Raw genomic sequence first — 72,089 nt, 5'->3', positions numbered from 1 at the left:
AAAGTATCACTGTCTTGTTCCTGTTCTTAGGAAAATGGTTTTAGTTTTTGTCCATTGAGTATGATGTTGGCTATAGGTTTATCATCCAAGACTTTTATTATGTTGAGATATGATCCCTCTATTCCCACTTTGCTGAGGGTTTTTATCAAAAAGGGTATAGGACTTCATCAATTGCTTTTTCTGCATAATTGATATAATAATGTGGTTTTTGTCTTTCAATTTGTTTATGTGACATATCATGTTTATTGATTTGTGGATATTGTACCAATCTTGCATCCCCAGAATAAATCCCACTTGGTCATGGTGTATGATCTTTTTAATGTAATGCTGGATCCAATTTGCTAGAATTTTGTTGAGGATTTTAGCATCTATGTTCATCAGGGATATTGGCCTGTAATTCTCTTTCTTTGTAATGTCTTTATCTGATTTTGGGATTAGGGTAATGCTGGCTTCAGAGAAAGGGCTTGGATGTATTCCTTCCACTTGAATTTTTTTGAATAGTCTGAGGAGGACTGATGTTAGTTCTTCCTTGAATGTTTGATAAAACTCCAATGTGAAGCCATCCGGGTTAGGGCTTTATTTTTGTTATAATTTTTTTTATTATTGCTTCAATTTCATCTGTTGTTATTGGCATATTCTGGTTTTCTTATTCTTCCTGATTGAATTTTGAATTTTGGAAAATTGTATTTTTCTAGGAGTATGTCCATTTTGTCTAGGTTGTCCAGTTTGTTGGAATAGAGTTATTAATAGTATTTTTAATAATCCTTTGTGTTTCTGTGGTTTGATTGTTACTTCATCTTTCATTTCTGATTTTGTTTATTTGGATCCTCTCTCTTTATTTCTTGGTGAACCTGGCTAGCATTTTATCAATCTTATTTATCCTTTCAAAGAATCAGCTCTTGGTTCTATTGATCTTTTGTATCTTTTTTTTCTCTAGTTCATTTATTTACACTCTGATCTTTATTATTTTCTTCCTTCTACTTACTCTCAGCTTTTCTTGTTGTTCTCTGTCTAGTTCCTAAAGTTGTAGGGTTAGATAGCTTATTATGATTTTTCTTATTTTTTTGAGGTGGGCCTATAGTACTAGGAACTTCCCTCTCAGGACTGGTTTCACTGTGTCCCATAGATCTTAGATTGTTGAGTTTTCATTTTTAATTGTTTCCAGAATGTTTTTTATTTCTTCTTTGATCTATTTGGTAACCTGATCATTGTTTAATAACATGCTATTTAGCCTCCAAGTGTTTTAATTTTTTTAAATTGTTTTTATTATAGTTTATTTCTAATATAATGCCATTGTGATCTGAGAAGATGCTTGATAGGATTTCAATCTTCTTGAATTTGTAGAGACTTTGCCTGTGTCCTAATATGTGTTCTATCTTTGAAAATGTTCCAGGTGCACTTTAGAGGAATAAATATTTCGTATCTTTGGGGTGATATGTTCTGAAGATGTCAATTAATTGCAACTGATATATTGAGTTCTTTATGATTGCTATTTCTTTGCTTTTTTTTCCCCTAGAGAATTTATCCAATGGTGTCAATGGGGTATTAAAGTCCCCTATTATTCTTGTATTGCTGTTGATCTCTCCCTTGATATCTTTATTTGGGTGCTACTGCATTGGGTACATATACGTTTACCAGAGTTATATCCTCTTGTTGAATTGATCCCTTTAGTATTATGAAGTGGCCTTCCTTATCTCTTGTTATTCCCTTTACTTTGAGCTCAATTTAATCGGATATAGGTAATGCTAACCCAGCTTTTTTTTCATTTCCATTTGCCTGAAAAAAAAAAATTTCCATCCTTTCACTTTCAGTCAGTGTGAGTCCTTAGCTCTGAAGTGAGTCTCTTGTAGACAGCTTATACTATATGGGTCATATTTTCTTATCCATTCCACTACCCTATGTCTTTTGATTGTAGCATTTAAGTCATTTACATTAAATGTTATTATTGAAAGGTACCTGTTTGTTGCCATTTTTATTCTTTATGCCTGTGTTCCTTCTTCCCTACCTATGTCTTCTTTTTATAACAGTACTTTTAGCATTTCTTGCATTTCTGGCTTGGTGGTAATAAACTTCCTTAGCCATTTTTTGTCTGTGAACCTCCTGAGTTCCCCCTCAATTTGAATGATAGCCTTGCTGGGTAGAGTATTCTTGGATTCAGTCCCTTTCTTTGTATTACTTTGTATACTGCATCCCATTCCCTTCTGGACTGATGTGTTTCTGTTGAGAAATCAGCTGATAGTCTAATGGGCGATCCCTTGTGGGTAACTTCTGTCTCTCTCTTGCTGCTTTTAAGATTCTTACTTTGTAGTTTTTGTTTGCCAATTTAGTTTCTATGTGCCTTGGTGTCAATCTTTTTGAGTTTATCTAGTTTGGGACTCTGTGTGCTTTTTGGACTTGTGTAACTTTTCTCTTCCCCATGTCAGGGAAGTTTTTTGTCATTATTTCTTCAAATAGGTTTTCTATTCCTTGGTCAGCTTCCTCCTCTTCTGGCATCCCTATTATGCAGATGTTGTTTCATTTCATGTTGTCCAAAGTTCCTTCAGACTCTCCTCCTGCTTTTTATGTTTTTTCCAGTTGCTGCTCTGCTTGGGTGTTTTTTTCTACCTTGTCTTCTAATTTGATGATTCAATCCTCAGTTTCTTCTCATCTACTGTTGAAAACTTCCATTGTGTTCTTTATTGCCACTATGTCATTCTTCATTTCCTCTTGATTCTTACACATGTTGATGAATTTCCTGTCCAGCCTTTTCAGCATCTGTATAACCATTACTCTGTATTCTTTCTCTGACAAATTGCTTGTCTCCATTTCATTAGTTCCTTTTCTGGTGATTCCTCTCACCCCCCCCCCCTTTGGGAATTGTTTCTTTGTCTCCCCATTTTTTCTGTCTCTTTGTATTTGTTTCTATGTAATGTGAGTTGCTGTCACTTTCTGGCCCTGGGAAACCTGCTTTAGGGCTGAGAAGTTGAAACCCTTAGTGTTCCTATGTTCCAGGATTCCTTAGCTCTGAGCCTAGGTCTGCTTTAAGTTTCCATGCCTTTGTCTCTGCTCTTAGTTGTATTCCTTTCCCCTCTGGATCTGGTTTCTCAGTTGCCTGATGCAGGTGTTTGGGGTTGGTGGGGCCTGTGCACACTTCTAGTGTGTGACTCCAGCAGGATCCCTGAAGCACTGATTCCGGTCATCATGACCAAGCACACAGGGTTCAGTCATGCAGGGTCCTTGAAATGCAGGTTCCAGGTGTGGGGACTGGCCATTTGGTGACCAGAAATGCAGGCTGCTGGTACAAAGACTGGGATGTGAGGGTCCCTGAAGCACCAAGTCTAGTTGGCCACTGGGTGCACACGGGGTCTAGGCAAGCTGGGACCTGGTATGCGGGGTGCTCGGTGTGCAGGCCAGGATGCCCAATGCAGGAGGTCTCTCTGTCTTGTGGTCCTTACTGGGAGCTGGCAATGATGTAAGGCACCACTTACTGCAGATGGAGAAGGCAAGAAGCTCTCTGTGAGGGTTCCAGGTGGTTTCCAGGGGAAGTCTGGGTATTGGTATGGCTGCACTCCTGGCTTCTGCTGCTCCCACCTTCAAGATGGCATGGGATCTGGGCTCAAGCCCATCTGGTCTGAGAGTATCCATATGGTAGCAGGGGCTCTGCATCCAGGAGAGCCCATTCTGCCAGTCTTTAAGACTCCTATGAGATCTAACTGTCCATCACTCACCCACATACACACCACACATGTCCACACACTCCCCTCTCACTCCTTTATTCACTCACATGCTATCCCTCAATGCTGTCATATTGGCTACCATGTTGGGATCTTCTGAGTGTTTGCATTGAGTTCTTAGACAAATATTTTATCCTTGTTTAGTTTTAGTTTCCTTTTTATTATTGGGTATTAAGAACATATCTGGCTATATTTATGGTGTAAAGATGAAAAAGTTAATTAATGGGTAAAGACTGAAAATTGGATAGAGCTTTATAAATCAGTAAATCCTATAAACAAATACCTTAAGCAGTGGTCTGCAAACTCATTAGTCAACAGAGCCAAATATCAACAGTACAACGATTGAAATTTCTTTTGAGAGCTAAATTTTTTAAAATTAAACTTCTTCTAATGCCACTTCTTCAAAATAGACTTGCCCAGGCCGTGGTATTTTGGGGAAGAGCCACACTCAAGGGGCCAAAGAGCCACATGTGGCTCGCGAGCCACAGTTTGCTGACCACGGCCTTAAGCCAAAGAGTAAGTCTCAGATAGAGGAACATCAGATACTGAGATAGACTAACTGGACTAGAGATGAATTACTACCCCTGGTCAAAACTAATAGGGGCTATATTTTCTATTTACTTACCTATCCACATTGCCAAAATTTAGAACAGTTCTCCTTTCTAAGTAATTTAACTTTTTTAGTATAACAGGAAAATTATTCCTGGTTTTTAAGGCTTGGATCCAATAAGTTATACAATTATACCACTTGGTGAAGATGTGACAATTTCACTGATACTTCTAAAATTAAGTAAGAAAAAAAATGCTATTTGGAGCCTTCCTTAAGAGTTGTTTTTTGTTTGTTGTTTGTTTGTTTCTGATATTGCAAGGATTTGAGATAGATTTATGACACAACCCAGCAAAAGCTCCCAATTTCAGCATTGTGACAGGCCCATTGATAAAACCTGCTCAGGCAGAAACAAAGTTGGGGAAAATGACAGTTTATTATTCTAGTTTTCCTAAAGTAAAGGAAATATAACTTAGAAGCTAAAACCCACTCATCTTCCTTTAAACAGATAGGTCATTAGCCTCTTTTTCTTTATTAAAATGAGCACAAATTGAACATTTATAAATTGATCAGCTTCACTTTGAAATTTAGCTTTCTACACATTTTACCAGAAATTTTTTGTCCTAATCTTCTGGCAACACCTTCAAAATGTAACTCTGACCTTTTGACAGCAAAGGAAACCATTTCAACCTAGTAAAAATTTAAAGAAAATATAGTTTCTGCTTATAAACTCAAGAGAATGACAATCATAACTATTTTTAACCACTAAGTTCCAAGATTTAGCATGATAGTCAGTAGTGCTTCAGTGTAAATATAAAGCCACATATTTAATGGATCCATTCATTGCTATTTTCTATGTATTCCTGCAATAGTTATTTTGTATCTATTATATGGAAGGCATTGAGCTGTTAATATATATATACATATATATATACAAATACATATATATGTATATATATTATGGATACACGATGGTACTCCATTCAAAGAATATCAAGTCCAAGAAAGAGAAAGGTTCAATTTTTCTATCTTCAGCTTGACTTTAATTAATTTTCTGTCCTTGGGTAAGTCACTTTTCTTATGCCATCCAATCATTCAACACTTTTTATTGATGACTTCCCATGGGCCATGGCCATAAATAAGATGGACTGAGGAAGGAATATACCTTTCCCAGCTTTGGTGGAGCTGATGTTATAGAGGATAAGATAGATATAAAATAATTGAACACAGAAATAAACACATGCACAGAATATAAAGTGCAATAAAAAGCATCCTATATAATAAAGAGGTGATATGCAAATTGACCATCACTCCAACACAAGATGGCCACCCCCATGTGTTCAAAGATGGCCACTCCATGTGGCCACAAGATGGCTACCACAAGATGGCCTGCAGGGGAGGGCAGTTGTGGGCAATCAGGCCAGCAGTTAGGCACGACCAGGCCAGCAGGGAAGGGTAGTTGGGGGCGACCGGGCCTGCAGGAGAGGACAGTTGGGAATGATCAGGCCAGCAGGTGAGGGCAGTTGGGGGCGATCAGGCCAGCAGGGGAGCAGTCAGGCATAGATCAGGATGGCAGGGGAATGGCTAGGGGATAATCAGGCTGGCAGGCAGAAGTGGTTAGGGGCAATCAGGCAGGTAGGCAGGCGAGCGGTTGGGAGCCAGCAGTCCTGGATTGTGAGAGGGATGTCCCTCGAGGGGTCCCAGATAGGAGAGGGTGCAGGCTGGGCTGAGGGACACTCTCCCCCCAGTGCACAAATTTCATGCCCCGGGCCTCTAGTTTGGTATAAAATAATATTTAAATCGTGGACCAATGATTTATTGTGACAGTTCTAGAAGCCTTATCTGAGGAAACAAAATTTAAGCTGATACCCAAAAGAAGAGAGAACACCATGTGCAAAGAGCAAAAAGGGAAGTGTAACAAGTTCCAGATACTTGACATCAGTGTGCTAGAATGTAAAGATCAGAGGAAAGGAGGACAAAAGATGGATCTGAATAGCTAGATACAGCCCAGATCCTGTAAGACCTTTGAGATGTGTTAAGAATTTTGGAATGCATTCTAAGTGAAATGAAAATTCACTAAAGGATATTAAACAACTAAATAACATGATCAGATTAGTGCTCTTTTTTAAAAATATATTTTATTGATATTTTACAGAGAGGAAGGGAGAAGGATAGAGAGTTAGAAACATTGATGAGAGAGAAACATCAATCAGTTGGCTCCTACAAACCTCCTACTGGGGATGTGCCAGCAACCAAGGTGCATGCCCTTGACCGGAATCAAACCTGGGACCTTTCAGTCCGCAGACCCATGCTCTATCCACTGAGACAAACCAGTTAGGGGCCAGATTTGTGCTCTTAAAGGTTACTTGTGCTTCAGTGTAATTAGTGCATTGGTAAAATAAGTAGCAACAAGCTGGATATGCATACTGAAATGTAGCTAGATATCCAAAAATCATAGGTCTGAATGGAAAATGAAAAGATAGGTTGGGTTCCATAGCATGCCATTTACATAATTATGGCCTGACCAGAACACATATGAATAGAAGGATACATGTAAAACCCCTTGACATGGTTGCTCTTGAGAGGCTGCGTAGGAACAGTGACAGGGAAGGGGGTAAAGAGAATAAATAACTAGATAAAGCTAAAGAAGGGCCTTTATGAATGGTGGTGGCAGAAAACTAGGAACTGATAAGTATGATTAACAGAAATTTTTATATTGGAGTTCCTCCTTTGGTGTGCAGATAGGGAGTACCATCTGAGATGACTCTTAGTGAAGAATAGGGTTTAGAAGGGGATGAAAAGTGCATTTGCAGGCACGAAATGAATAAAGCAAATATTTGTAAAACAGGGAGTGTTTGGTTTAATTTTGCTGGAACATAATTAGAATAATAATAAGAGGGTAGGAGAAAACACTAAAAAAATAGGTTGGGTCTAGATACTAGTTTAACTTCTGTTTCCTTTTTTTTTAAGTATAAAATTGATTTTCAGCAAGAAAGTTTAGCACCTATTAAGAGTAGGACAATACTAGGAACAAAAGCACCAGTGAAGAATTATACCAGTTTCTGCTTTGTCATTCTTATAGTGGAAGATTTTCATATTCAATATTGATTGAACACCTACTATGTGCAGAGGACTGAGGATGGGGAGGTGAATGAATACATCCTTTGTGTTGTAGGTGTAAGTGGAATGACAGGGACACCCATAAAAGGAGACCCCACAGGGGATATTGGAGCTGGATCTTGAGAAATGATTAGGTGTACATAAAGCAAAGTACATTTATATATATTATCACCTCCTTTAATTCTGATCTCAACTCTATGAGGGTGAATTAAACATCACATATTAAAGGTATACTTCTGCCCTAACCAGTTTGGCTCAGTGGATAGAGTGTTGGCCTGTGGACTCAAGGGTCCCAGGTTCGATTCCAGTCAAGGGCATGCACCTTGGTTGCGGGCACATACCCAGTAGGAGGTGTGCAGGAGGCAGCTGATCAATGTTTCTCTCTCATCAATGTTTCTAACTCTCTATCCCTCTCCCTTCCTCTCTGTAAAAAAAATCAATAAAATATATTTAAAAAAAGATATACTTCTTAGGGGGTATTCTGAACTATTTAACAAGATGAGAAGAGGATAGCTTGGTAGTCCTGCCATTCCTTGTGTTCCTCTTCCCAATATCATGGCTTTGTTTGAAGTATCCCCTTTATTTAGCTCCAGGTGGATGAACAAAAGTATTCCTTGAGAATATTGATCTTTCAGGGTGTTAAATGGTATGTTTACCAAACAAAATACACAATTTCTAACACATTATGACTAATTCAGGCAAATACATTCTCTAAAGGGAAGTCTTCCTTTCATTCTCTCTACATAGAGGCAGAATTAGTAAACAGGTTAAAACAAAGTTCTTCTGTCAATATAATTGTTTAATGATATTAGGTGTAGCAAAGATTCCCCCTCTATTTGAAGCAGGGTAGTAAGAAGCTAGGAAATTTCCTTGGTAAGTGGAATGGGGAAACTGAGACAGATGGCCAATTCAAACTTGCCTCATCCAGCACGCTGACTCACCTGCCTCCTTCTGCCCTGCACTACCACTCCTTTAAGCATTAAGCCCTCAAAACAGTGAGGTTCTGATCATCATCAAATAATTTTAGGAACAAAGCCTCAGGTCTGTTAACCACAGAGATACAGTTTTGGTCAAACTATAGATAACATCTAAGCCTCAGACTTGCTTTGGCTCCAGGCCTCGAAAAGCAGCAAAACCAGAGGAAGCAACATCATGACTGACATCAAGACCAGTTGCAATGACTAGTGACTCCCCTATCCTAGCTCCCAACCAAGCAGTAGAGATCACAATCCTGAAAGGGCACACCTTAAAATGGATGAATGATCTATTGAGATCCTCTCCTGAGACCTCCCCTAAAATTCCGGCCTTTAAAAAATAGATAAAAACCCTAAAAAACCCTAAGGCAAAAGACCCAATGCATGTTTTCTCTCCCGCGCCCCCCCCACCCCCGCTCCGTTTCTCTCTCTCAATCCTCCCCTCCCCCCCACTCATCTGCATCTATCCCCTCGCCCCTTCTTTACTCAGCACAATTCTTTGCTTGTATTTCTCCTAAACTCTAAAGGTTTCTAAAAGACTTACAACCGGGAGTAGCTCCTCTCAGGCTAACATCGGCCCTTCTTTGCCTCTGTAACTTGTTTCCTGAGTCCATGCAGCCCAGCTGGCTCACTTCTTCTGCCTCTGTGCTAAATAAACTTCCTCTTGCACTAGAGTCTTAGCTCTGAATTCATACTCAAGAACTGAGGTTACTGAACCAAGAGCCCACTTTGCCACCAAAACTTTGACAAAGGGCTTTCACTTTCCCAGACACCAATGAATATAGATGTTCAAGCAAAATATTTTTACTTAGGTTTATAGTGTTTGGTATCAACATACAGTAAAGGATTTGCATTATAGCTGAATGTAAAACTAACAGCCAACATTATTTTTAAATATTTTTTTAAATTGACTTTTAGAGAGAGAGAGAAACATCCATATGGTAGCTAAACATCAATTGACTTCCTCCTCCACACCCCTAATGGAGTAGAGCTCACAACCTGAGCATGTGGCCTACCCTGATAGAGGATTGAATGAGGCAACCTTTCAGTGCCCAACTAAGTGAGCAACACTGACCAGGGCTAACTGCCAACATTAAAAAGTTAAGTATTATTTTCTAAATTAAGTGCTTTATTTTGCATAGCATGCATTGTGTCTCCTAAGAAACAAGGCATTCATTTTCTTGTTAATTAGCTACTTCTTCCTGTTGATCAGTGTAGGTAGCTTGTCATATCAAGTCAAGGACACTGCTTTGGAATTTATGTAAATAGGATTCAATTATCCCCAGTGAGTTTGCAAACCTTGCATAAATCATTAATTTGACAAACATAAGATCTTAATGCAGGGGAATTTGGAGCTGATGTCAAAGACACTTAAAATTACTCCATTTACACATTAATTATTAACATGCTTAAAATGCCTAGTGTAGCTAATTTTAATTATAACAAATCATAACTTACACAATAAAAATGAAATGGGTCAACTTCTTATTTCTAGCATAATTTTCTATAAAATCTAACATTTATTTATATTAAAATATAACTTTATTGGACAGCTAATGTCACTTAAAATAAAGATACCAGCAGAGCATATCTAAATTATTCCATTAAGTGCTTTAATCCCCTACAATTCATGTTATGTATGAGAAAATAAAGAGAAGCTCATTGTCTACATGTCTTCCATTTACTTGTAAACATTTTAGCTGTCCCTGCCCCACTTACACAATGATTTATCTTATACCTTCAAATATTTTAAAATTTATTCATTTAGCAAATGCCAATTTGTCATCTATTAAATATAAGGTCCCATATAAAACATTGAGTAGTAAAACACATTAGTAATCCATAAATTTGATAAGCTTATAATTTATAAAATATATTTTATTTTCATTTAAAAGTATATAGTCACTATAACAAATTCATCACTTAAGATACACAAGCGCTATGCTGTTTTAAATCTCTTCTTCCTTTTATAGATAAAATAATGTAATATTTATTAGACATAATCTCTTCCCCTATTTTTATAAATCCCCTCATATCATGCTCTCTTTCCTATGTCTCAATCAAAATGCTCATATGTATTAACAATAACCTTCACCATACCAAGTCCACTGTTGAATTCTCAAGCCTCATCTCCTTGACCTATCCATACCTTAGAATAACATGGTTATTAAATAACAGGAAAGGAGTAAAGGGGTGACTAGATAGAATAGGCATAGCATGTGTACAGCTTTGCCAAGAAGCTGCAATTTAGCATCCTCCAGGTCTGTTCCCGGCAGATTGTATAGGAAGGGACTGGATAATGGATTCATGCATGCCCAGTAAGTTCTGGGTAACGTGGGAAGATGTTCACCTATCAGTCACACCTGGGACAGAGTCAGTGGCCAGAATAGGCCTGGCCACTGCAGAGCCGCAAAATCTGAGATACTTAACTCCTGAACAAAGGGGTCCTCTCTCTCTATCTTGCTACTAACACCTGACTCCTAGCTTGAAGATTTTGCAGGAGTTGCATACGCTATACTACCCCACATGGCTCACAGACATGTGGACTCCACACAATGGACTAATGGAATTTTACTAGTGTAATGCTACATCAGACCCAGCTCCACCATGAAATGGAAACTCTGGATACTGGTCCTGCTTTTAGCTCTACTGAGCCCCCAGCTGCACATTTTCCAAGACTGGTTTAAAGACAGTGGGACTTTGCAACCAAAAAATAGAATTCCATGCCAATAAAAACAACTTGTTCTCCAATGGGGGCCTCCAGAAATTCTTATTCCAGCAGTACTTCAACAAGCCCACTCCCACTAGTGATTGAGGAATTCCACCCATCCAATCATCTGGCAACACTAGCAATAGAATATGAGACAGTTGATCACATCTTCGTCTTTAAAATACTTTCTTCACTTCACTTAGATTCTAGGCCTTCATATTCTCCTGACTTTTCTTTAATCTTCTGGCCAAGTATCCCCCATGTCCCTGACTACTAAATTTTAAAAGAATGTAAATGCCAGAGCTTCCCTTTCTATATTCACACCTTTGGTTATTTTATTTACTATTATAGTTTACATAGATATACATTTTGATGACTTTTTTAATTTATCTCTACTCCTGAGCTCCTGATTTGTATATCAATTGTATATTTGACATTTCCACTTTTATGTCTAATGAAGTCTCAAACTCACCGGGTTCATAGTATTTTGCTGTTTTCTCTACCATTTCCCTCAAAGGGGTCCTCCAGTTGGCTCCCTCTCAGTAAATGATACCTTGATCCTTCATTTTGTTTGGGAAAATTCTGTGGAAACATCCTTGACTTCAAAATTTCTCTTAAACTTTCACATCTGATATGTGAGCAATACCTGCCTTTAAAAATATATCCAAAATATGAACCATTTTTACCTCTTTTACTTCTACATTTCTGCTCCAAAATAGAAACATGTCTCCCAGGATTTTTGCGGTTTGTTTCATTTTACTTCCATCTCCATTCCCTACTATATTCTACTTTCAAATCAGTTTCAAGAGTTACCATTTAGTATTTTAAAGTTTAGCCAGATTATTCTAATCTATTAGGAAGCCTCCAAGGGCTCCAGAGTTCATTAAGTTAAAACCAAAGAGTGTGCAATGACTTCCACTTCTTCCTTTTGCCCTCAGCTTCACTCTTCTCCAAATGCAGGACAGGCTCACTCTACCATTGTGCCCAAGCATTCATTGGCTTTTTCCATTCTATGCTGTTTACCAGGTGTCAGCATGCTCTTCTTACTTCCTTCACATCTCTGCCCAGTGTTAGTCTGGACCAGTGTCAAAAATAAATAAATAAATAAATAAATAAATAAATAAATAAATAAATAAATAAAGCCAAACACTAGTTTATGTGAGGACATATCCTAATCAATGATATACAATTGTAATAGAGAAAAGTGTCCAATATGGACTGAACTCAACTCAAATTTTCACAGAAATGACTGTGTTTTAGAGGGAGAATGAGAGAAAATGTGGGGTAGTAGTGAACAAGGATTCAATAGAGTAAAAGAATTGAAAAATTACAAAAAGGTGGAAAGAGGGGTTGGTCCATATGAAACGCATCTGGGTTTGCTAACTGGCACTTATGGAAGTTAGACTCTTACCCTCCCACAGAGCCTGGGAGACAGGAACCCAATGTTCAGGAACTGGTGGAAAAAGCAGCAAATTCTTTTGGTAACCTTGAGTTTTCTGAAGCAGGTACTTTGAGGGGAGTTAGGGTCACCCTAGAGTTGAAGCCATGAAGCTATTCAATCTTTATAGGCAAAGTTTCAGGCTTAGTCAAAACATGGGCTCTGAGGATCTTGGCTAGAGTTTAGTCAAGGAGGGAATCTGGTCAGCAGTGCTGTCTTTAGTCCGGGGATGTTCACTATACACTGCTGAGCCATGACACTTCTGATACTCCACTCCTTGCAAAACTACCTGAAAACTCTCTCAAGGATGGGAAAATCATTGGACTCACCTCATTTTCTTCCAGTCACTTAGAGATCACTCCCCTTAGTTGGTAAAAGTTCTGTTTTGAAGTTACTGTATTATATACTATGTGTTTGTGTTTGGTGGTTTTAGGAAGAAAGATAAATCTGGTTCCTATTAGTCCATTTTATAAGTAGAATTTCTATTCTTTGTTTTTAAATCTCTTCCATCTCATATTAATATAGCCACTTCAACATTCTCTTAATTTGAAATTTGCAGGTTTTGTTTCCATCCTTTGTTTCATGCCTGTATGTTTAAAATTGGTTTATTGTTGAACCTAAAGCAGTCATATTTTTGTGCAAAAAATTAAAATTTAAAGTTATCAAGACTGCATTATAAAATTTACAAAAGCCTCCATTAATCAAAAAAAGGAGGGATAGTAGGGTAATACCATGTAAGGAAAAATATCCTATAAGTAAATTACATCTAGAAAATTTTTACTTTACAAAATTAATTTTCATTTGTAATGCTAACAGCAAGACACCCATGAAAAACACACATGGTGTCTAAATAAGACAAAGGAAAATCGTTTGGGCAAAAATAAAAAGGATCCCAAATCAATCATATAGAAAAGATTCCTTTATTAACTTTTGGTCGAGAATATGTTTGTATATTTTCAGAAAACAACTCCAAGACCATGTGGATTCCTGCAACAGAGAGGAATTGACAGGTCTGCTCCAACCACGAAGACAAGAGGAGAAACAGTCCAGAGATGGAAGACGCTGATGACGCCTTGCCAGGCCAGCAGTCAGCAGCTGTGCGTCGCAGCAGGTTGCCTAGGACCAAACCAGAGAGGGTCGGACCTGCATTGCCACCATGTGCCCACCATCCAGATATCATTGCTGACATGTACACATAAGGAACTGTTTGACATTGAATTGGGGACTCAGAACTGTTGGACATTGAAATTGGGACTCAAACATTTTTTGTTATTATATGTTTATTTCTAGTCTACAGAGGCAAGATTTTTTAAAGGAAAGAAATGGGGAAAAAATAGATACAGAGGCAAAGAAGCATTGAACAGACTGTCAAACTACAGCGGGAAGGCAGGGGAGGTTGCGGGGTGGTGGGGGCTGTAAGAGATCAACCGAAGGACTTGTATGCATGCATATAAGCATAACCAATGGATATAAGATACTGGGGCGGGGGCGGGGCAGGTAAAGGCATGTACTGGGGGATAAGGTAGGACGGGGGGAGGTCAATGGGGGGAAAAAAAAGGAGACATATGTACTACTATTTGTAATACTTCAAACAATTAAAAAAAAGAATAAATAAGAAAATGTAGGTAAAGTACCATAAAAAAATAAATAAATAAACAATAATAAAATTGGTTTATTGTAGAAATTATAAAATAGTTTCAGAGTTTTGTGTTTTTCCCCCAATCTGACAATCTTTACTTATTAATTGAGATGTTCTAAACCTTGCTGATATTTTTGGATATATACTTACCATTTATCTGGTCATTTTCTACTTGCTCTGTATGTTCTTTGAACTTTAGAACTTTTTTTTTATTCTGCCTTGTTTTGCCTTAATTTATTTTTAAAGTTTATAATATGCATCTTTAGTTTATCACTACTCACTTTTAAAAATATTTATTCCCTCATTCACAATATAGGAAACTCATATTTCCTAGTTTTGTCTCTCATTGGTTTTGTTTTGCTGTCATACCATTTACTCTTACATACATTAAAAACAACTCATTATTTTGTTATTATTTACAATTTAAGCAACGAAATGTCATTTAAAGTAATTAGAAATAGGGAAAATGTCTCTTATATGCCTTAATTTTACTTATTTTGGGAAATCGTTATTCTTTTTGTAGACCCAACTATATGACTGGTATCATATAGTCCTTCTGCCTAAAGAACTTTTACATGTCCTTTATGCAAGTCCATTGACAATTATATCACATTTTTTGTCTGAAAAGTGTTTATTTTATCTTCATTTTAAAATAATTGATAAACTTTATTTTTTAGAACATTTTTATATTTAAAGGAAAATTGAAAATATACTAAAAGAGTTTCTGTATATTCCACATCGAGATTCTCTTTATTTAACATCTTGCATTAGCATAGTACATTTGTTACAGTTAATGAACCATTTTTTATTATTACTATAATCTTATTATATAAAGTCCATAGTTTCTGAAAAGTTTCTTAGCTTTTGCCTACTGCCCTTTTCTGTTCCAGGATATGTTCCAGCACCCCAACTGGCATTTAGCTATCATGCCTAGTAAGGCTCCTCTTGGCTGTCACTATGTTTCAAATTATCCTTGTTTTTGATGACCATGAAAGTTTCAAGAAATACTGGTATTTTTTTATAGGAATTGAAATACTTTTATTTCAGAATACACACACAAACTCATATGTATATATTCCATGAATTAAGTACTCTGAACTGTTAAAATTAGTTCCGATATTTGAGAATGAATATCTTTATTCATTTGAAACAAATTATACATAGTACACTTGGTAAATCACAATGTCTATAAGCTAATATATGTTGGATGATATAAGTTGTCTCTAAAGGTGGAATCAAAGAAATCTAGGATTATGCTTTTCAACATTCCTATGTAATCATCAAGAACCTACTATTTGCCAAGCTCTATATAAAAATGCTAAATAATGTTTACAATATAAAGTCGTGGTATCTGCTCTCAAATCACACACATGTAGTCTAATAGGGGCAATATACATAAACAAATGATTGTATCAGAAGACAGTGATTCTGAGTTAGAAACGAAGTGCAAAATACAGTGACAACCCAATGAAGGAAGAAACCAACTTCATCTGGGGTGGAAGAATCAAGGAGCATTTATTTAAAGGTCTTGAAGGATAAGTAGCTGGTCATTAGGCAAAAAAAATGAATTCAGTGGGGAAGATACTGCTTGTACAGAGTGAAATATAATGGGTTTTCAAAATGACATGTCATTGACTGGACTGCTGAGGAAAATAAGACATTTTTTGGGGGGAGACCAGCAGCCTAACTCTGTACCTAGATAATTAGTATCCCTAATGCACATTCATGTTAGCCTATAGTCTATCACTGTCCCTTCCTTAATTATCTGGTCTTGCAAGACCTGTTTACAGAAGCCATAAACCATGAACAATACACAACCCCCAGAGGGGGTTATCAGCGCTGGTGCCGTGCCAGGCCAAGTCTTTAGGTCTGGTCTCACAGCCCCCATCCCAGCACATGGGGCTTTTTGCAAAGCCCATGAAAGGTCCAGAAGTCTGATCCATATTTGGGGGACAAAGAAACCAAAGGGTATAAAGAGAAAGCTTCCTCCATATTGGTTTGCTCAGGATTTGGAAACAGTCTCCCCTGAGTCACACAGTACTAGTACATCTGGAAATAAATGTGTATTTTTTTTCTGTATCTCTGAGTACTTCTGTGTGTGTATTTTCTGGTTGCCTGGTAAATTCTGTAACAGAACTATATTCATGAGTTTGGACTTTAACCTGGAGGTATTGTGAGGTAGTGTTGAGGATTGAGCAGTTTTCGTAGGGGATTGCATAGTTGATTTGTTGTTCAGAAAGGATCTGAACATAGAGGATTAGTTAAAAAAAAAAAAAAAAAAAAAAAAAAAAAAAACAACTATAAAGGAGAGCTCTGAGGAGTCAGTGCAATATTCCAAGAAAAAGAAGCAAAAAAAGACTGAACTAGAGCCCTGGTGATGGTATTGACAGGTGAAGATACATGAGAAAACTCCTTCGATAGTAAATTTGACAGGATTTAGCACTTTATTAGTTGTGTGAGGCTGAAAAAATAATCTAAGATATTGTCCAAGTTTATCCCAAACTAATGGTTGGCAATTCTAATAATTAAGAGAGGTGATGTGCAAGAAGTATAGGGGGTGGAAGAAAAAACTTGAGAGAGAAAATTATGATATCTTATATGTAAAATATTTAGCTCATGTGAGGCTGGCAATGTGCATATGAGTCTGAGATAAGATTCAAAATCTGCATTAAATATGTATCCTTGAACTCTCACAGAAGACGTCCAGTTTAGTCTCCTCTCTGATGTGCTCATATCCTCTTCCTTAGGTCTTTTATCATACCTATGAGGGAAACATTTATTATCTGACTTCAGTTCCAATACTATTGAATGTCTAAAACACGAAGACACAATAGCACATTAGAAAGTGATTTTGAAAGTACTGTTTTTTCAAAGTTAGAGAAAGGAGAATATCACTACTCACTCTATTTATCCATTTCTTCTAGTTTCATCTACCAGTGGCTGCTGGTAGGAGTGTAAGGATTTATGAAGCATAAGATAACATTATGCTATGACAGTTCCATGTCAAGTTTTAGCAGATACATTGCTGCTTTGTAAAATAGAACTACACAGGATTTGGTCTTCTCCCAAGCAGAAAGCTTGTGTAGTTGCTAGTCTTCATAAAAAACATCCTTTTCCATGTAGAACCCCGGTTGTTCTTACCTAAGTTGCCAGCCAAAATATACCCGTATGCAAATTTGGATTCTTGACTATCTTGCTGTTTCCTGCTCTTTCAGTTTCTATGAATTTCCAGCTGTTTTTCTTTGTTTTGCTTCTTTGATTTTGTGCTCTGCATTCATGCCATCCTTCTGTGATCTGAGCTAAGAAACATCTGTCACACCTGACCTCCACCTTAATACTCAGGTAGTGCTTGAGCAGAGAAGCACTTATTAAGCCAGTTCTTTACTCAAACCCTCCCCTCTCTAACTGATGCCAACTCTAGCAGAAGATGAAACTAGATGGTAGCAAAGAGTCAGAATACGGAAACAAAAATGTCACAATTTCCTCTGAGTGACTAAATTTACATTTTACTTTTCTTTTTCTTTTCTTTTTTTAAATATATTTTTATTGAATTTTTACAGAGAGGAAGGAAGAGGGATAGATAGTCAGAAACATCGATGAGAGAGAAACATCGATCAGCTGCCTCCTGCACACCTCCTACTGGGGATGTGCCCGCAACCAAGTTACATGCCCTTGACCGGAATCGAACCCGGGACCCTTCAGTCCGCAGGCCGACGCTCCATCCACTGAGCCAAACCGGTTTCGGCTACATTTTACTTTTCACATTACCCCTGGAAGTAAGTATTCAGTTGTACTTCAGTAAGAAGCATTATAAATTTTAATTGTTATGTTAAAAAATAGGAGTGCTAAAAAACAACCTAATAAAACTTTTGTAAGGATCAAACCTTGCAAACCTATCATATTCACTCAGTTAAATAATGCTAGCTTAAGTGGGAATAATCTTTGTAACAAAGTAATGTGCTATGTACAACTACTATCTCTGTTTTACAAATGAGATATGTGAAGTATAGTGAGATTAAGGAATTTGCTGAAGATCACATGGCAAATTATAACCTCAGATCATTCTAAACACGAAGACAATATTCTTAACCTCAGCAATACATAGCCATTTAGAAAATACTTTTAAAATCAAGAGAAAAATATCTTCTGTAATAACAAAAAGAACATTATATTCTATAAAATCCAAATTAAAAATATATATATTTATTCTAATTTTAAACTTACGTTGTATAGTGAAAAGGATCTGAGTTTTCTAAGCAGAGAAGTGAAGTAATATATTCAAGAACATGGTTAAATTTGCTCTGGGCCTCTGTTGCAGCAAATATTTATTAAAACAAGTTAGCCTCCTACTAGAACTTCTAAGTAGTTTTATTAAACAGGAATTTCCATTGAAAGTTTCAACAGTATATGACATAATCTCCAAGTCAGGAGCTTCGATTTTAAGTAAGTTTGAAAAAGACATGCCAGGTACATAGACCATGTAATAACATACACCAATTACACACATTGATCACAATTTAGAGTCTCTAAATTTCTCTTCTCTTCTCTTCCCTCTCCTCTCCCCTCCCCTCCCCTCCCCTCCCCTCTTCCCCTCCCCTCCCCTCCCCTCCCCTCCCCTCCCCTCCCCTCCCCTCCCCTCCCCTCCCCTCCCCTCCCCTCCCCTCCCCTCCCCTCCCCTCCCCTCTTCTCTTCTCTTCTCTTCTCTTCTCTTCTCTTCTCTTCTCTTCTCTTCTCTTCTCTTCTCTTCTCTTCTCTTCTCTTCTCTCTCTTCTCTTCTCTTCTCTTCTCTTCTCTTTTCTCTCCCTTCTTCCCCTTTCCTCCTTCCATTTATCCCTCCATCCCCTTCTTTTTTCTCTCCTTCCCTCCTCTCGCTTTCTTTTACTCTCCTTTATTTCATTCTTCAGTTTGTCAGTTTATGATGATATACCTAGAAACTTAAGAAACGGCATGTGAATGAGAGTTTCCTTATAGCAGTCACTGATATAGAATCATTGCCAGATAAATTCAGTGCAGGAAAATATTTATGTGTGGGTATGCCCACTCATGGTAAGGAGCGGGGAGCAAAAGAGATGGAGGAGGAGAAGGAGAAATGAAGCAAGAAATATTTTTTATATATATGGAGAGAGAGACTAGGGCAGCATTTTGGGGGAAAGATATCTGTTAGGCATGTTTGCTGGAAGTCTACTACCTGGCTGCCTGGAATAAATAGACTAGACTCTTTTCTTTTATCCATAATAGGGTCAGTTGGGTGAGCTCTTATTTATAGTGGAAAATTATTCCAGGAAATTGGGTAGGTGGTTACAGTGAAGTCTGTAACCTTAGCCAACATTTTTCACATTTTATTCTTGAGGAAGGCGGGGGGGGGGGGGGTGTTCTTGCATTATTTCTTACCTACACCCTCCTACCCAAATGTAGACATTATCTTTTCCTTGAACTATTGTCATTTGAATAGATGTTGATTAGTCTTTTATTTTAAAAACTTCAATCAATTCTCCTATGTGATTTTTAAAAAGTTTGTGTATTGCAGCTGATTTGAGTTACTACTAATCATCATGATGACTAACCTGTCAAAAAACATCCACATATAATACATGCCAGGCAAGCAAGACATTTTTAAGTGAAAGAAAATCTAAGCAATCAATAACACTTTAATATTTACTGACTTATGTAATACCTGGATGAATACTATATGTGTTTTTATATACATACACACATATATGTATGCATATACATATTCATATACACAAGTGTGTGTATTAATATAAAGTCTTTAAACTATAATTATCTGCTTTGTCTTTGGTTTACTACATTAATTATGTATTGTTATACCTCTAAATCTAAAATATCAATATCAGTGAAATACAAATAAGCAAGAAAGTATTCAATAACTCAACTTGGCAGTCAGGAGTTGGATGGCATTGAATGGCAATGGACTGCAATTCCAGCAATATCTAAAAAAGTCCTACCCTTTAAGCTGGTGTCACAAATGAATAATATTGACTATGGAAAATTCAATCCTAAAGAGGCACAACTTGTTTGACAAAAGAAGGAAATGAAACTGATCCACTTATTACTGGTACATTCTTGATAGTCTCTTTATATACAACTGCAACATATGAAACTTATTGTCCATGCCTGACATGTTGCTGTCACCCAATAATTTCTACTTCTGGAGGAGGATTTCATAGCAGATAGGAACACTGCAATGTGAGTCAAAGTAGAGTCAAATCTTAGTTTCAACATTTATTAAATACATATCTTTGGGTAATTTATTTAATCTATCTAATGTTTTGTTTTATGTTTTGGAAAATGATAATAATAGGGACAGCCTTACAGAGTAATTATAAAAATTAAATATTGTATAAAACTCATTACATTTTCTTGGTCATAAAGGGTCTCCTCTGTCTTCATCATTATTGTCATCATCATCACTATCACCATTATTCATATTTTTTACCTTTTTTTCTTATAGATTACATATAGTCAGAAATCAGCTAAAGATGAAGAATTACCAAAATTGAGCCACCTAACAAGACCGTCATTAGGAGTCGGGATCAGGTTGTCATACCAAAGTCAGAAACATGGGGATATTAGGATATAATTAAACTAAGGAGATAATAAAAGAAAGGCTAGATATGTGGGTGAACAGTTTTGGAGAAGGAAAAGAGAAAGCAAAATGAGGACTCAATATAATATAGGCAGATGACTGCTGAGAGTAATAAGGGTTTACATGTCTAATGTGTTTGTCTTTAATGACTAATTCCCTTCTTAATTCAGGCACACATATTCAAGTTCTCTGTCTGCCTTCCTAAATAGCTATATAATTTTTAGACTTGGTAATATAAATTTATAATAAGTGTGGAAAATAATTTTCTAGAAATGGGAGTGACTGATACTTTAATAAATGAACACAACTTGTTTATTAAGTAGTGTTGTACATTGTAATAGTTGTATTACAATAGTAATATTTAAACTCTAGTTTCAATATTAAGCTTGAGGTTTGGAAGATAGTTCATTTTATTAATATTCTCATATATGAAAATACCCCACTTACCACTGGTATATTCATACTGGTTTATTTATATGCAAATGTACATCTAAAACTTGCAAATTTTATGTATATAATACATAAAAAGTATTTCTTAAAAGGAACTTTATAGGCTATCTGTTCCATTTCCAACAAGGAGTGGGTGAAACATTGAGTTGAGCAGGCTATTTCTAGTGAACAAATTATACCGGTAAGGTGCCTACTCCAAAACTACCTGCTGGTGCATAAATTATTAATATGGTTCTATACCAGCCAAAACAAAAATATAACAAAAAAGGTTATATTTATAGAGTCAAGACCATGCCCCCCAGTGTTAATTCCTAGGACCTTACTTCTATCATCTCTTCACAGGAAAACTTAGCGTTGGACCAGGAACTTTTTTCCGTTGAGTGGTGAAGGAAGAAATGTATCCCCAAAGCAGGGGAAAGATGCAACTCAGCTAGGTTATGCACTTTTCCTTTTTCTGTATATCTTTCTTTTGCAAGTGTAAGCTGTGAAGGTGTCTTTATTTGCCACTATGTACACTGGTTCCAATGCAAATTTAACAGGTAGGGGATATTGACTGGAAAATGCAATCTACTTAACACCCACTCATACTGATTAGGTTGCTTAATTGTCACCTTCCTTCCCATAGAGTATTAAGCCCCATAAAAATGGCTTATGATTATTTTCATTAAATGCAGATCTTTATGTCTATAAACAGGCTTTCTCTCTATTAACAAAAGAATGTCAGAATCCCAAAGGAGTCCAAGGCCATTATTTTTAATGAATACTACTGACTAAAATTATCTATTTATAGATTTATAAATTGTTAAAGCTGCACAAAGCATGAAAATAAATCATCTCAAGATTCACATTTATGAATTGGAAAAAAATAATCATGTCAGAGACTTTACAACATTTGGAATAGAAATAATCACTAAATAAAGCAGAAATATTTGGCTTTTACCAAATTAGAAACATATTTTTAAACTTAGGAAATATTGAGCAATAGCATTCCAAGTATCATGTCTTTCTCAATGGAATACAATATCAAGTCAAACTATTGTTAATTATACAGGATGAAGTGTTGATGTTAAAAGAATCTTGGGTGTTCACACTGAATAAAAATGAAGCTGCAATTACTTTTCAAAGTGAGTTTATATCTTCTTTCACAGTATTGAAGAGTATCATAAGTAGAAAAATAACATGCCTTGAATGATAATTTTCCTCTAGTGAAAACATCAAAAGCACAGAAGGTAATTGATACAATTATGTTTTCAAAGTCTTTTCTTGGGAATTTGAAAATCTCAACTCATAAATGGCTTGTAAATAATTAATCCCGACATCTGTTCAGTTCTCACAGCATACACACATGAAAAAAATGTATTTTGAAAGCAAAATATTTTCTTATGATCTACCAAAGCCTAAACCTTTAAGCAGGGAAACAGATCACTGTAGGAAGCTTCACTCAGATGCATAAAATAAGTGGCTTTTTATCCAAATGGTGTTTTTGAGAACTCATTCAACCTGAGGGTACATCTGCATCGGTTATTAAAAAATCCAGTGTCTAATGGATAACTGTCAGGCAGCAAAGTTTTTGTCAGCATTTTCTGTTCCATGCTCCACAAATCACCATAAATCAAGGAAGAAGTCAATTGTTAAAACATCTCAACTCTGCCATCGCACAGTAGAGAAATTCAATAGCTAAAGAGTCTCACATTTATGGGAGTGAATTAAAAAGGTTTCATTTCGATAGGATTTAGATTAACAGCTCTTTCCACACAAATGGAAACATACCACACTATCTCAGAGTTTGTGCTACAGCATTAGGAACTTCATTTCAGCAGTTTTAGCAACAGACTGCACATTACAAAGACCTGTAGAGCCAAGTTGCCTAGCATCAGGAAAAAGGAGACTGAAATGTTCTCTGAAAGTATTTTGTTTAAGGTTGCAAATATATAGTTATAAGTAATTTAGAGGTTTGCAGCATTTACGTTTATTTATTTGGGGAATAATACAGTTGCACAATGTGCTAGTCAAGAGTTTCCTTTGTCTGGACTATTGAAAAATGGCCAAGTTAAATTTAAAAGGAGAATTTGGCTAGAGCACCTAGATGGAAGGAAACAACTAGAGTTTTCCATGCCCCTCCTCCCACTGGTTAACTTACATCTATAATAATAACAGGGTAATATGCTAATTAGACCGGACATCCTTCCTGACGCCATTCCAGATGTCCTTCATGGCCAGAGCAAAGCTCAGGTTCTGGGTGCTTGTGGCCAGAAGGAAGCCCAGATCCTGGGTGCTGGACGGAAGCTGGTGCTGGCAGCCGGGGGAAGGAAGGCCTACTCTTACACGAATTTTTGTGCATCAGGCCTCTAGTCTTTAATAAGAGGTAAGATTATAGGAGCAATAGTATTAAAGGCTTCCTGGTTTAGCTTCTAGCATTTCTTTTGAGAAAAGGAGGACAGCTGTGAATTCTCTCCAGGGCTTACTTCTCAGAAAGGAATGGAGGGAGACTAAGCAATGTTGCCAGTTCCCACCCCAACTTTCACCTACTGTATGCATAGTGCTTACTTAATGGTATTTAAAATCCCACCAAAAATATAGGCATGCCTGCTACTTGTGATGGCTATAAAAAGCAGTAATGTTAATGTTACAGAAAAAGTAAAAAACAGAATCAAAGTTACTTAAACCCATATACCTATAACTAAATAAAATTGAGTAGAATCTCATAGAATTTCCCAGAGCAATGGTTATAAACCTTGGCACCAAGTTAGAATCACAGGAATACTTACCTAAACTATCAATAATCCATGTCTTTCTCACCATAATTCTGAAGTTGGTTATCAGGGAGAAAGGCCCCAGTAGCAATAAATTCTAAAAGCTCTATATAGAAAAGGGCTTTTACTCAGGGCTTATGTGGGCATTCTGCAGAATGAATAATGTTCTAGACCAGTGGTTCTCAACCTTCCTAATGCTGCGACCCTTTAATACAGTTCCTCATGTTTTGGTGACTCCCAACCATAAAATTATTTTCGTTGCTACTTCATAACTGTAATTTTGTTACTGTTATGAATCATAATATAAATATCTGTGTTTTCTGATGGTCTTAGGTGACCCCTGTGAAAGGGTCGTTCAACCCCCAAAAGGGTCGCGACCCACAGGTTGAGAACTGCTGTTCTAGGCCATATGTTTTATTCAGTGCACCTGAATACCCTCAACTGTTATTCCATTATTTATTGTTTTCCCCCCTCTTCTTGGTCTTTGCTCTGAAAATATATTCTGAAGAACTGCATGTGAAATTTTGTATGATTTTAACCTTTCCTGATGATAATTATGTATTTATCTTTCTGAGTAAGTGTTACTGGAGGAAATGGGTTTTCAGCAGTGTCACATGCAAGGAATTTCAGAAACACTCATGTAGGGGAAGTTTTAAGTGATAGTGGCAAGATTTATTAGCGTGAAAAGTTGTAGTACGCTCTCAGAGAGGCCGAGAGAGTGGGCAGGCTATGTGGACTCAGGAGAGGAAGTTAGAGGCAAAAGGACACTCCCCTGCTGCTGCTCACTGCTCCCCTGGTTGCAAGTCTCATGGGAATCCTTAGAGTTTAGGAGAAAAGGAGACAACAAGTACCTGTGGGAGAGAGGGAAGAGCATGGGTGTGCTCCAAGGAGGCCCCTCATGGCTTCTTTGTCTAGCTTCCACATATGCCCTTTGGTTTGGGAAAGAACAGGCTTCTTTCAGACTACCCAGTCTCTTTTCTGACTTTTCCCTGGCTTGTGCCCTCCCCCTATCAAATCTCTTTCCTGGATTCTCAAAGGCCTTCCCCCTATCTGATCATTTCCCTAGAATTTCCCAGGCTAGTCTCCTCCCCCTTGAATGGTCGCCATTTGGGCACCTATTGCCCAGGCCGTTTGTAAAAGGAATTCTTCCTCCCAGTCTTCCCCCACTCCTTTAATTGGGTGGAAAGATGCTGTTTACTCCCTGGAGTGACTGAAAAGCTAATCAGGCTTAATCAGATGTGTCTAGCTCCTTTCCTTTCCTTCTATTTTGTTAATACCTGGCTAACTGGCTATTCTAACAAAAGCAAATAGATTTTCTCATTATTTTTTGCAATATCTGAATCTAAGTACAGAATAGGAAATGTACAATTTTAAGTAATATCATTAGCTCCAAAACACCAAGCTTTTCCTCAGATGCATAATTTCAGTGTGTAAATACATCTGTGTGGGAAATTACACCAATTTCAGAAGGCCCATATTCATTTTTAAGGTTTCTTTGCACAAACCTTGACAAGATTGTTTCTTAAAATAACCTCCTATTAATAAAAAGTTGCTCTGTAATCCCATAGGTGTCTCTGGGCTGATGGAATGATGAAAGCTCTAATCATAGGAAGGATATCTGTCCACCATTGAGAAATATTTGAAGAAAGCACAAAAAATTGCATTTGCTTTGAGAATTTTCTCTTGTAGAATACAAGAGCACGAATGCTATGGAACTTTGCATATCAGCATGACTATGTGAATTTATATTGTAACGTATTTCTCAACAATTGGGGAATGAACTATCAGAATGTATGCATGATGCATACAGGTGTTAGGGGGAGAGTGATATGTTTTCCTGGAACACTGAACCTATTTTTATGAAGAAATGTTCATTCTTATCTCCAATAATACTTTTGCTGAAGATCTACTTTATCTGATGTTAATATAATCTTTTCAGCCTTAATATGATTAACATTTGCACATTTCCTTTTTCACTAATTTACTTTATCCATGCATTCATATTTAATGTGACTTTTCTTAATGTCATAGAATTGAAAATGGTTTTTTTTGATCAATTTTATAATTTCTGCCTTTAAATAATAGGTATTAGTCCATTAACCTCTGCTAACATTTGATGCAATTATTTATATGTTTGGATTTATTTTTATCATTTTATTATTTGTTTTCTGTTTCTTTCTGTTCTTCCTTTTTTCCTCTTTTTCTACCTGATTCAGACTGTTTTCCATTTTGTTTTTGTTTTGTTTGTGAGAGGAACAGAAATATTTCATTTTAATTTATCTATTGGCCTTTTAGCAATTTTCTTTGTATAATATGTTCATGATTGTTTAAAAGTTATTGTTTCTTAGAGTTAATAATATACTAACTACTTCAAGTAAAATATAGAAACTTTGCAACTATATAGGTACATTTATCATCTCATTATTCTTTTATAGTTGTTATATATATATATATATATATATATATATATATATATATATACAAATATATATAATACAGCTGTCTTATAATCTGAAATAAAATGTTATAATGTTTTTATTTGGAAAGAATATGCATTATAAAGAAATTAAAGGAAGGAAATTAACCTTTTATATGTACCTATATAGTTATTGTTTTTAAATGTCTTCAGTCCTTTCTGAAGATTCATTTGACATCTGATTTATTTCCATTTATCCTGAAAAACTTCCTGGAACATTTATTATAGGGACGGTCTTCATTTTATTTATCTAAAAATGTCCTATTTTGCTCTAGCTGGTTTGGCTCAGTGGATAAAGCATCGGCCTGTGGACTGAAGGGTCCCAGGTTCAATTCCAGTCAAGGGCATGTATCTTGGTTGTGGGCACATCCCCAGTGGGGAGTGTGCAGGAGGCAGCTGATCGATGTTTCTCTCTCATCAATGTTTCTAACTCTATATCCCTGTCCCTTTCTCTCTGTAAAAAAAAAATCAATAAAATATATATATAAAAAAATAAAAATGTCTTATTTTGTATTTATTGATGAGAAATATGTTTGCTGAACATAGGATTCTGGATTATAAATGTTTTGGGGTTTTTTCCTTCTTCACTTTAAAGACAGTATTCCACTATCCTTTGGCCTTCATTCTTCCTAATGACAAGTGGACAGTTAATGAAATTGTGCTGTAGGCAATACAATGTTTTCCCCTGGTTGCTTTGAAGTTTTTCTCTTTATCTTTAGCTAGCAGCACTGTAATTGTGATGTGTGTATGCATGGCTTTATCTGTATTAATCCTGACTTGTTTTCACTGAGCTTCATGGATCTGCAAGTTGATGTTTTCACCACATTTTTGAAAATTTAGACTTATTTATTCCAAAAATTTTCTGCCCTATTTTATCTCGAATCTACTTTTGGACTTCCAATTACATCTATGCTATACTTTTTTTTTTTTTTCAAATATATTTTATTGATATTTTACAGAGAGGAAGGGAGAGGGATAGAGAGCTAGAAACATCGATGAGAGAGAAACATCGATCAGCTGCCTCCTGCACACCCCCCACTGGGGTTGTGCCCACAACCAAGGTACATGCCCTTGACCGGAATCGAACCTGGGACCCTTCAGTCCACAGGCCGACGCTCTATCCACTGAGCCAAACCGGTTTCGGCTATGCTATACTTTTTGATAGGATCCCACAAGACACTAGTATCTGTTAACTTTTTCTCTTTATCAATCTTCTTTTCCTTCTGTAATAAAATTGGAAAATCTCATTTGATTCAACTTCACTAAATATTTGTCATCTATAGTCCATTATTAAGTACATCTTGTATTATTTCTTTGCATTTCAGATATTGATTTATTAAGTCTAGAATTTGGTTCACTTTTCTTATTTTTACTTACATGCTGAGATTTTTCTTTTATTCATTATAAGTTCATTTCTTTATTTCCGTGAGCATAAGTATAACTGCTTAAAAAAAACCCATGTGCTAATTCCAATATCTAGGCTCAAAGTTTATATCTATTGATTGTCTTTTCTTTTGAGAAAATATGTTCTCTTGATTGTTCATATGTTGAGATATTTCAAATTCTATCTTGGACATAGTGAATTATATGTTATTAAAAACTCTTGATTTTTTAAATGTTTCTCCCAAGAGTATTATTATTTTTAAAGGAGGCAGATAACATGTGGCTAAAGGAAATCTGTAAACTCTGGAATCCCCATGGTGGGTGGCAGTTTAAATATTAGTCTTTTTCGGTTAGCTGGTCTACTTACTGTATGGGAAAGGTTTCCCCTTTAGAGTTATGCTTTCTAGAATTTACCCTTATAATTTCAGTGACAAAATCTATTCTTTGGTTTTTCAATCAGAAATCCTAAAGGTTTCTACTGGATTTTTAGCTGGTCTTCCTAGAACATGCCCTCAGGCTAAAAGCTGTAAAAGGTGTAAACTCTCTTATTTCTTTTTCTTTTAAATGTCAACTGTACTTCAGTTTCTGCCTACATTTACATCCTCTTCTATCACTTTAGATGTGTGTGTGTGTGTGTGTGTGTGTGTGTATTTGTGGTAATTATCAGATAGTAAGAACAGAGTAAGAACATACAAAGAATTCAATTGGATAGAATTGAAATGATATACATTTTAAGGATTATTCATTTTAGTTAGCTGAGGTTGTTCCAGAAGTTTTAAGATCTTCTGGGATTATACCATTGCAACATAAATAAGAATTGGATTTAGGACTTATTATAGAGTAAACCTATTGATAAAATTATTAGCAAAAACTGGCACTATTAATAAATAATCTTGCCCTGGCTAATTTGACTCAGTGGTTAGAGCATTGGCCCACACATGAAGGGGTCTCAGGTTCTATTTCAAGTCAAGGGCACATACCTGGAGTGTAGTTTTGATCTCTCCCTGCCCCCCAGAGAGTGAGGGAAACCAACTAATCTAAGTGTCTCTCTCACATCGATGCCTCTCTCTCTCTCTCTCTCTCTCTCTCTCTCTCTCTCTCTCTCTCTCTCTCTCTCTCTCTCTCCCTTTCTTTCTCCCTCCCTCCCTGCCTCCCTCCTACTCTCACTAAAAGTCAATGAAGTCAATGGAAAAATTTCCTCAAGTGAGGATTAACAGAAAAAAACAAAAAACTAAAAAAACAAACATTTCACCCAGCCTAGCTAAATAACAAAATAATAAGACCCTCAGCACATGACAAAGTTATATGGACATTTTAGATAATAGTGGAGATGTTTGTTGAACAATATTTCTTTGAACATGGCTTCCTTTGGGACATCTGTCAGGGCTTGCATTATATCCTATTTGTGGTAAGAACAACATTCTTATCCCATTGAGTCTGAGCTTTTCTTGCTCATGGACAAGAAGCCAAAATGCAGTTAAAACACATTAGGTATGTAAGAGCCCTATGAATTGGTGAGACTGTAGTAAGTCTAGATACAAAAATAGGTGTGATTGTTTTTACTCTATTGATGCATTGCAAGTTTTGTAGTTTATCAGGAAATATTTCCTAGAAAAGGGGAATTATTAGTCAGGTCTTGGGAATTATAAAAATGTTTGGATAAAAGGGAAAGAAAACAAAATATGATTCTCTATTTGTTTTTTATTTATGAGAATTAAGTAAAGGCACAAAGACAAGAATCATAAAATATCAAGAGTGGAAGGCAGATTACTAAGTAAATAAGTTAGGAGAAATCTACTGCACAAATATAGGGCACATGATCAAGAAGAAAATTTAATGAATATGTTTAATGCTGAGGTCTATTTCTTTTAAGAAAAAAAATAAGTACAATTTTTGGCCTTGAGATTAACTTGTGTATGTTCAGTCTTGGCTCTGTGTCAATCAAGAAATGTTATGTTATAGTAACAAATGACCTCAATAGGTCAGTGGCTGACAATGAAGGTTTATTTCTATCATATTTTCCAAACCTATATTGAGTGGGCTGCAACTCTGTTCTATATCATGTTACCATTCAGCCCTTACTGTTGGGGTAGGCTCGTTTTGAACCATTAGACAGAGCAAAACAGTAAACCACACGCTGGCTTAGAGCTTCTGCTCAGAAGTGACATACATTACTCCTACTCACATTTCATTGGACAAACCAAACTTACATGGTTGTGCCTGAGTTTTACAAGTAGAGGAGCACCTCAAAGAGAAACACTGAATATGGTGAAAATCATAAACTATACCACTAATATCTATTAGTTAGACTGAGGTATGTAATTTAACATGTTTTTTTTTTCCTGAAATGTAACTTGTAATTTGTGAAAAACAAAACAAAAATAAATGAATTTTAAAAATGCCAACATTGAGGATTGTCCTGAAGATTAAATATGATTATTAGTTGCCTAGAATAGAAACCGATGCTCACAAATTGCAGTTATTTTTTATTATTATTCTCTTCCACTTGCTGATATTTGACATAACTTTGTTATAATAGCCCACCCAGAGATAACACAACATTTGTTAGTCTGTGTGGCTGGCAGATAGCATTATTGTTCAATCAACAACAGCTCCAATAAAACTGCACATTTTGACCAGTTGTACATTTTTTTTTAATTTGCTACTTTTGTCACTCTGAATGAAATCTTTGACTAAGATGTTTGATTAATTCATATTATTTATCAAAAATAGTTTATGTCCTAGCTGGTTTGGCTCAGTGGATAGAGCATCAGCCTGTGGACCAAAGGGTCCCAGGCTCAATTCCTGGTCAGGGCATATGCCTGGGTTTTGGGCTCGATCCCCAGTAGGGGGCGTGTGGGAGGCAGACAATCAATGATTCTCTTTCATCATTGATGTTTCTATCTCTCTCCCTCTCCCTTTCTTTCTGAAATCAATTAAAAATATTTAAAAGAAAAAAAAGTTTATTCTTTGATGAGAAAATTGTGGAAAAATAGGAAATTTGGGATGTTAGTTAAGGGAAGTTATTTTGATCATTTTAATGATTGAATTTATCACTCTGGGTCTAAGGAAAAGAGTTCAAAAAAAGTCCAAAGCAATGGGAAGTAATCCAGTATAGCCCATATTCCTGAGATTCCCACAAAGCTAACTAAGGATCCAGTTATTGCACCTGCCCCAGCAAACATGGCACAGGATATTCAGGAATTCACTCTATGTTTGCATTGTTTTCATCACTGAATGGGAAAATTTGCTAGATGCCCTTGTATTAAATAAAGTAAGAATGACTGGCTCACAATGACACAAGATCCTGAAAATAACACTAAACTACTCTCCAAAGTAGAATTTTTCTTATATATTCTTATTGAATAAAATCATGTATTTTACTTTGTTAGGAGAACTAAGGATTGACCACAGCTCCCAATCAATAACATTTTACTTATTCAGTGGAAGACACTATGTAAAATTACACTGGAATAGCCACAAATCATTCATAACAGAAGAAAAGTCTCTTTTTATAACTACTTTACAGCTGTAAACTAAGTTGTGAAACAATATTACAGTACAGATTTACAATGCTTGATACATTATTTGCTTATACAGTCATAACCTATTTTCATTCATGTATGGATTGCTGAGTGAGAAAAGAATTTTTATGTCCTTTTATGTAACAACTAGAGGCCCAGTGCATGAAATTCGTGCACGGGGGAATGGGGGGGGGCGGGGTTCCTCAGCCCAGCCTGCACCTTCTCCAATCTGGGACACCCCAGTGGGATCGGCCCTAAACGGGCAGTTGGACATCCCTCTCACAATCCAGGACTGCTGGCTCCCAACTGCTTTCCTGCCTACCTTCCTGTTTACCCCTATCCGCTTCTGCCTGCCAGCCTGATCACCCCCTAACCACTCCCCTGCCAGCCTGATTGATGCCTAACTGCTCCCTTGCCAGCCTGTTTGACCCTAACTGCACTCCCCTGCAGACCTGGTCCCTCCCAACTGCCCTCCCCTGCGGGCCATCTTGTGGTGGCCATCTTGTGTCCATATGGGGGCAGGATCTTTGACCACATGGGGGCAGCCATCTTGTGTGTTGGAGTGATGGTCAATCTGCATATTGCTCTTTTATTAGATAGGATAGAGGCCTGGTGCATGGGTGGGGGCCAGCTGGTTTGCCCTGAAGTGTGTCCCAGATCAGGATGGGGGTTCCCTTGGGGCATGGGGCAGCCTGGGCGAGGGGCCTGTGGTGGTTTGCAGGCCAACCATGCCCCCCAGCAACCCAAGCAGAGGTCCTTGTATCTGGGATTTACTTATCTTCTACAATTGAAACTTTGCAGCCTGGAGTGGAGCCAAGCCTCCTGCTCACTCTGTGGCCACAGCCATTTCTGTTGGGATTTATTTATCTTCTATAATTGAAACTTTGTAGCCTTAAGCAGAGGCCTGGGCCGGCCAGGGCTTCAGAAGCTTGGCTTCCTCCATCGCCGGGTGCAACCCTAGCCTCCTGCTCTCTCCAGCTCTATGGCTGCCGCCATTTCTGTTGGGATTTATTTATCTTCTATAATTGAAACTTTATAGCCTTGAGTGGAGGCCTGGGCCCACCAGGGTGTGTGGAAATCTTGGCTTCCTCCATCACCGGGGAAACCCAAGCCTCCCTCCTCTTCTCTCTGTGGCTGCAGCCATCTTGGTTGGGGTTAATTTGCATACTCACTCCTGATTGGCTGGTGGGAGTGGCTTGTGGGTGTAGGGGAGTGATGGTTAATTTGCATATTACTCTTTTATTAGATAAGATATTCACTACCATACTTGACCAGTTGCAGATCATGTAGAAACTTCACATATTTGAAACTTCTCATCTTAGTTTTAAATCTAAATCTATTGAAAAAAAAGCATAAACATAAATATCCTTCATAAACATTATATCTAAAAAAGATGCAATCTCCTTGGGAATTCTGTTATAACCTCCCTATTTGCATATGTGTTTTAATATATGTGTACTTATACTTATTTATTTTCATTTTTACTACTTGTAAACTCCTTAAAGATACAACCTGTCTTTGATTTTTAAGGTTACTGCCAAAACCGGTTTGGCTCAGTGGTTAGAGCGTCAGCCTGCGGACTGAAGGGTCCCGGGTTCGATTCCGGTCAAGGGCATGTACCTTGGTTGCGGGCACACCCCCAGTGGGTGGTGTGCAGGAGGCAGCTGATCGATGTTTCTCTCTCATCGATGTTTCTAGCTCTCTATCCCTCTCCCTTCCTCTCTGTAAAATATCAATAAGGTTACTGAGCTTAGCACTATGCATTTGTAAAACAAGGCTTCCTGAACTACAAAACAAAAGTGGAAAAATTTTAGGTTTGGGGTCTCTCTTCAAAGGGACTTTTGAATATTTCATATGCTTCTCACCACTCCCCACTTCTATCTTCACTCCCCAATCTGTATTTCTTAAGTATTAATTTGATTAATTTATATTTCTGAAGTATTAATTTGTATTTATTAAATATCTTATAGAATTCTATAACAATATTCTATAACAAATTTAGAAATGTAAAACAGTTCATAAAATACCTATATTTATTTAATATCAATTATGAGCTGATGTTATACCTAGTATCTTCTTTTATTAATATTAATATTGAAGAACTATGATATATGTTCTCTTTTTTGATTAACTAATAATGATGTGAAAGACCTTGAAAAATCATCTTACTGTTAATAAAAAGTAGCATACATATGTGTATGTAAGCCACCATTCTATTTAGTCCAAGCATATTTATTTATTAAGCTTCATGACAATCATGGTAAGTCCTATTTTTAAAAAAGTTTCATTGTCTCAAAATGGAAACTGAGGCCAACATAAGTTAAGTAACTTGTCCCAGTTCACATAGCCAGTTTATGTCAGAACTCAAAAGGAGGCAGCCAGGCATCAAATCCACGCCTTTAATAACTACACTATGCAACCTCAGTAAACAGCATCTTAATTGGTAATGAAAATTTAAAAGGTCTATTTTAACTCTAGAAAGTACAGTTTTAGAATGCCCATTGCATGCATGAAGGACAATCTACTTCTTGATTCATTTGCAAAGGCGAGTCAATGACTGGCACAAACCCAGGCTCAAGAATAAGCATGCTTTTCAGGATAACTGAAGCCTTAATACAGCAAAATCTGTTTATTGGGAACAACTGCAACCAGGATTAGCCTGCTGATCTAAGAACCTATTGAAGAGAAGATAATTGTGTATATATATATATATATATATATATATATATATATATATACTAATGGGTAACTGTGCTTTTTCAGTTTAAATAAATTGAATAAAATAAGAAATAAATTTACTAATCATTTAGAGATGCGTGTGGCCTTTTCATAAGATATATTATTTGATTAGATATTGACATTGTCTTATATTAATCTCAATTATAATACATATTCTATAGTGCCTACACCTATGTAATGTAAGAGAGTACCAAAATAGTTTTACTTATTTTTAATCAAATTTTAATTGTCACACCCATATAATTTAACAATTATTTTAGCATCTTGTCTTTTTAAGAATATATTTTTTTATTGATTTCAGAGAGGAAGGGAGAGGGAGAGAGAGATAGAAACATCAATAATGAGAATCATTGATTGGCTGCCTCCTGCACACCTCACACTGGGGATCAAGCCTGCAATGGGCATGTGCCCTGATTGGGAAACAAACCATGAACTCCTGGTTCATAAATCACCGTTCAGCTGCTGAGCCATACTGGTTGGGCTAGCATTGAACTGTTACAAAGCAGCCTCCGTGGTATTCACAAAAATAATATTGATCTTCCTTTTTGCCTTATTGTTTTATTTTTTACTTACAAACAAACTAATGTTAGTTGGTTAAAAATAACCAGCTAAACAGTAAAGTGAGCAGCAACACACCAGAGAGTCAACTAATAGCTCTGAGCTTTCAGTACATTTGGGCTCAGTACATCTGTGTTTTATGCAGAAAATGGAGCACTTTAGGTCATCTAGATGTGAGTGATTGGAAGTCAATCAAGTGTGGCCTGTGAAAGGGTGGGAAGGGCTGCTTAGAGATGCCAGGATTCAGCCTCACTGATTCAGCCTGCACTGATGAGGATAGGATTTTGATAGAGAGACAATGAGCAGGGAAAAGTTGCTCTTTCAAATGTATGTCTGCTACTGAATGTCCAGAAGTTTTGTTATATTCAGAAAATTTAACCTCAAATTCCCATGAAAACGAATAAAATCTGAGAGATAGCAACCAATTAATTACTTTCAACGATAAACACTCAGAATTATGAAAGAAAAAATCATCCCATTTTGTGAAATGCATCCTACATAACAGTTGTCATATGGCTTTTTGACTGATTTCTGAATGTAAAATAGACATCTTGCTATTTTCTAGGAGACATAGAATTAAATTCCATAGCAACAGAAGAGTTCCATTAACTAATTACCATCTTGATCTTTTGCCAAAATTACAGCCATATATTATTGAAGTTAATCAAACACAAATGAAAATAACTCTGAGAAATAGCTAATTATTAATGGTACTCAAGATTAAAAACCTCTTTGCTTTTATCTTTGCTATTTAAAAATTGAGAGTTTATATTAAGCTTAATAAGTTCAATCTGAAATATTTTCCTATACTTAAGATAGCTATTTACAAAAGTGAAGACAAACATTGAATGCACTATAAGATCAATACCTCTGATTGCCCAGTCTTCTCTTCATTTTCTGAAATACCAGGACATCACTGTGAGCAGCTAAATGTGATTACTGCAGCCTCCAGGTTTCATTAAACATTCTTCTTTTTCAATCTTGGAATTAAGGAAGAGGGATCACAGGGGGAGGTACCTGGGGCCAGCCAACTTTGTCTTACAATCATGTTGTACACTCACCTGATCTCTAATTGCTTCTAAACACTATCTTCAGTGATTATTAAACACTAGAAGCTTGATGCACAAAATCTGTGCAAGGGGCTAGCCCTCGCAGCCCCAGCTGCCTCAGCCCTTTGCAGCCCTGGCTGCCTGGCGACCCCAGCTGTCTCGTGCCCACCCCCCCCCCCCCCCGCAACCCACTGGTCATTCTGGAAGGTCGTTCTGAAAGGTCATTCTGGATGGTCATTCTGAAAGGTCATTCTGGAAGGTCGTTCCGCCATCCAGTCTAATTACCATATTAGCTCTTTATTATATAGAATAAGTTATAAAATAAGAAATGAACATAAGCTATAACATAAGGAAGAATCAGCTAGCACAGCCATTCACATTAGGGTATGCTAGTGGTAAATAAAGAAATTTCCCTTTAGTAAGTCAGACAGTGATGAAAACTGTGGGGAGGAAAAAAAATAGCTTGGCATAGAACCCGGGTGGCATTTTATACTAACCTAATTCACACAATCTTTTCCAGCAGTGACTGAAGTAGGTTTCTTAGTGGTCCCCCAAAGATGTTCATATGCTTATTCCCAGAACGTATGAATATGTTACATTGTCTGGCAAAGTGAATTAAGAATGCAGTTGGATTAGGGCTGCTAATCAGTAACTTAAAATAAAAGGTCACCCTTGATTATCCAAGTAGACCCAATATATTCACAATAGACTTATATTAACCAGCAAGTTTTTTTTTCCATTCAAGGAAACATCTTCCCTTTTTATCTTTGGTATTTTTCTCACCTACCTCATATAATGTATTTATTTATTTAATTTATTTAACAACTATTTATTGGATTCTTACTATGATATTGGGAGATAGAAACTGTAAATTTATTTCTTTGTTAAGTACAAGCACCAGGCATCTATCTAGTGTAGACTTGTGGATAGTGATGTGTGGGATATATCTATATACTTGGGGTGTAAATCCGTGCACCCAAAATGTGATCCTGAATGAGTCATTGAAGAATGAGACATGAGTCCTGAAAGGACAAAAGAGTAAAAGAGTGTATAAAGTAAAAAAAAAAAAAAAAGGGGGATAAATGGGAAAGATTATTCTAGTGGAAATACATATATATATTCTAGTGGAAATACATATTCATATATATATGAATGAAGTGGTAAAAATATCATGTGCAAAGGATCCAGAAAAGGCAACCTGTGAATTGCAAGTAGTTCAGTTTGACTGGAACAACATGGGTCATGAGAGGAAGCAGCAGAAGTTGAGTTGAGAGAGGCAGGATGCAAAGAGCCTTATAGTCCAAGTTGAGAGACTTCTGGACTTTACCCTCAGGGAAATAAGGCACTAATATAGCTTTAAATCTAGACACTGCATTGGGCAGGGTTCAGTAGAAAGACATGAGCTATACATGAGCATTTCAACATGGAGAATGTAGGGAACTGGTTTCATAGGAGATTTGAATAAGTGGGAACACTAAAGTAATCCTATATAATAAAAGCCTAATATGCAAATTGTCCCCTCGGGTGGTCGTTTAGCTGGGAGTTCAACAGGGAGACCGGGAGTTCGACCACTCACTATGACGTGCGCTGATCACCAGGAGGCAGCACGGAACATGGCATGCGTCAGCGACATGGCACTGGCAGTGGATGGCAGTGAAGGAGCCGCCAGCCCCGATGGTCCTGATGAGAGCAGGACTGCAGTGGGATGGTGGAGCAGGTGAGCAGGCGGTGCCAGGCCAAGGCAGGTGCAAGCAGGGGTCCGTTTGCCCCGCTGATCACTCCACAGGCAGCGACCAGCTGTGGAGAAGGGGGTCGGGGCCACCGCTCGGCTCCCAGGCACTGAGGGAGCCAGGTAGGGAGGCCCAGCCCTGATCGTCATCCCACAGGCAGATGGTGGAGCAGGTGAGGGGGCAGCGCCAGGCTACGGCAGGGTGCCAGGCAGGGCTGTGGGGCTGCGAGGCTGGCGGGGGGGCGAAATGGGGCTCAATTTCCACAGGCCACCCAGAGGGACCCCATCTGTGCATGAATTCGTGCACCGAGCTTCTAGTTCAAAGATAAAAACAAATGCATTCCAGGGATAATAACTATAAAAAGAAGCTACTATCTCTATGGCTTTCAGAATAAATCAAAGTTAAATATCTCTATGGCTTTCAGAATAAATCAAAGTTAAATGAAAGAAATTCAAAGTGGGGAGGGGCATTTGACCTTGGGGCTCAGAACTCTGGGAGGGGGAATGCTCTAGCTGCTGTTGTTTCTTTATGTGGGTATTAGGAGCCAGATACTACAACATGGATAGAAGTTGGAGGCTGGAAGAAGCAGACATGCTACTAATAGGGCAAAGTACTGTTGCTGGGGTAATCCTGTCAAGTCCTGCATCAAATGTTTATATTCCCATCTTCCTCTACTACCTCCTATTGGCATAACTTAATAACAGGAAGTTAGTAGCTAGCAAAGGAGATGCACATTTTGCACAATCCAAGCCCCTGTATCATAAAGTTGAGTATAGAAGGGGGGACTTGGTACTGAAAGACAATAAGAATTGGCACAGTTCAGTCTCCTAATATTATGCTATTTGGGATGATCCCAAATCCCAGGAGTTGTAGTATCCATATCTGGGTGATGTTAATCTCTCCATTAGTATCACAATCCCACCTGAATAACTGCTAACCTAAATGTTAATTTAAACTAAATGTTAATTTACATTAAATAGTTACTACCAGCAATCTTTATAGGAATGAGAATAAATATATATAATTTCTTAACAAGCAGTAAAACTCTACTCAATTGTTATAGTCCTGGTTTCTGTGGAATACTCACAGACCACAACCTAACAATATAAAAATTCCTTCCTTTACCATCTCATGCACTATTTGGCCTCCGTCAGCTTCTCAGCTTGTCAGTGTCCTTTCCTGAGTTTGGTGACTCAACTGTGTACTTCTGAAAAGTTTAAGTCCTTTGTGGACCTTTGTTTTGATTGTTGCGGTTTTTCCATTTATTTTTACTATTGAACATGTGTTCCTTAGCCAGAAGCTATATACAGGGCTAGCATGACAACAGGCAAGGCGTTGTGTAAGTGCACATATGTCAGGGCTAGCAGAAGCACTTCAGGCAGGAAGAATAAACCAAATGCAGAATACATATTTGTTCCCATGAGGCTAAATTGCTACCTCCCCCACAAAGGAACAGGTCTAATAGAATCCACCTGTTACTAGATGTTTGCATGATGAGGGACCAGTACCATCCAGGGGCTTGTCTCTCTGGTTTTGATCAAGCACTTGGCAGTAGCACTAGCCTAATCAGCCTTAGTGAGGAAAATTCATGTTATTGAAACACAAGAGACCCAGTGCACGAAAATTCATGCACTCGGGTGGGGGGCGGGGGGTTGTTCCTCAGCCCAGCCTGTGCCCTCTCGCAGTCCAGGACCCCTAGGGGGATGTCCGACTGACAGCTTAGGCTTGCTCCCGGGGGGAATGGGACTAAGCTGGCAGTCAAATATCCCTCTGGCAACCCGTGAGCCCTCGGGGGATCTCCAACTAATTGCTTAGGCCGCTAAACCATTAGTCGGACATCCTTAGTGCTGGTGGAGGCAGGAGAGGCTCCCACCACCACTGCTGCACTGGCCAGCTATGAGCCGGCTTCTGGCTGAGCGGCACTCCCCCTGTGGAAACTCACTGACCACCAGGGGGCAGCTCCTGCATTGAGCGTCTGCCCCTTAGTGGTCAGTGCACATCATAGTGACAGTCGTTCCTGGTCATTCTGCCTTTAGGGTCAATTTGCATATTACCCTTTTATTATATAGGATGTGCAATTCTCATATTCTGCTACCAGGATACCTGTAAAAGAGACTGCATACCCATTATCTTGTCCACCTAATTGTTGAGAATCTCCAATCTCTACAGCTATTTCAATTTGAAGAGGCTTCTCATGAGTCAAAAATACTTCCATGCTTTGTGTGTATTCCAAGAGGTTATTTACATACCTTTTTCCTAGGCCACCTTAGTTATCAATCATCTAATTTTGTGCTTTACAAGTTCCTGACCATCTGACCACCTCTTAGTCCCTGCACATCTCTCAGTCCAGACAGAGACGACCACATATAATGTTAGACATTCTTCCCCTGGGAGGGTTTCAGTTCACCAATGTTATTTAGGAATACTCTTGATTGGGGCTGCAGTGCCACAGCTGCCCACTCCCAGTTAGTGCCAAGGACCTGCCTAGTCAGATTCATGGTTTACAAAGATCACTCTGTCATGGTGAAAAATGGATTGGAGGACGCATCCGCATTTTCAACATATGAGGTAATGGTGTCTGGAACAAAAGTAGTGGGAGTGAGGATTAAAGAAACATAAAGCTCTTGAGAATGAAGAATTCTGTGTACATCTGATACCACCTATCTGATTATTAGTTCTTAGAGGGTGAGGGCTGAGTCTAGTTTACCTTACAGCCTTATTCCACCTATAATACCAGGTGCTAGTGCATAACAACAACTACAAAACTTCCTACTTTAGGTAGAATCTCATTTTAGTTTCTCCAAATTCTTGGAGCAAAATCAGCCATTAAAATGTTAGCTTCCGTACAAAGCAGTTTTTACTTTGTTTCCCATATTTTCCAGATATAAGATATTCAGATGACCAACAAATGCTGAACATCACTAAGCATTAGAGAAATGTGATTCAAAACTACAATGAGCTGTCACCTCACACCTGCCAGAATGACTACCATTAAAAAAAAAATCAACAAATAACAAGTACTGGTGAGGATGTGGAGAAACGGAAACCCTCATACACTGTTAGTGTATTGTAAATTGGTGCAGCCACTATGGAAAGAGTATGGAGATTTCCCCCCAAAATTAAAAAAATAGAGCTGTCATACCACCCAGCAATTCAATTTCTGGGTAATTTATATGAATGAAAAAAGAAACTAATTAAAAAGATATATATACTCTATGTTCATTGCAGCATCTATATATATAAAAAAGTATATGCAAATCGACCAAACAGCAGAATGACCAGAACGACTGCTCAACCAGTAGCTATGAGGCACACTGATCACCTCCCGGTCCCTTTCCCCGGCCTGCAGGCTCCAATCCCCTGATGGCGAACAGGGAACTGGGGGTGGGTGGCGGTGGGGGGTGGGGCTGGCTGTGGGCAGCCAGAGAAGATGGCCCTGATCACAGGCCAGGCCTAGTGACAGTACCTGTGCACGAATTCATGCACCAAGCCTCTAGTCCTATATAATAAAAGCCTAATATGCTAAGTGTCCTACCGTTCATTCAACCATTCGACCAGTAGCTATGACATTCTGACCAGTAGGTTAGCTTGCTGCTGGGGTCCAGCTGATTGGGACTGGGAGAGATGGGCCGGACACAGCCTGGAGCCCTCCCGTAGCCCCTCCCTGGCCCCGATTGTGCACTGGTGGGGGTCCCTCTGACTGGCCTGCACACTCTCATAATCCAGGACCCCTCAGGGGATGTCGGAGAGATGGTTTTGGCCCAATCCCCACAGGTCAGGCCGAGGGACCCCACCAGTGCATGAATCTGTACATCGGGCCTCTAGTCCTATCTAATAAAAGAGTAATATGCAAATTAACCATCACTCCACTACACCCACAAGCCATCAGCCAATCAGGAGTGAGTATGCAAATTAACCCAACCAAGATGGAAGCGGCCACGGAGCGAGCAGGAAGCTTGGGTTTCCCCAGCAATGGAGGAAGCCAAGCTTCCCGCACACCCTGGCCAGCCTAGGCCTCCACTCAAGGCTACAAAGTTTCAATTATAGAAGATAAATAAATCCCAACAGAAATGGCAGCAGCCACGGAGCTGGAGAAAGCAGGAGGCTAGGGTTCCCCCAGCAATGGAGGAAGCCAAGCTCCCGCAGCCCTGGCCAGCCCAGGCCTCTGCTTAAGGCTACCAAGTTTCAATTATAGAAGATAAATAAATCCCAACAAAAATGGCAGCAGCCACGGAGCGAGCAGGAGGCTTGGTTCCGCTCAAGGCTACAAAGTTTCTATTATAGAAGATAAATAAATCCCAGATACCAGGGCCTCCGCTTGGGCCACCAGGGGGTGTGGCCAGCCTGCAAACCACCACAGGCCCCTCGCCCAGGCCGCCCAATGCCCCAAGGGAACCCCCACCCTGATCCGGGACACCCTCAGGTCAAACCAGCTGGCCCCCACCCGTGCACCAGGCTTCTATCCTATCTAATAAAAGAATAATATGCAAATTGACGATCACTCCAACACACAAGATGGCTTCCCCCATGTGGTCAAAGATGGCTGCCCCCATATGGATACAAGATGGCTGCTACAAGATGGCCAGCAGGGGAGAGGATTTGGGAGGGACCAGGCCTGCAAGGGAGGGCAGTTGGGGTGATCAAGCCTGCAGGGAGAGCAGTTAGGGGTGACCAGGTCAGCAGAGAAGGGAAGTTGGGGGCAACCAGGACTGCAGGGAAGGGCAGTTGAGGGGGACCCAGGCCTGCAGGGGAGAGCAGTTGTGGGGTATCAGGTCTGCAGGGGAGAGCAGTTGGGGGGTACCAAACCTGCAAGGGAGGGCAGTTAGGGGTGCCCAGGCCTGCAGGGGAGGGCAGTTAGGGGCAATCAGGCTAGCAGGGGAGCAGTTAGGCATCAATCAGGCTGGCAGGGTATGGTTAGGGGGTGATCAGGCTGGCAGGCAGAAGTGGTTAGGTGCAATCAGGAAGGCAGGCAGGTGAGCAGTTGGGAGCCAGCAGTCCTGGATTGTGAGAGGGATGTCCTACCAGGATCAGGCCTAAACGGGCAGCCGGACATCCCTCGAGGGGTCCCATATTGGAGAAGGTGCAGGCTGGGCTGATGGACAACCCCCCCTGTGCACAAATTTCATGCACCTGGCCTCTAGTTATTTATAATAGCCAAGATATGGAAACAACTTAGGTGGTTAAGAGATGAATGAATAAAGAAGATGTGTATGCCATTTGCAACAACATGGTTGGAGCTACACAGTATCTGGCTGATTTGAAACTTAGAGTAATTTGAGTGGAACTATATGAGCTAATCTCTTGCCACAGTAACACTCCATAATGATCACAAAACTTTAGTATCATGCAACATTAGCATGCATACCACATGTCTAGGCTGGTCATAGAGGCAGCTCTATTCATGTTGGATGAGCTCATCCAAATATCTGAGGGTTGGCCAGGACAAATGGAATAACTAGGATCTGTTCCATGTGTCCCTTGTCCTTTAGTAGGATAACCCAGTCAAGTTGCCATGGAGCTGAAAAGGGTGCAAGAGAGAAAGGGAAAGCAAGCTCAATTTTGCATGCATTTTTCTGTCTTCCGTTTGCATCATATTTGCTAAAATGACAGTGGCCAAAGCAGGTCTCAGATCTAAGCCCAGAATCAGATTAGAGACAGGAATTGCAATGTCACCCATCAAAAGGTGTAACTACATGAAATCTGAAATTGGATACTTCTGCTACTTACCACTAGGAATTTGTGTTAAAAATATGTCATAAAAATCCCCTTTCTCACTCAGGATACCCTATATCTTGGCAGACTGACAGGACCAGGAAAGCTGAAGGGTGGTTCAACTCATGATTAAAGAAAGTCCACAAATAAATAAAAGTCCAGAAAGTGGAATATAGGGAACTCACTGACCTCAGGCAAAGTGACAGCCTATAGCTGCCCCATATTATTTGAGGTCCTGGGTCTAGAATTCAAAACAGATGAGATATTATTAACCAAAAGAGTCTTTGAGCCTAGAAAGACCCTTCCTTAATTTTAATATTCTCATTTCCATATGTAATTTATGGTTTAAAAAATTGTAGAAGTGTTTTTTTAATCTCTGATTAATTTCAGGAGAACATATTTGCTCACATGTAATGTACATGGTGTAATCAAGCGTGATGGTGGCAGCATATCCTCAACTAGCAATCTGGGGAAACCTAGTAGAATTGTGTAGTTAGGAGTAACTTGAGGGAGGGTTTGAATGCAATTTGTTTGCCAGTAGGAGTGCTTTTCCTCTCAATTACCATCAAGATATATTAAAGATAATTAAACATTTTCATACTTTATAGCCGTAAAAGGCAATTATGAGAGTATTTTTTCATGAAAAAGATTAGTGAGTAGACTGATGAAGATACGTTTCCATTTGGAATGCAGTTTAGTTGTTACATTTTTACCACTGCAGAGTGTTCTTATGTTTTGATGGTAATATTTTTGTAAAATCAATCTGGCAACTTCAGGAATGACATATCATTTAAATAGAACAGAGCCAGGATGGTGAAGTTTTGGTACCAGTGCGAGAAGACAAATACCTCAATCCATGGGGTTGTATTTAAACAGGAAAGAAAGACAGACAGGTGTGGAAGTCACTGCTAATGCAGAATTAACTGTAGTTGTGGTGCTAAAGGTGCACTCCAAGCTTAATCTGCAAACTGCAATGCACAGTTATTGAAAGAGTTCAAGGACTTTCAACAGTAGTTATTTCTCTTGGAATGGAAAGTTTTTTTTAAACAGGAACAAAAACGTTTCTTGACTCTGACTTATGAGTTCATTTTTATACTCTGCCAAAATCTGCATTGAGTGCATTCAGTAAAACTTAATCTCTTTAGATTCGATTCTTTCTATTAAGAAAAATGGAAATAATTAGGAATGTAATCATCATAATAAGTATAATATATTAGAATTACATAGATCCCTAGCACTCCAGATGACTTTATACACTCCTATAATCCTAGCTTGTGCTAGACAAGGTCGAACAGGACCACTCTTTTTTAATATAAGAGAAAATGATAAATGTGTGCATTTTATGACTATGCTATATGTGTTGCCTTCCTTTTTATCTGAACTTGAGCTTTGTCTTCACTGAATATAAAACGGAGTAGTCCTTTTCCTTTTTATCTAGGGTACACATTGCTGGAAGAATTTAAGGTTTTAATGAACATTTATAGGCAAATTTGTAAAAATAAAAGAGTGCAATGGCTTGTTCATGCCTTGCCTTTTTGTTCTTTTTCTTTCAATTGCCAGAAATAATCATACTCACAATAAAATATAATTGGGCAATTATGTTTTGCAGATTTATAGAAATTCTCACTAGTGTGTCTTAAAAATCAATACAGTCTGCAAAATATAAATTTCAAGGCATTTTTTAAAATGTCAATCTGTTAATTTTCTCCAGTGAGTTGAATGGTTAGTTATACTGGATGACAGAGAGAAGCGTTTATTTTCCAGAAACCACCGTGAGACTTTACTTGGTAAGAAGCAAGGATACTCTCTCCAGGGAGCACACCACAGAACCTAACGGTGAAGGCTGACGCTGTTTTTCCTGAGAGACATGTTTGAGAGCCAAAGCTCTTTTTCCCCCAAGTCCTTTCCAACTTCTGAGACTCAAAAGAGAAAAACAAAACCACAGGAAAAAATTATTATGCTTGTCATGTTTCCATTGGTCTGTGCAATCTCTGTGTTTTTCTGGAGTGGACATCACACCGCCCCCCAAAAAAGTTCAAGAGGGAAATAATATCTAAAATGGGACTTTTCTGATAATTCTTTCATGTAAATGGCAAGTAACTGCATAAGAATTGTGCATGTTCATACCAGTCTCCAGAGGTCTATCTCTTACTCCCAACTACTCCTCAAACTCAATCATGATTTTCTGGCACAAGAGAAAGGAGAGGGAGGCTGTTTGGATTGGGTGAAGAGGAGGCAATTTCCTCCAAAAACAACCCTTTATTCTTTAAGCCATGGAAAATCAACAATGTGCCAGGCCCTCTGCTGGGTGCACAAGAATTGTGTTAATATACTAGGGTTTCCACAATAAAGGTCCACAAACTGGGTGGCATGAGCAACAGAAATTAATGTGCTCACAGTTCTGGAGACTAGAAGCACACAATGAAGATGCTGACAAGGTTTGTTTCCTCTGAGAGCCCTAGTGGAAGGACTATTTCCGGCCTCTCTCCTTGACTTACAGATGACTGCTCCCTTGCTACCTCTTTCTGTGGTTGTCCCTCTGTGTAGTCATATCCCAAGTGTGTCTTTATGTGACCAAACTTCCTCTTCTCATAAAGACACCAGTCAGAATGGATTAGTGTCGAATCTAATGGCCTGATTTTAAGTTAATCACCTCTTCAAAGGCCCCCCTCTCCAGTACAGTCACCTTCTAAGGTACTGGGGTCAAAGCTTCAATATATGAATAGAGACATGCACAATTCAGCCCATAACAGGGCCAAATACACATAAATCCAATCCCGACTCTCAGTCACAGAGAGAAAGTTTTCAGTTGCTCAGAACATATATTCTAAGAACAAATATTTGAGGATAATATTTTTTAAATGGGTTATATGAATAAAAAAGGAACCAATGCTCTCACCACAAAAGACAAGCATAGGAGTGTTTGTTAAATAAAAATGACTTTGCCCTTGCTGGTGTGGCTCAGTAGATAGCGTGTCGGCCTGCAGGTTCAATTCTGGTCAAGGGCACATACCTCGGTTGCAGGGTCCTCCCCTGCCTGGGCCTGATGTGTTTCTCTCACATCAATGTTTTTCTCTGACTTTGCCTCTCTCTTCCTCTCTCTAAAAACCAACAGAAAAATATCCTTGAGTGAGGATTAAAAAAAAAAATGACTTTGTATTAAATGGAATCACTCTGAGGCAGCTAACCTGGTTTAATTGTGGTTTATTTCTTCCCAGTTATAGGAGAGTGGCCCCAAGATTGAATGGAAGCTGGAATGTCTTGGCCTATCCACTGTGGCTAAGCATGAAAAGCTCACTAAGTGGCATTGTGTGATGATCTAAGGAGGGAATACAAGGTATTACTTACTGGGCTAGGGTTTCGTTGCCTGTTCTACTTAAATGTTTGTAAGCAAAATTTACAAACTTTTAAGAACTTTTAAAGACTCAGGTCTGAGCAAATGATTTTAGCACTAGATGTTCCACTCAAAAAAATATTCACCTGCCTCTGAATGTCTTTTGTGTAGAATATTTTTCATAAGATGATCACACCAAACTAATGATGAGAAAAAAATGTGATTGTATGGATGTGACCTGAGGAATTGCTCAGAAGTTCGTGTTAATGAATAAATGAATAAACAAACAAACAAACAAACAAATAAATAAATAAATAAATAAATAACAGTCTCAGAGATTAATGTCATTAAAATAGTTGCCATTTTCTCATTTACACAGATCTTATATTTAGGATTATTCTGGTGCTTTCATTTAAACAAATTCAGATCTTCAGTAAACAAAAGGCATTATGCTATGTTAGATAGCATTCAGTAACAAATTTTATTTTTTACAATCATACTTTCTTTGCTTCAATCCTATACAGAGGAAATATGTGGAAAGAGGTAAGAGGCTACCATGATTGGGTAGATGCTGATTTCCGGCTTGGCTTTGCCACCTGCCAGCTATGTATCACCTTTCTTAGTCTCAGTTGTCTTTTGTGCAATCTGGTATACTAACACTTCACAGAGTCATCATAAAGTCTACAGACATTGTACTTGGAACATGCATTTTGAAATCTCATGAAAGTGACAGGTGAGGTATTCTTTTTATTTTTTAAAATATTTTTATTGATTTCACAGAGGAATTGAAAAGGAGAGATAGAAACATCAATCATGAAAGAGAAGCATTGATCGTCTGCCTCCTGCACTCCCCACACTAGGGATTGAGCCTGCAACTTGGGCATGTGCCCTGACAGGGAATTGAACCGTGACCTACTGTTCATAGGTTGATGCTCAACCACTGAGCCATACTGGCCAGGCAGGTTAGGTATTCTTAAGGCCTTTCACGGCAATGCCAATTGAACAGTGATCACTGTCTGGGACCTCATTTTTTGGTGCTTTTGTTTGTAAAACTGTAAAATGTCTTTTCCTTCTAGATTATTCTTCTGATAAGGAAGCAAAGTGCATTTTTATTGTGGAGTAATATCTGTACACACCCACTCACACAAGAGCACATTTCCCTGTTCAAGGATCTTAAACTCTAATAGTCAGTAGGACATATTTTCCATGGTACATGCTGAGCTGTAGGACACAAGTGGCATCTGTCCCATCTCCATGCACATTACTTTGAAGTAGACATCCACAATGTGTTTCAAGGTGCTATTAAAAAAACCTGCTCATGCCTTTTGTTTACTTCCTGTTTCTTTTCTATGATGTATTAAACAGAAAAGCCAAATGCCAAAGCCACTGGCAGTTGTGTCTGACTGTGCAAGGTCTCCCTGATGTCAGCTAGGACCCAACCTGGCACTATGCCAAATGTGCCCTCTTATATATATATGCATGAGTATCAAGGTCAGCAGCATACAAGAGGTGGCCTCTTAAATGTGCTAATGTTTATCGATTGATTTTGGAAAGCAGAGCCAAGCTATCCTTCATGAAGTGTTCCGTCCTTAAGCAGTGTGGCATAACATAGGCTGAACCGAACAAGATTTCTTATATAACCTACCTCATTACGTAGAGCCTGGCAACAGGTCAGGCAGGGCACCAGGAAAGTTCCCAAGAAGTTCAACTTGTGTAAGCCAATTTGGCTTATAAAAGTATTCATGTAGTCACTTAGTAATTTGCCATGTTACTTGATGTAAAGTTACTGATTCGGGGCTATCAAAGCTATGGCAGTATGTAAAGTGGCATGCCCACCCTATGGGGAAACCATAACTTCCATGTTAAGAAACATTCTTAATACCTTTCCACAAAATCTGGATGACACCAAGCGCACTGGGGAAAGCTGAACGTCACCTCATAGGTGCACCTGCTTGTCCGGCTGGTGAGAAACACATGCAGCTGCCCAGTCAGCTACCCTTCATGGCCACAGCTGAGGAGAATATTCCAGGCCTCATTCCTAAACATGTTATCATCAGTTCTTTCAGAAGAACCTCTTAGGTGATGTATACTTCCACATAAACCCTCACTCTTCTGGGAACCACATTTGGGTACTTACATGCTGTAAGACACTAAGGAAGGCATTGTTTTTGAGCATGAGCAAAACATTGAGAACTTGCTATCCTAAATAAAACAGAAGTTATGCAAAGGCGCATTAATCCCAAGCCTCCATCTAAATACTACTACTCAGGAATACTATAAGAATAATGGTGATAATATTTCTTGATAGTTACTAAACTTTTTATCAGATAATACACTCTTATTCTTTATGTGTGAAATAAAGCAAAGGCCAGCTTAGAAAATAGACTTATTTTCCTAAATCGGAGTTTTTGAAAGTTTCCATTTTTATTACTACTCAAAGACTGCTCTTGGAGATATAGAATTCTATAGAAATAGTTTATGGGTATTTGGTCATTAAGGGATTTTGCCACACATGTCCCCCACACATCTTTGTGAATAAGGAAATATGAATTGTAATGCTAGCCAATATGTTTTGAGCACTCCTTTTGTGCGATGCACTATTCTAGTGATTCTTTTTATTATATTAATCCATTTAAATATATTTGATTTAAAATGTCTATGAGTTTGTTAAATTATTTGCAAAATAAGCATCCTGCTCAGATAACCTCTTTGCCTCCTAGATCTAATATTCTGTTGTTTCAAAAATATTCCTATTTATCTGTCTACATATATGCTTATATGTATGCATGCATTCATGCTTGCATATTAGGTTAAATTAATTATTGGTTTAGTTACAGTTTTCAAATTTAAGAAAATTCATGCTTAGAAATATGATGTGTAAAAAAATTGTACTACTCTCTATAAAGAAATATAATAAGGGGCTTTCTCAAAGGACCGCTAGATAGAAGATGAAACACATGTACTTCTATGGTTAACATTTAAAAATGTGAAGATGTCATAATATCACTAGTATCATGACTCTTAGAGTCATGTGTATATACAGAGCAAAAGTGGCCATTGATTGATGACACATCTGTATCTGCTCAATAGAAATTTATACTGATTAGAATTTCATTTTTCGAACATTGCTGATATTACCTCACTTGTTTTCATGGCCCACCTCAATTTTCTAAATTAAATTTAAGGTTTGGCTTTAATCCTTACTTTCAACCATTGTTTTGATAACTAATATTTTGTCAGTGATCCTTTGCAATTGTTGACTTCCATGATTCCCCTGACCATCCATATCTCTTAATCTCTATAACAGTAATATTACACACAGTATTTTATCATCCAATTATAGTATATTACTTCTGGGTCTTAAATTTCTTGTCAATGTCTCATACCACATTTCCTCAGTATCCACCTCTTCCATAACCTCTTATTCACTTAACTCTTAAAATACGCACTATAACCTCTTATTCACTTAACCCTTAAAATATGCACTATTTCACTTATACATGTATATCTCCATTGTACAGTCCTTCCTATGCTTCATTTCTATTTTCTAACCATATATTGAATATTTTCACTTAGGTAACCTTTAGTCCTTTCATATAGCTAAAGTTGAACTCAACTCCCTCCAAAAATAGGAGCTTTAATTTAAAATTCTCTATTTAAGTGTTTTACCTCTGCACTAGACATCTTAGTTTTCTTGCACAGTGTTTGTACTCAAAAACAATCACTGGTTCACACTTCATTCATCATAACTGTTGCATCTATCTTTACTATTGCTAAGTTTTAATGCCATCATTAGAGTTCAACACCACTTGTCTGACTTACTTCATTAACATTCTTACTGGTCTCTGTTCTCTTCCTCTGCAATGTATTTGGCATTTTGTTGTGAGTTTAATCTTCTTAATAAAGTTTTCCACTGCAGAAATCTTCAGTGACCTTCTCCTCTAACCAGACTGATTCATTCACTGTATCTTCATCATACCACGTACTTTGTCCGTATGTATATTAGGGGTTACATCATGCCACTCTCCTGAAATGCCCTTTCCTTTTTGCTTAATCTATTTGCACTTTATCTTTTGTTCCTTAGCTGAGGTTCATTTCTTCCAGAGAGCTTTCCATAGTCATGTCAGATTTCACTAAAGGTTCTCTTCTTTAAATACTATATTCAGGTGTAACCCTGTAAATGTTACATGTGTTTTTTATGCATTGGAGCAGACCGGTTGAAGAGCTCTCACTTCTGTTCAGCATCTATTACTAAATGTCAGAGCTGTGATTCAAACCAAGGACATTCCATTTTCATTTTTTCATAGACAAATTCATTTAATATAACCAATGAATGACTTTAGTACTGAAGTATGTATTACCTTGTATTAGGGACTAAACTGTGTATCCCCAAAGTTCATATGATAAAATGTTAACTCCCAGTAACTCAGAATGTGACTGTGTTTGGAGATAGGACTTTTGAAAAAGTAATTAATGTAAAAGGAGGTCAGATGATTGGGCCCAAATCAAATCTGACTGGTATCTTTATAAGAGAGACTAGAGGCCCAGTGCATGAAACTGATGCACTGGGAGGGGGTGTCCCTCAGCCCAGCCTGCACCCTCTCTAATCTGGGACCCCTCAGGGGCAGTCGGACATCCCTCTCACAATCCAGAACTGCTGGCTCCCAACCACTCGCCTGCCTGCCCACTTGATTGCCCTTAAATGCTTATGCCTGCCAGCCTGATCACCCCTAACCACTCCTCTGCCAGCCTGATTGATGCCTAACTGTTCCCTTGCCAGCCCGATCACTCCCAACTGTCCTCCCCTGCCGGTCCGATCACCCCCAACTGCCCTACCCTGCAGGCTTTGCCCCCCCCCCCCAACTTCCCTCCCCTGCCAGCCTGGTTGCCCCTAACTGCCCTCCCCTGCAGGCCTGGTCACACCCAACTGCCCTTCCCTGCAGGCCCGGTTGCCCCCAACTGCCCTCTCTTGCTGACCTGGTCACCCCCAGCTGCCCTCCCCTGCCAGCCATCTTGTGGCAGCCATCTTTGACCATATGGGGCAGCCATCTTTGACCACATGGGGGTGGCCATCTTGTGCAAAGGTGTGAGGGTCAATTTGCATATTACCTCTTTATTATATAGGATTAGGACACAGACAACACACAGACTGAGAGGCAACCATATGAGAACACAATGGGAAGGTGACCATCTGCAAGAGGCCTGAGAACAAAACCAACCCTATCTACACCTTAGCCTTATACTTCTAGCTTCCAGAACTCTGAAGATATAAATTCCTGCTCTTAAGGCCACCGAGGCAGTTCTTTGTTATGGCAACCCTAGAACACTAATATCTTTTTGTAAGTATTCATATACAATATTTAATTATGAGGTTCTATGAAACTCAAGTGTTAACATAAATAATGTAAGTGACAACATGACAACATACCCTTGTCAATCATACCTTGCCATCTGCTTGGTGGACAAACATTACACTTTTTAAAGGATATCTAAATTATCCTAAACAGCTAAGCCTTGCATCCAAATGTGATTGAAAATTCAGCATCTAAAGTGAAATTAAAATATAGTCAGTGCTTTAAATCCCCATCATTAAATGTTGCTTTAGCATTATATTTAATTTCTTTTCCTTTAGAAGCAACAATTAAGTTACTTCAGTCTTTTGTATTCCTTTGAATTTAAATGCCCCTAAACTGCCACAAATATTTAGAAAAAATTCAATGCTCCTTTCCTGGGCTTATTCAAAACCTAGACTAGACAGTGTAGAAACTGTTTGACTGATGGTCCAATTTCTTCCTGAAATAAAGAGCCACTGCGTAGATTAGAAATGTGCAGAGATATTTTTTTTCTTCCCAAGGCTATAACTACTGCTCTGAGGATTTGTATAAACACTCAAAATGTCAAGACTAATTTAAACAGAAGCAAATATCCCTGCTATTGGTGTTGACATCTCTGTTGACCATTTCTTACTATAAGCAACACCTGGGATAATCATTTTATATCTAAAGTCTTAAAATCCATGAATCTGATTCATCTTATTTTTATAAAAGTTAGTTTTTAATTTTTAAGATTGTAAAGTTTATTTATTTTTATGATTATAAATACAGGTTTTAAAGTATGGTCCTAAAATGGGACTTAGCTTCCATGAGAATATAAAAATATTCAATGTAAGCTTATCTCTGCTTTGCTCTGTTTATGTATCTGCCTTTTCCTTATTATTCTTCAAAAAGAAGGATCACAAAGTGTTATAGGATGCATTCCCTGAGAAAAATTTTCCAATATGGAAATTTGCATGCCGGAAGTTTATTAGATTACCACTCGTGGGGCAGTAAAGAAAGGTGTGTGAAGCAGAGGCAGGTGCTGGACTGAGACACAGTCACAGTCGCCTTAGTTGAATCCATGGAGAGGTCTAGAGTCAGGAGGCCTTGCAGAGTCATTGCAAACTCTGGAAAAGGGCTGGGCTTCTACCTCCACCTTGTCAGATATTGGGTAGTTGCTTCTGGGGAAAAGGGCAGAATTTTAGGTGAAATGACTCTCTTTCACTGATTGCAATTCTGGAGAAGGGCTCAGTTCTGGAGACTGGTCATCTGCCAACATTTCCAGAAACTAGAGGAATGAAGGTCTCAATCTTGAAGGTGAAACATCATGCTTAAAAACCACAGCATCCTCTAGACTCTAGTAAAATATGAATTCAATTTCATACATATTGCCCACATTTTTTCAGGTTAATAATTTTAACTGTTATGAGATTCAATTCCCTTCTTTGAAACTGAGACTATTAATACCTATCAGGCTTTATTATAGTAATTTTGTTAGGAGAAAATATGAGTGAAAATTATTTGGGCCATGAAGGGTTAGTGCTAAAATATATCTTAGCAATGATCTCGGTTCATTTTTTTTTTATTGTACAGCTAAAGAATTGAAGCCTGATATATTAACTGTGGATATTACTGTATACCGGACACAGTTCTAGCAATTTATGTTTATTGCTTCATGTAATTCTTATTGTGACCCTTTAAGAAAATAAACACACAAGGGTCGTGTGACTTGATCAGAGTCACACAGTTGGGAGCAGGAGACAGCACTGATATCTCACTCAGTGGCAATGTGTGCTTTCAACCACTATGAGACATTGCTTCTGGTGAGAAAGCAGTCAATAGAAGATTAGTAGTCATGTCTTCAACTTTCTGAAATGCAGTTTATTTAACCTATACCTGGAGTCCATGGTAGACTGTAAAGCAGGAAAAGCAAACTGGCAACCAGGGGCAGGACACACTTTGACATGTTTGATTGCTATTTTTTGTCATTTTTAAAAAATGGATTTATAATACAATGTGACTCCACAGCCATTATGTTTAGTATCTTACCAAGAAATTTAGCACCTACAACTTTATACCACATATAAATTGACTTTATGCAATTACATTCCCAGCTTGGCCTGTTTAGACACTCAAGTTTGCAACCCAAGGTTATCCATATGTAGATGATGATGATGATGATGATGGTGGAGGAGGAGAAATAAATAGAAGGAGAAGGAAGTGAAGGAGGTAGAGCAGGAATATATATAAAAGGGGGAAAATGGGAGACATTTATTATACCATCAACAATAAATAAATAATAAATAAAATAAAACCAATGCCAACTTAATCTCAAACACCACATACACTTAAACACACACACATGATGACACACACCAACATATGTGTGCATACACACTCATGCATGCACACACACATACCTCCATATATGTTTACACTCATATGCACACATACCCTCACACTCTCATACATGTTCCCTTATTTCTGATTACCATTGTCTCAACTTAGTGACCAAATAGATTCAGACATGGAGACAAGCTTGTAAGTAGTATTTGAAGAATTTTATTTACATTGTATTGTATTATGTTCTCATTCCTTATAATTCTTTGCAAACGAAACTTTGAGTAACCGTGACCTTGAGCAAGTCTTTTAACTGCTCCGATTCTCAGGATCTTCGTCTGTACGTAGGCATAATGATTTCTCCCTCACAGAACTGGCTGATGGACGGTCTCCAGGGGATGAAAGTTGAGGAGGTGCCGGCACTGGGCGGGTGGTGCGGCAGATGCGCAGTCACCATTCAGGTTCCCTCTCTCTGACTGTCCCCACTGGACAGTTTAGCCAGCCCAGTAGTGGCTTATCTGACTATAGAGACCTGCCCAGGTCCTGAAGCATCCAGATGCAAAGCACTGGGCAAAGCACAGAGGAAAGGGTCCTGTGTGTGGCTCGTGGGAGAGGCTCTCAAGAGGTTGTTGGCCATGGGTGCAAGGAGGGGCACCCAGGATGGGTAGGAGAAGGGTGTTTCCCAACAAATAACTTTAATTTGTAAAAATCCATATATCCCCCATGTATGACTGAGAGATCCATGGAGCCAGTGGTATGGATCACATGAATAGGCTCAAGGCCATGCCATTTAAACACAAAGTCCAGACAGGTTGCTTGAATTTTGACTCATTGCAAGTTAGCCACAATGGTGGCTTAAGCTGATCAATAGTGCTAAATTATTTTTGTTCTTGATTTTATTGTATTTACTGTACTACCACAAACAGATGTGAGACATGAATAAAGAACATTGATGTTTAAATATATGAAATAAATGAAGAGCATAAACATGATGATAATTCGTCAAAAAATAAATGAAGAGAAAGAAATATGGGTGGTAAAGGTACAGAATAAGTTGTAGTTTATAAATAATAGCATAAATAATATTTAGTACATATTAGAGAATAGTCTTTCATTATTAAATATTATATCGGTCCTCTCTGAACATATCATCCAATACATAACTTTAGAGCATATCACTATTTTTTTCTAGATGTAACCTGGTTAAATGAATTAATGTTCCCACATAGACTAACTATTTGGTGGGAGCAAAACATTTGCCTAATAATACAGATATATATGGGATAGAGAATATACAAAGAAGGAAAGGGTGGGAAATGCATTTCCAAATTATGAAAATATAAATATTTTATTTCATATTTAATCAAGAGAGATATGTCTAAGAAAACCAGATACATATTGATACATGTATTATATTTCATATTGAGGATATTGAAATAAAAGCCAAACCTTTTCAATCATGCAATAAATGCAACAAGAGGCTGAAAAAGTTGGTGTAATTAGCACATAAGATGTACAAGTCTCAGGTGATCAAGGAAGGCTACACATAGGCAATAAATATCAGTAATTGATCAGTTGAAGAAAGAGGAAAGCATACATTAGGGATCAAGAACAGCATATAAAATCATAAAGGAACGGGAAAAATATAAATAGCCTGTACAGATATAAATACATGTGAGGTTGCTAACAAAAAGGCAAGCACAGGCATGGAGCTTTCAGGAACCATAGTGGCCAGTGGATATTCATGGAAATGCAGCCACACAAAGAAGAGCTGAGTGGAGAGATGGAAGGAGAACACTATCTCATGGGTCTACTCTTGACCCTCTAACCAGCTGTGCCTGAATCTAGCTATTTTTGAGACTCTTTATTTCCAGGGTCTATCAATTCAATTTTTCCTTGGCTTAAGCTAGTGAGAGTCAAGTTATGCTAAACATCAAGAACCTTGCCGAATAAAAGTTTTGTTCCTTTAGTAACTGATTTAAAACACTTTTTGAAATCCATATCTTATGTGAGTCTTCATGCCACTCAAAGCAGCACCTTGCACACACAGCACCTTGCATCTTGCACACCTTACACATATTCCTCATAATACACACACACACACACACACACACGCACACACACATATACACACCCCTCCCCCTGAAGACCTGCATTATAAGAATCGGTTGGAGCAGCTATGCTTAAAACTGAGATAAAAAGGACCACTAAAAGGGGGAAGAAAAAGAACTCAGAGAAAAAGAAGTGGAAAAGTTCTATGAACATCTAACCCATCGATAACTTATCTGGACCCTGATGAAGAGATTTTTTAAAAATCTCCCAAAATGTGACCATTTGCACTCAGATAGTCATCATTTCTAAAACGAATTACATCATTTGTAGATGTTTTGTTATTTGATTCATTTCTTGTATAACTTTCCAAATGGTCTGTTGGCAACATGTAAGTTTACTGCTATATGGGTCCAGACAAAAATGTGATGAGTTTTCATAATGTGTCCACTGAAATGTAAAAGATGTATTTATGTGGATAAACAACAGAGAACAATTAAGCTTTGCATTCTTAAATACATCAATAATAAATATTCTATTCAGTTGATTTAAATTTGGACATACTAGGAAAATACAATACATTCATATTATTTTTAGAAATAAAAATTATTGCACCAGGAAATGTTCAATTACTTTAGCTTTGCTTTTTATATTAAAATTTTATTTCTATACTTTTACCAAAAGGCAATTATATACTTTAAATTCTATAGCATTAAAACAGGTTAGAATCCCCTTTTTGTGTGCTGTTGTAGAATCACAAGCACCTGAACAGACTGTTCATGGGACATTTTCTCCTCTAGATTACCTAAAAATCAAGTAATACAAAATTTAGAATTTGGGGGTCAGGTGACTACATAATACGTATTTGCTTTCCTACTTCAAATTATCACAATATGACCAACAGAAAACCATCATTGTCACTGTTGTCATTAACAGCATATATTGAGCTCTTCTTTTTATACCAGGCCTTATGCTAAATACCTTTTTAAGCATTACCATAGTTTAAAACAACCAAGTGCAATAGGTAATATTATTATTTTTTTTATATGGCAAAACTCCAGCTTAAATATGTTCAATAATTTATCTGAGGCAACATAGCTAATAAGTGGTAAAGTCATGTTCCAAGCTCAATTGTATATTTTCTCACAATACATTAAAAAGATCATATACCATGATCAAGTGGAATTTATTCCAAAGATGTAAGGTTAGAATATTCTCAGATCAATAAATATGATACACCACACAAACAAAAGGAAGGATAAAAATCACATGATCAAATCAATAGGTGCAGAAAAAGCATTTGATAAAATCCAGCACCCATCTATATAATAAAAACCCAGTGGTCGTAACACCGTAATGACCAAAGACCAGTTACCAGGAGGTGCATTGATGAGTCCCACGGCGCTGGTGTGACTTGACTCTGGGTCCTGCAGAGCACCGGGTCTGGGTCTCATGCAATTTTGTGTGCTGGGCCTCTAGTTTATGATAAAAACTTTCAACAAAGTAAGAACAGAGGGAACATATCTCAATGTAAAAAAGAGCATCTGTATATGACATACCCATAGTTAACACAAACAAGTTTTTAACCACATTACCGTTTCAGATCTGTATTGAGAACCAGGAATATGACATCTTTATATAAGAACTTTCTTTTAAACATGATTCAGATACTTTTTTATTTAAAGCATGAAGAACTATCAAGTTTCACTAACATGTTAATAATTCTCCATACTCAGAGGGGTTAAGAAAGGCTATGGAGGTGGTAGCCACAGAAAGCAGAGTTAGCACAGGGCAGTTCCTCCTTGTCTTTGTTACACATCCAGCAGAAGCTGAGCAGCACAACAAGCAAGAGGCTACCATGTCTGGAATTTCTTCTATAAGGGGTCAAACACATGCCCCCTACTTTCCTATCCAGGCACAGCCTATCTAATGAAAGAGTAATATGCAAATTAACCATCACTCTGCTACACCCACCAGCCAGGCCCACCAGCCACGCCCACCAGCCAATCAGGAGCAAATATGCAAATAAACCCAACCAAGATGGCTACCACCACAGAGAGCAGAAGGGAGGCTTGGGTTTCCCTGGCAATGGAGGAAGCCAAGCTTTTCGCCTGCCCTTGCCGGCCTAGGCCTCTGTGTAAGGCTACAAAGTTTCAATGATAGAAGATACATAAATCCCAACAGAAATGGCTGCTGCCACAGAGCAAGCAGAAGGCTTGGCTCCGCTCCAGGCTACAAAGTTTCAATTGTAGAAGATAAATAAACCCCAGACACCAGGGCCTCCGCTTGGGTCACCAGGGGGTGTGGCCGGCCTGCAAACCACCACAGGCCCCTCGCCCAGGCTGCCCCATGCCCCAAGGGAACCCCCAACTTGATCTGGGACACACTTCAGGGCAAACCAGCTGGCCCCCACCCATGCACCAGGCCTCTATCCTATCTAATAAAAGAGTAATATGCAGATTGACCATCACTTCAACACACAAGATGGCTGCCCCCATGTGGTCAAATATCCTGCCCCCATGTGGACACAAGATGGCCACCACAAGATGGCCAGCAGGGGAGAGCAGTTGTGGGTGATCAGGCTAGCAGGGGAGGGCAGTTAGGGGTGATCAGGCTAGCAGGGGAGGGCAGTTAGGGGTGACCAAGCTGGCAGAGGAGGGAAGTTGGGGGGGACCCAGGCCTGCAGGGGAGGGCAGTTGGGGGGGACCCAGGCCTGCAGGGGAGAGCAGTTGGGGGGGACCAGGCCTGCAGGGGAGGGCAGTTAGGGGAAAACAGGCCCACCGGGATTGAGCCTAAATGGGCAGTCGGACATCCCTGGAGGGGTCCCAGATTGGAGAGGGTGCAGGTTGGGCTGAGGGACAACCCCCGCCCCCCGTGCACGAATTTTGTGCACCGGGCCTCTAGTATACTATAAGTAAGTAAAAAAAGTATTACAGATTGGTTTTCTTTTTTTTAATTAAGTGTGGCACCTTCATTATTAAGAGTATATAATTTACAAGTGTAAATTTCTAAATACATCATCTGTATAATGTATTGATGTTCACCACCCAAAGTTTAGTCTTCTTCTGTTACCATTTATTTGACACCCTTTGTCCTCTGCAAATCTCCCCTCACTCAACTTCCCCTATGGTAGGCACCATACTGTTGCCTATGTTTAATAACTTTTTGGTTGTTTATTATTATGTTGCTTTCGGTTTTATATCCCACATATGAGTGAAATATGTTTTTTGTCCTTTTATTTCTTATTTTGCTTTGCATAATACCCTCAATATCCATCCATGTTGTTGCACTTAGCAGTATTTTTTTTATGGCTGAGTAGTATTCCATTGTGTATATGTACTATATCTTCTTTATACAATCATCCATCAAAAGACACAGATTATTTCCATGTCTTGGCTATTGTGAATAATGCTTCAATGAATATAGGGGCATTATATATATATATATATATATATATATATATATATATATATATATATATATATATTGCCACTATACATATATCTTTATGAAAAATATTTTTAATTTTGGGGGTTATATACCCAGAAGAATTGCTGGGTCACATGGCAGCGCTATTCTTAATTTTTAAGAAACCTCCATACCATTTTCCATAGTGGCTTGCCAATTTAAATTCCCACCAGCAGTGTATGAGAGTTCCTTTTCCTCCACATCCTCTATAACACTCATTATTTCTTGTCATATTGATAAGAGACATTCTAGCAGGTGTGAGGTGGTATCTCATTGTGATTTTCATTTACATTTCCTTTACAACTAGTGACGTTAGCATCATTTTATGCATTTGTTGGCTTCTTGGGAAAAATGTTCAGGTCCTCTACCCATTTCTTTTATTGGATTATTTGTTTTCTTGTAGTTGAGTTGTATGAGTTCTTAATATATTTTGGACATTGGTCCTTTATCAGAGGTATTGTTTGCAAATATCTTCTCCCATTCTAAGTGATTGTATTTTTGTTTTGTTGATGGTTTCTTTTGTCACGCAGAAGCTTTTTAGTTTATTATTTACTTCACTTGTCTTTGGGTCAGATTCATACAGACAAAAGGGAACAACAGACAATACATAAATACAAGGGACTCTACAAGAATACTATGAAAGGCTTTATCAATAACCTATAGGAAATAGACAAGTTCTTAGAAATTATAACTTCCTACACTAGATCATGAAGAACTAAAAATTCTAAATAAACTAAGTTATACAGTTAGAAAATTTAAACAATCATCAAAAACCTCTTAAAAATTAACAGTCTAGGACCACATGCCTTCACTAGTGAATTCTACCAAACATTATTTTTTTTTAATTTATTATTTTTAAAGGAGAGACTAAGGGAGAGTGAGAGAGAGAGAGAGAGAGAGAGAGAGAGAGAAACACTGATTTGTTGTTCTGCTTATTGATACATTCATTGGTTGATTCTTGTATGTGCCCTGACAGAGGATGGAACTTCTAACCTTTATGTACTAGTATGGTGATTTTCTAACCAACTGAGCTATCCAGCCAGGCCAGAGCCAATCCTTCCAAACATTTAAAGAAGATTTAATCCTTCTCAAACTCTTCCAAAAATATGAAAAATAGTTAATACTTCCTAACTCATTTTTTGAGGCCAGTATTATTACCATGATACCAAAACCTGAAAAGGATAACATAAAAAAAGAAAAGTACAGGCCAATACCTTTGGTGACTATAGATGCGATGGACCTAGAGATTTTTATGCTAAGTGAAATAAGCCAGTCAGAGCAAGGCAAATACCATGTGATCTCACTTATATGTGGAATCTAATGAACAAAATGAACTGATGATCAAAATAAAACCAAAGGCATGGATACATGAAATAGATTGACAGATGTCAGCAAGGAGGTGGATGAGGGGGACTGGATGAAAGAAGGTGAAGAGATTAGACAAAGAACATATATTCATAGCCCATGGACACAGACAGTGTGGTGAAGGCCAGATCCAGGAGGATGGTGGGGCCTGGGTGGAAGTGAGTAAAGGAGGGGGATGGGGGACATCTGTAATAATGTCAACAATAAAAAATCCAAACAAAATACTAGCAAATCAAATACAAGAATACATTAAAAATAATACATCCTGATCAAATAGGGTTCATTCCAGGCGTGCAAGAATAGTTCAACATATGCAAATTGGTCAATGTAATACCCACATTAACAAAATAAAGGATATAAATCATATGGTTATATTAATAGAAAAAGTATTTGACAATATACAACATCCATTTACAATGAAAACATTCAATAAAATGGGTATTGAAAGAAAATGCCTCAACATCATAAAGGCCATATATGACAAAACCTCAGTTAATATCATAATAAATCGTGAAAAACTGAAAGCTTTTCCTCTAAGATCAGAAACAACACAAGGTTGCCCATTCTCAAAACTACTATTCAACATAGTACTAGAAGTCCTAGCCAGAGCAATCAGGCAAATGAAAGAGATGAAAGTCATCCAATTTAGGAATGTGAAAGTAAAATTGACACTTTTTGCAGATGACCTAATTCTATATATATAGAAAATCTTAAAGACTCCAAAAAAATTAAAAACTAATACAGTAAAGTTGCAGGATATAAAATCAATGTACAAAAATTCATTGTGTTTCTATATACTAACAATGAAATTTCAGAAAAAGAAATAAAAGAAACAATTATATTTGTAATTGCAACAAAAAGAATAAAATACATAAGGATGCAATTAGCAAAGGATGTGAAGGACCTTGTATACTGAAAACTACAAATCATTATTGAAATAAATTAAAGAAAACACAAAGAAATGGAAAGACATTTCATGTTCAAGGATTGAAAGAATTGATATAGTTAAAATGGTCATATTACCTAAAGCAATATACAGGTTTAATGCAATCTCCATCAAAATCCCCGTGGTATTTTCTAAAGTAATTTTTTTTTAAAGCATCAAATTTGTATGGAACCACGAAAGACCCTACGTAGGGTAGCCAAAGCAATCCTAAGAAAAAACAAACAAAGCTAAGGGCATCTCTCACCCTGACTTCAAATTACACTACAGAGCTAAAATAATCAAAACGGTATGGTATGGAATAGAATTGAGAGCCCTGAAATAAACCCACATGTACATGAGCAATTGATATTTGACAAAGAAGCCAAAAAAATTATAATGGAGAAAAGCAAGTCTCTTTGTTAAATGGTGCTGGAAAAATTAGAAAATCACATGTAAAATAATAAAACCAGATTTAGTTTTCTTATTTAAAACTAGAGGCCCAGTGCATGAAATTCTTGCATGGATAGGGCCCCTAGGCAGCTATCAGGGCCAATCAGGGTCTTCAGGCTGCCAGCTGGGGCCTTCCTTCATTCTGCACCGCCCCCTGGTGGTCAGTGCATGTCATAGCAAGCGATAGAACTCCTGATCGCCTGGTTGAACTCCCAAGGGAACACTTTGCATATTAGCCTTTTATATATATAGATATTTGACTTACAAAAATCAAGTTATACACTCAACACAGTTTTGAAAAGTTTAAAATATTAATGTGTTATGTTGCATTAGTCAGCTGCTGACAAAATAATGCTATGTAACAGTGACCATCACAAAATTCAGTAAAGTCATAATAACCATCTATTACTCCCTTTACAGGTCTGGAAGTTTGCTATGCCTCTGCTATTTAGCTAAGGCAGCTTTGCTTCAGATACCTCATTCAAGGGCCCAGGCTGGGGGATTTCAGCTATAGGAGCATGTTCTTTTTATGTGAGAGGTCAGATACTGCCAGTAGGCAAAAAGAAACACCTGACACCTCTTAATAACAAAGCTCAGAATTGGCACCTTGTCAATTCCACCTAGGCTTGACCATGTGACTTTGGCCAGAAAAGTCACATGGTCAAGCTTAAAAATATATCAATGAGGCAGAAATGTATATTTGTCCCACAGCTGAAGAAGAGGGGAGTAAATATTTGAAGGTATCACATCCACTCATTGCAAAACTAAATAATTCAACAAAAGCCATCTCTAGTTTCTGAGTCTCTGTCTTCTTTGTCATCTCTATATTTTCAGACATGCTAATCTCATGCTGAATTCAATTAGCCACTCTTCTTCTGCCTGATAAATCCCTATATCTCTTCTGCAAGATCATGGGTGAATGTCGCCTCATCTGCAAAGCCTTTCCTAACCCACCTTGAAAATTTTATGTGTAAACTGACATTTATATGTGTTGCTATTAAAAGACACGTGTGCATGCACACACACTTAACACAGGTGCACATTCTTAAAGATTTAAAGCATTTTTTTATTTCTTCTTTTCTTTGTCCTTCTGATTCTCTCTCTCTCTCTCTCTCTCTCTCTCTCTCTCTCTCTCTCTCTCCATATATATATACTAGAGGCCCGGTGCACGAAATTCATGCACGGGGGGGGGGTTGTCCCCCCCCCCAACCTGCACCCTCTCCAATCTGGGACCCCTCCAGGGATGTCCAACTGCCCGTTTAGGCCCGATCCCGGTGGGCCTGTTTTCCCCTAACTGCCCTCCCCTGCACTGCAGGCCTGGTTCCCCCCAACTGCCTTTCCCTGCAGGCCTGGTTGCCCCCAACTTCCCTCCTCTGCCGGCTTGATCACCCACAACTGCCCTCCCTTGCAGGCCTGGTCCCTCCCAACTGCCCTCCCCTGCTGGCCATCTTGTGGTGGCCATCTTGTTTCCACATGGGGGCAGGATCTTTGACCACATGGGGGCAGCCATCTTGTATGTTGGAGTGATGGTCAATCTGCATATTACTCTTTTATCAGATACGATAGAGGCCTGGTGCATGGGTGGGGGCGAGCTGGTTTGCCCTGAAGGGTGTCCCGGATCAGGGTGGGGGTTTCCTTGGGGCATGGGGCAGCCTGGGCGAGGGGCCTGTGGTGGTTTGCAGGCCGGCCACACCCCCTGGTGACCCAAGTGGAGGCCCTGGTATCTGGGGTTTATTTATCTTCTACAATTGAAACTTTGTACCCTGGAGCGGAGCCAAGCCTTCTGCTTGCTCTGTGGCAGCAGCCATTTCTGTTGGGGTTTATGTATCTTCCATCATTGAAACTTTGTAGCTTTAAGTGGAGGCCTGGGCCGGCCAGGGTGTGTGGAAAGCTTGGCTTCCTCCATTGCCGGGGAAACCCAAGCCTCCCTCCTGCTCTCTGTGGTGGTAGCCATCTTGGTTGGGTTTATTTGCATATTCGCTCCTGATTGGCTGGTGGGTGTGGCTTGTCGGCATGGCTTGTGGGTATAGTGGAGTGATGGTTAATTTGCATATTACTCTTTTATTAGATAGGATATTATATATATATATATATATGTGTGTGTGTGTGTGTGTGTGTGACCCTTCTTTCTCCCATCTCCATCCCCCCTCATTCCTTTTCTTCTTCTTTCCCTCCCCTCTCTTGTCTCCCTCTCCTTCTCCTTGTTTCTCTTCTTCTTTAATAACCTTGAAACAGATGCTAATCTTCTCATTAATGTTTCTGGTTCTCTTCATTCCAAGTATATGGTTGAACTACAATTAATTCTCTTGTCCCTGGAAGTTCAGCATGGCCATATGACTTGTATGCCCAATAAAAGATGTGCAAAATGTAAGTTCATCTTTGTGGCACATACCTGTAATAGCTGGTGCACAATTCCCCATCTTCCTGTGTAGCAGTGAAAACCAACAAATCCAGATGATAGGGCTTTCCTCAGGTGAAGTCCCCAGATGTGGACAATGTGGAACAGAATTCCCAGGATACAGAATGTATGAAGTGTAATTAAAAAATACACCTCTATTATTTTAAGTTACTGAGATATTGGATCATCTCCACAGCATTAACTAGACTAGCCTGTTACAGATTCTTCTTATATTTATTATTTTTTAAATCTTTTTTATTATTTTCTAAATTGTAATGCTGTGAACACTTTTTTTTTTATTTTTCAGTTACAGTTTGCATACATTATATCAGTTTTAGGTGTAAAAAGTCATATTCCTAACAAAAATTCTCGAAACATTGAAAGGGAGTCCATTTTTACAAGGACACTGACAAGGATACCAGTAAGCCCTGGTGCTCATACAGCACTTTGATTATATGAAATACAATTTGAAATACATAGTTGGCAGCTCTTGAAAAAAATTAATTTTTTCAATTATTGAACTCATATAATCACTAATGTATAAAATGTTACAAAATATTAGCCCCCTGGTATTAGGTTAAAATTTAAATGAATGAATTAGTCATTGGAAACAAAACATTAATTTTCATGTGAACATTTTAGTAAATTGTTTTTCAATAACTAATTTTAGATAAGTTTGTTTCTAAGTCAACTGAGTTTAGGCAATGGCACTGTACTCTGTATGGGAAGCATATGTCCCATTTTGCAATTAATTAATTGACTTTACCTCAGCAATTCATCTCTCTCAAGATAGTGAATGAATCTAGTCAGATGTATATTGAAATGGTTTTGAGCTGGTAAGCCCCAGACATTACAAAATATACGGATTATTCCAAAATTTACAAAGTCCAGTTTAATAAATAAACATATATTAATGTCTAGACTCTAGAATATTGAGCTGCCATTGGTTTAAATAGAATACCTGTAGATTTAAGCTTTCATATACTATGTGTATGATTTCTTCTTACAGAATACAGAAAGAGCAATAACAAAACAACATGTATTGAGCTAATAGGGGGAAAAGGACACAATCCAATATCTGGAAAATGAATGTGGTGTCAAATAAACTGCAATGGCTTCAGAAGCCAAAATGCTAAAATGTATCTACAAGGTTAAAAGAGATTAATTTGCAGGACTGGGCACACTGCCCTGGTGGACAATGATTTTCAGTAATGATCCTTCAGAAAAACACCTGCAGATACTTGCTTTGAAGCATGAATATGACCTTAGAGGACAGGGTCTCTTCCTTTTTGAGCATTAGCAGTGTGGGGATATGTAGGTCTTTTAGCTGCATTAAAGAACTACTTTGGCCTGAGAGTGGGAAATCAAGGAACTACACCTCAGAACTCATAATTACTATTATCTGATTTTATTTCTTAAATAAAGAAAATATTAATAAAGTCATTGTTTCTAGTTGAACTTCCTGAGATAATGTATGGAATGATACAGCACTGTATTCAGCATATAATAAACTAGAGGCCCGGTGCACGAAATCCGTGTAAGAGTAGGCCCTCCTTCCCCAGCTGTTGGCACTGGCTTCCCTCCGGCACCTGGAAATTTGGGTTCCCTCTGGCTGCAGGCACCCGGGACAGAGGCTTTCCTTGCACCCCTGCTTCAGCAGAATGTAGTCCGGAAGAATGTCCTGTCTAATTAACATATTATGCTTTGATTAATATAGATTATTATAAATGTTTCTGCTAGATTTGTGAAGAGCTTTGTTAAGTACTGTTTGTACCTGTTTCTTTTGGAGTTAAAGAAGCACACCTGACTGACCACACCCCTTCCCCTGGGGCTGACTTAGTAGTCATGCAAAATGGTTAAGTGAATGAGAGAATAAATGGATGAATACATGAGCACATGAATTTGTGGGTGAATGGCGGTTGTGTTAAACCACTGAAATTCTGAAGTTCATCTGTTACCTCACTAATATTGCTCTAAAATGCACCTAAAAGTACATAAATGTACATAAAAGTATCACGCCTTCTGCCATTAGACATAATACTGGAGAGGAAAAGGTGATGATACAGGAGAAAACCAGGGGTAAATTCCTAACAGACCAATTTCAGGGTCCTTCTGCAACATCATCTTACAGAATACAGATGCTTCAGCATAAATATTAAGCTCAGAAGACTAAGATAATTAGCACTCACAAAAGGGAGACAGGAAAGCTGTGAGGATGCACCTGACATTGAATAGTAGGAAGAAGACTCTTTGCAACTGCCATTGAACTGATTATCTGAAGGCAAAGCATTGCTGTTTTGTGCAAACAATACATAATACTTAGGGAACAGCAATTAGAATCATGAGTCCTTGAATAAGTGAATGGGGCCTGATGGTGTTTACTCAATTTTAAATTGCTAGGGTAGTGATTGAAAAATAATCCCTGCAAAGCTCTTTGAAAATTTCACTCCTAGGGCATTAATGACTGACTAAACCAAAAAACTAGGTAAGCAAGAGAGAATTAAGGAAAACAATCTCACAGCTTGTATTTATGGGGAGTCTCCCCTGATGTCTCCCCTATCATCTGTTTCCATAGTAACACCAGGTTTCCTTGAGCTTTACAGATGGCATTCATTGAATGTCAAAACACTTAGTGAAAAAAAATGTACGATGTAAATAGATTGAACTACTCACCAGAGTATTTTATACTCACTCAGCATTTACTTGTGCATTTTAAAAACACATAAGCACTGATGCAAAGCAATAATTTACTGGGCATTTCTTCCCACAGAGTGAAACAGTTAAGAGTGATGTTTTAGCACTTCAGTGCTGATGCTAGATCAGTTCCCAAAGCTCTTTAATGTGAGGACATGCAACTGACACATTACAAGTTATATCTGTGGGACACAGCAGCTGTTACTTTCCTTTGAATTTTCTCCTATGTTTAAATTGGAAGCACAACAACGGGATTGTAACCACAACCAATCTTGGCATGACTTAAATTTATTTCTTTTCCCTAAGCCAACCTTGGGTACATTTATTTTGGTATAGGAAAATCACATTACTTATAATACCATGAACTCCTTATCTTTTTCAAACAATTTCCATGCAGCGCAATCTTAGTAATGCATTTTATTATCTATGTGTGCATGACTCTGGCAAATTTTACTGGGTTACAATAGTAAGTTTGTAAGGATTTTTTTGTTTTTTTTCTTTTCTTTTTTTTTCACCTAAATTTAACCTAGAAAACTTAGTGGAAATTCTTATAGAGAACCAGGCAACTGGATATATTAAAATAAGCCTTTGATGGTATAATTTAAATTTCATCAAAATGTGAACAACATTTACTCACATATGTAAATTTGCCCATAAGACAGAGACAGCAGGTAGAAATATTGCATCTCAGGCTTCCAAAAATGATCAATCCAATAGAAATACAAATCACTGTCATGGATAATCAGGCATTAAGCAGTACAATAATGTGTCTGGTTTTCACTCAAAATGTTATACCTCAGATTCTAGACATCAAATGTATATAGAGTTCACTCTTAAAACCACATTGAATTGAGAACATGGAGGGATATATTTAAGGAGAAATTCCAGACTGACAAGTTAAAGGATGCCAGACGAAGCTGACTTTTGCCTCTAGAATATTTTTGGATGCAACATCCGAAAATTATAAAAGGTGTCTGAGTGGGAGATGGTCAAGAGAAGAAAGAAGAATGGCACTATGGAGTAGGAGAGAATGATTTTAAGACCAGGATGAATTTCTCCTGTAATTCAAAGGGACTTATATGATACAATAACTCAAGATGTTATGCCCAGATTTCGTGATCCCCAAAGACCACCAGGGAGCCGAATCCGATGCAAAAGCAAAGAGCCTTTATTCGAGCTCAGTCCCACACACACACACACACCGGCGCAACGGCGAGGTGGAGAGAGAGAGAGAGCAGCTTCAACAGGACAAAGGTTTTATAGGGATCTGGGACAGGGGGAGGGTCCCCTGAGTTGACTGACCCCGATTGGTCAGTTCCAGGTCAGGGTTTTATTCCAGGGTTTTACAGCAGGGACTTACACCAGGGCTTTACAGCAGGTTCTTAGGGCACAAAGGGCAGGAAATGATTAACACCTTCCTGGGTCTGAGCTATGCCCTGCTACCTCCTGATGGGTGAAGGAGCATGCTACGGTATAGCCCAATTTGGGCCTAGCTGCTTTCTTGTAGTTTTTCTCAGAAGGGAGGTTATTCTGGGGACAGGATGAAGGGCCTAGCACAAAAATGGAGTCTCTGCCCTTTCAAAGATATAATAATTTTAATTCATTTTTCTCTAACAATTATTTACTGGGACTGATTCTAAAGCAGATATTGTTGTACCTGCTATCTGGAAGGTATAAGACAAAGAAAAATAAGGTAATAGAACATTCTCTGAAAGAGTTCATGATTTAGTTAGAATGTGCATTGTTGATATAGATAAATATACATAAAAAAATAAATATAATGTTTTACAAAGTAAATTCTTATTCCAGGGGATTCAGAGAAAAAAAGGTCTACAATCTCTTATAGGGATCAAGGAAAGTTTCAGTATAGGAGATGACTGTGAAGTGGCCCTAAAATATTGGAGATTTTATAGCATCTTTTCTTCTTAGACTATGGTAACTTTAACTGAGTTGCACAGATTATTGGAGTTGTTACCAGCCCAGTCCAGAACCAGTAGTCTAGAGAGTGGCAAATACTCTCTGCTTAACCTAACTCTAGTCAGCATTCTCTAAATCATCAAGGCCCCGACTCTGGGCTCTGTCCTTGGCCATTTTAGTCTAGTTTTAACAAGAATTCTGGATGATCACTTCACAAAATCTCCCAGTCTTGATAACTGATCAAATTCCTCATCTACCACCCTGGATATCTTCTCACCTGGTCTGCCTGCAGTAAGAAATCTGTTTAGTTGGTCTAACTAGAATCCCCCTAGCTCAGTGGTCAGCAAACTCCTTAGTCAACAGAGCCAAATATCAACAGTACAACGATTGAAATTTCTTTTGAGAGCCGAAAACTGGCTTCTGCACCTGGGCCACAAAGTTTCAATCGCACTGTACGTGCGCACCCACACGTGGTATTTTGTGGAAGAGCCACACTCAAGGGGCCAAAGAGCTGCATGTGGCTCGCGAGCCGGAGTTTGCCGACCACTGCCCTAGCTTAAATGTTTCCTTTTAGTAACTTTTTATCCACTGACTCCTACCCTGTTCCTTGACTATAAATGTCCACTTGTCCTTGTTTTCTGAGTTGAGTCTAATATATCTCCCTGATTGCAAAACCCCATCATAGGAGTCCCGCAAAATAAAATATGTCCTCCTATTTTTAACAAGGGTCATGAATAATTTTAACATGAATATTTTCTACTATAACCAGGGAAGCATCATGAATTCCTGGTACGGAGAGTCTGAAGAAATGCATTGGTTCCAAAACTTTATGATATTTATTTTATTTGTTGTTTATTTTTAGTTCGTGTTATGTTATTTTTATACTTCTTTAGATAACTGAGGTAGTATTTTTGTACTCCATTCCAATTTTTATTTGAAATAGCAATCAATTTATATCAGACATAGCAAATCTTAATTCATAGCAATATTTTAAAAATAGTTGTGGTTCAAAACAGCACAAGATGCATTTTTGTGGCTCAAATAGAAGTTGGGGACATTTTAACAAAGATCTTTATTACAACACTAGAGGCCCGGTTCACGAAATTTGTGCATGGGGGGGTGTGTCCCTCAGCCCAGTCTATACCCTCTCCAATATGGGACCCCTCTAGGGATGTCCGACTGCCCGTATAGGCCCAGTACTGGTAGGATCGGGCCTAAACGGGCAGTCAGACATCCCTCTCACAATCCAGGACTGCTGGCTCCCAACTGCTCGCCTGCCTGCCTTCCTGATTGCCCCTAACCGCTTCTGCCTGCCAGCCTGATCACCCCCTAACCACTCCCCTGCCAGACTGATTGATGCCTAACTGCTCCCCTGCCAGCCTGATTGCCTCTAACTGCCCTCCCCTGCAGTCCTGGTCACCCCTAAGTGCCCTCCCTGCAGGCTTGATCACCCCCAACTGCCCTCCCTTGCAGGCCTGGTCCCTCCCAACTGCCCTCCCCTGCTGGCCATCTTGTGATGGCCATCTTGTATCCACATGGGGGCAGTCATCTTTGACCACATGGAGGCAGCCATCTTGTGTGTTGGAGTGATGGTCAATTTGCATATTACACTTTTATTAGATAGATTAGAGGCCTGGTGCATGGGTGGGGCCGGCTGGTTTGCCCTGAAGTGTGTCCCAGATCAGGGTGGGGGTTCCCTTGGGGCGTGGGGTGGCCTGGGCGAGGGGCCTGTGGTGCTTTTCAGGCTGGCCACGCCCCCCTGCGACCCAAGTGGAGGGAGGCCCTGGTATCCGGGATTTATTTATCTTCCATAATTGAAACTTTGTAGCCTTTAGTGGAACCAAGCCTCCTGCTTGCTCCGTGGCCACAGCCATTTTTGTTGGGATTTATTTATCTTCTATAATTGAAACTTTGTAGCCTTAAGTGGAGGCCAAGGCAGGCCAGTGCTGTGGAAAGCTTGGCTTCCTCCTTTGCCTGGGGCAACCCAAGCCTTCTGCTCTCTCTAGCTCCATGGCTGCCGCCATTTTTGTTTGGATTGATGTATCTTCTATAATTGAAACTTTGTAGCCTTGAGTGGAGTCCTGGGCCCACCAGGGTGTGCAGAAAGCTTGGCTTCCTCCATTGCTGGGAAAACCCAAGCCTCCTGCTCGCTCCGTGGCCGAAGCCATCTTGGTTGGGTTAATTTGAATACTCTCTCCTGATTTGCTGGTGGGCGTGGCTTGTGGATGTAGCAGAGTGATGGTTAATTTGCATATTACTCTTTTATTAGGTAGGGTTAAAGAGTTGGTGCTTCCTTCAGTAAGATATGTGAGAACCATTGAAAACTTTTAAGTAGGAGAATGATATGACTGGAACTAAACTTTAGGGAAGGGAAGGTGTGGTGGGATATATTTCAAATCGAAGAGTAAAGTTAGAAGTCTGGGTATGAGTTTGTCAATGGTTCATATAGGAGGGTTTATAGGGAAGTTGCATTCTTTTCTGCAGATTTTCTAGTGCAAAAGACTAAGGGACACTATTCACGTCATATTCTCTGTGAATGGCACCCTTACAATTGTGCAATACATAATGTCTTCAACTACATCTTACATCTCATAGAATATTAAATGGACCTGTAGCCATGATATTTATCATTGGCCATTGCCCGTTTAACCTTTTGGTATGTTTCATATCCTCCAATTTAGAAGCCCTAAAGCTACAAATGGTCTTCCAGAT

Source organism: Plecotus auritus (assembly GCF_963455305.1).
Source record: "Plecotus auritus genome assembly, chromosome: 9".
Lineage (NCBI taxonomy): Eukaryota > Metazoa > Chordata > Mammalia > Chiroptera > Vespertilionidae > Plecotus > Plecotus auritus.
This window is presented reverse-complemented; position numbering follows the sequence as displayed.